General features: G+C 50.8%; 23 protein-coding genes across 23 annotated transcripts; 11 read left to right on the forward strand and 12 right to left on the reverse strand.

Annotated features, from left to right (window-relative positions):
• The first annotated feature begins 732 nt into the window (after positions 1–732).
• On the forward strand, positions 733–3,496 carry BDV17DRAFT_270730 (bifunctional aminopeptidase/epoxide hydrolase). The gene is made up of 10 exons (XM_073758709.1): positions 733–1,290; positions 1,341–1,425; positions 1,490–1,712; positions 1,774–1,891; positions 1,943–2,062; positions 2,126–2,251; positions 2,309–2,322; positions 2,382–2,610; positions 2,663–3,150; positions 3,205–3,496. The coding sequence occupies exons 1-10, from the start codon at positions 871–873 to the stop codon at positions 3,329–3,331; spliced, it is 1,950 nt and encodes a 649-aa protein (XP_073612713.1). The 5' UTR covers positions 733–870; the 3' UTR covers positions 3,332–3,496.
• Positions 3,497–4,786, reverse strand: BDV17DRAFT_270733 (uncharacterized protein). Its single transcript, XM_073758710.1, has 3 exons — positions 4,689–4,786; positions 4,173–4,572; positions 3,497–4,092 (listed from the first exon to the last, which is right to left on the reverse strand). The coding sequence occupies exons 1-3, from the start codon at positions 4,752–4,754 to the stop codon at positions 3,578–3,580; spliced, it is 981 nt and encodes a 326-aa protein (XP_073612714.1). The 5' UTR covers positions 4,755–4,786; the 3' UTR covers positions 3,497–3,577.
• A 94-nt stretch (positions 4,787–4,880) lies between these two features.
• Positions 4,881–5,390, forward strand: BDV17DRAFT_165019 (uncharacterized protein). The gene has a single exon (XM_073754721.1). The coding sequence runs from the start codon at positions 5,008–5,010 to the stop codon at positions 5,272–5,274; it is 267 nt and encodes an 88-aa protein (XP_073612715.1). The 5' UTR covers positions 4,881–5,007; the 3' UTR covers positions 5,275–5,390.
• BDV17DRAFT_164983 (TIP41 family protein) lies at positions 5,283–6,354 on the reverse strand. Its single transcript, XM_073754720.1, has 3 exons — positions 5,929–6,354; positions 5,461–5,854; positions 5,283–5,405 (listed from the first exon to the last, which is right to left on the reverse strand). Exons 1-3 carry the CDS (start codon positions 6,255–6,257, stop codon positions 5,292–5,294), a joined length of 837 nt encoding a protein of 278 aa, XP_073612716.1. The 5' UTR covers positions 6,258–6,354; the 3' UTR covers positions 5,283–5,291.
• A 232-nt stretch (positions 6,355–6,586) lies between these two features.
• On the forward strand, positions 6,587–8,213 carry BDV17DRAFT_165025 (aurora family serine/threonine-protein kinase). The gene is made up of 3 exons (XM_073754722.1): positions 6,587–6,771; positions 6,829–7,767; positions 7,822–8,213. The coding sequence occupies exons 1-3, from the start codon at positions 6,676–6,678 to the stop codon at positions 7,957–7,959; spliced, it is 1,173 nt and encodes a 390-aa protein (XP_073612717.1). The 5' UTR covers positions 6,587–6,675; the 3' UTR covers positions 7,960–8,213.
• On the reverse strand, positions 8,094–9,091 carry BDV17DRAFT_165028 (mitochondrial inner membrane protease ATP23). Its single transcript, XM_073754723.1, has 3 exons — positions 8,844–9,091; positions 8,509–8,768; positions 8,094–8,456 (listed from the first exon to the last, which is right to left on the reverse strand). The coding sequence occupies exons 1-3, from the start codon at positions 9,073–9,075 to the stop codon at positions 8,229–8,231; spliced, it is 720 nt and encodes a 239-aa protein (XP_073612718.1). The 5' UTR covers positions 9,076–9,091; the 3' UTR covers positions 8,094–8,228.
• A 182-nt stretch (positions 9,092–9,273) lies between these two features.
• BDV17DRAFT_270738 (glutamate 5-kinase) lies at positions 9,274–10,896 on the forward strand. Its single transcript, XM_073758711.1, has 5 exons — positions 9,274–9,354; positions 9,416–9,603; positions 9,656–9,766; positions 9,817–9,912; positions 9,971–10,896. Exons 1-5 carry the CDS (start codon positions 9,318–9,320, stop codon positions 10,787–10,789), a joined length of 1,251 nt encoding a protein of 416 aa, XP_073612719.1. The 5' UTR covers positions 9,274–9,317; the 3' UTR covers positions 10,790–10,896.
• Positions 10,897–11,006: 110 nt separating this feature from the next.
• On the reverse strand, positions 11,007–12,057 carry BDV17DRAFT_270739 (putative beta-1,6-glucan biosynthesis protein (Knh1)). The gene is made up of 2 exons (XM_073758712.1): positions 11,298–12,057; positions 11,007–11,209 (listed from the first exon to the last, which is right to left on the reverse strand). Exons 1-2 carry the CDS (start codon positions 11,700–11,702, stop codon positions 11,186–11,188), a joined length of 429 nt encoding a protein of 142 aa, XP_073612720.1. The 5' UTR covers positions 11,703–12,057; the 3' UTR covers positions 11,007–11,185.
• Positions 12,058–13,300, forward strand: BDV17DRAFT_270740 (signal recognition particle receptor subunit beta). The gene is made up of 2 exons (XM_073758713.1): positions 12,058–12,418; positions 12,489–13,300. The coding sequence occupies exons 1-2, from the start codon at positions 12,215–12,217 to the stop codon at positions 13,236–13,238; spliced, it is 954 nt and encodes a 317-aa protein (XP_073612721.1). The 5' UTR covers positions 12,058–12,214; the 3' UTR covers positions 13,239–13,300.
• A 101-nt stretch (positions 13,301–13,401) lies between these two features.
• BDV17DRAFT_165047 (cystathionine beta-synthase CYS4) lies at positions 13,402–15,492 on the reverse strand. The gene is made up of 4 exons (XM_073754724.1): positions 15,076–15,492; positions 14,981–15,015; positions 14,246–14,922; positions 13,402–14,194 (listed from the first exon to the last, which is right to left on the reverse strand). Exons 1-4 carry the CDS (start codon positions 15,333–15,335, stop codon positions 13,565–13,567), a joined length of 1,602 nt encoding a protein of 533 aa, XP_073612722.1. The 5' UTR covers positions 15,336–15,492; the 3' UTR covers positions 13,402–13,564.
• Positions 15,493–16,953: 1,461 nt separating this feature from the next.
• On the forward strand, positions 16,954–19,125 carry BDV17DRAFT_165067 (hydrogen/calcium exchanger domain-containing protein). Its single transcript, XM_073754725.1, has 3 exons — positions 16,954–18,114; positions 18,171–18,467; positions 18,539–19,125. Exons 1-3 carry the CDS (start codon positions 17,321–17,323, stop codon positions 18,867–18,869), a joined length of 1,422 nt encoding a protein of 473 aa, XP_073612723.1. The 5' UTR covers positions 16,954–17,320; the 3' UTR covers positions 18,870–19,125.
• A 793-nt stretch (positions 19,126–19,918) lies between these two features.
• Positions 19,919–23,179, reverse strand: BDV17DRAFT_294014 (tyrosine protein kinase SWE1; the record flags this gene model as incomplete). The annotated part of the gene is made up of 2 exons (XM_073762744.1): positions 19,919–20,647; positions 20,705–23,179. 2 exons carry the CDS (start codon positions 23,177–23,179, stop codon positions 19,919–19,921), a joined length of 3,204 nt encoding a protein of 1,067 aa, XP_073612724.1.
• Positions 23,180–25,758: 2,579 nt separating this feature from the next.
• Positions 25,759–26,708, reverse strand: BDV17DRAFT_270749 (uncharacterized protein). The gene has a single exon (XM_073758714.1). The coding sequence runs from the start codon at positions 26,366–26,368 to the stop codon at positions 26,003–26,005; it is 366 nt and encodes a 121-aa protein (XP_073612725.1). The 5' UTR covers positions 26,369–26,708; the 3' UTR covers positions 25,759–26,002.
• A 2,087-nt stretch (positions 26,709–28,795) lies between these two features.
• Positions 28,796–30,553, forward strand: BDV17DRAFT_165144 (L-ornithine N(5)-monooxygenase). The gene is made up of 2 exons (XM_073754728.1): positions 28,796–29,759; positions 29,808–30,553. The coding sequence occupies exons 1-2, from the start codon at positions 28,900–28,902 to the stop codon at positions 30,439–30,441; spliced, it is 1,494 nt and encodes a 497-aa protein (XP_073612726.1). The 5' UTR covers positions 28,796–28,899; the 3' UTR covers positions 30,442–30,553.
• Positions 30,554–32,469: 1,916 nt separating this feature from the next.
• BDV17DRAFT_270756 (ankyrin repeat domain-containing DHHC palmitoyltransferase family protein) lies at positions 32,470–36,023 on the reverse strand. The gene is made up of 6 exons (XM_073758715.1): positions 35,227–36,023; positions 34,348–35,151; positions 34,226–34,298; positions 33,902–34,166; positions 33,743–33,855; positions 32,470–33,695 (listed from the first exon to the last, which is right to left on the reverse strand). The coding sequence occupies exons 1-6, from the start codon at positions 35,536–35,538 to the stop codon at positions 33,046–33,048; spliced, it is 2,217 nt and encodes a 738-aa protein (XP_073612727.1). The 5' UTR covers positions 35,539–36,023; the 3' UTR covers positions 32,470–33,045.
• Positions 36,024–37,582, reverse strand: BDV17DRAFT_270757 (putative cyclin-dependent protein kinase complex component). The gene is made up of 2 exons (XM_073758716.1): positions 37,416–37,582; positions 36,024–37,362 (listed from the first exon to the last, which is right to left on the reverse strand). The coding sequence occupies exon 2, from the start codon at positions 37,065–37,067 to the stop codon at positions 36,321–36,323; it is 747 nt and encodes a 248-aa protein (XP_073612728.1). The 5' UTR covers positions 37,068–37,362; positions 37,416–37,582; the 3' UTR covers positions 36,024–36,320.
• Positions 37,583–37,866: 284 nt separating this feature from the next.
• Positions 37,867–39,195, reverse strand: BDV17DRAFT_165184 (putative RNA binding protein). Its single transcript, XM_073754729.1, has one exon. The coding sequence runs from the start codon at positions 39,030–39,032 to the stop codon at positions 37,947–37,949; it is 1,086 nt and encodes a 361-aa protein (XP_073612729.1). The 5' UTR covers positions 39,033–39,195; the 3' UTR covers positions 37,867–37,946.
• Positions 39,196–40,970: 1,775 nt separating this feature from the next.
• BDV17DRAFT_294019 (uncharacterized protein) lies at positions 40,971–42,634 on the reverse strand (the record flags this gene model as incomplete). The annotated part of the gene is made up of 3 exons (XM_073762745.1): positions 40,971–41,588; positions 41,644–42,400; positions 42,465–42,634. 3 exons carry the CDS (start codon positions 42,632–42,634, stop codon positions 40,971–40,973), a joined length of 1,545 nt encoding a protein of 514 aa, XP_073612730.1.
• A 306-nt stretch (positions 42,635–42,940) lies between these two features.
• BDV17DRAFT_270765 (putative mRNA splicing factor RNA helicase (Cdc28)) lies at positions 42,941–46,613 on the forward strand. Its single transcript, XM_073758717.1, has one exon. The coding sequence runs from the start codon at positions 43,141–43,143 to the stop codon at positions 46,537–46,539; it is 3,399 nt and encodes a 1,132-aa protein (XP_073612731.1). The 5' UTR covers positions 42,941–43,140; the 3' UTR covers positions 46,540–46,613.
• On the forward strand, positions 46,449–47,297 carry BDV17DRAFT_270766 (cytochrome b5-like heme/steroid binding domain-containing protein). Its single transcript, XM_073758718.1, has 2 exons — positions 46,449–47,060; positions 47,212–47,297. The coding sequence occupies exons 1-2, from the start codon at positions 46,884–46,886 to the stop codon at positions 47,287–47,289; spliced, it is 255 nt and encodes an 84-aa protein (XP_073612732.1). The 5' UTR covers positions 46,449–46,883; the 3' UTR covers positions 47,290–47,297.
• A 314-nt stretch (positions 47,298–47,611) lies between these two features.
• BDV17DRAFT_270768 (putative nuclear migration protein) lies at positions 47,612–52,339 on the reverse strand. The gene is made up of 3 exons (XM_073758719.1): positions 51,907–52,339; positions 48,617–51,818; positions 47,612–48,567 (listed from the first exon to the last, which is right to left on the reverse strand). Exons 2-3 carry the CDS (start codon positions 51,615–51,617, stop codon positions 47,714–47,716), a joined length of 3,855 nt encoding a protein of 1,284 aa, XP_073612733.1. The 5' UTR covers positions 51,618–51,818; positions 51,907–52,339; the 3' UTR covers positions 47,612–47,713.
• Positions 52,340–52,822: 483 nt separating this feature from the next.
• BDV17DRAFT_165281 (uncharacterized protein) lies at positions 52,823–53,690 on the forward strand. Its single transcript, XM_073754730.1, has one exon. It carries the CDS (start codon positions 53,004–53,006, stop codon positions 53,460–53,462), a length of 459 nt encoding a protein of 152 aa, XP_073612734.1. The 5' UTR covers positions 52,823–53,003; the 3' UTR covers positions 53,463–53,690.
• Positions 53,691–54,455: 765 nt separating this feature from the next.
• Positions 54,456–57,445, forward strand: BDV17DRAFT_283637 (haloacid dehalogenase, type II; the record flags this gene model as incomplete). The annotated part of the gene is made up of 4 exons (XM_073760392.1): positions 54,456–54,466; positions 54,601–55,345; positions 56,344–57,252; positions 57,338–57,445. 4 exons carry the CDS (start codon positions 54,456–54,458, stop codon positions 57,443–57,445), a joined length of 1,773 nt encoding a protein of 590 aa, XP_073612735.1.
• Positions 57,446–61,585: the final 4,140 nt, after the last annotated feature.

Raw genomic sequence — 61,585 nt, forward strand, 5'->3', positions numbered from 1 at the left:
AAATTCTGATCGGATTGAAAATCCACGTTTATCAGCATCTAATAGTTTCTTCACAAGTATTTCCTCTTCAATTTTTGTCAACTTATGGCTATTGGCACGTGTTTCTGATCGTGGTTTGACACCTGCAAGCCGCTCACGAAGGGTGGATTCAGGCACACTAAAGGTCCTAGCAGCCCTTTTTATTTTTTTTATTTTTCCAGTTTTTGAAGCAGCAATAGCCATCTGCATGCGGGATTCTTTAGATAGAGGCATTTTATAGAGAATTGGTAAAGAGGTAACGCGTTGAAGATGTTGACATGGGGAAGTGGCAGAAAAGGCGCGGTTCGCCCGTAAGCGCGGTTCGCCCGTGGATTACGTTAGCAGTAGATACTTAATCATATGAATCGGAGTAGAGAGCTGCATACTGAATAGCTAGGCTGAGTGAGATATCTTCGGTATGCCTCTACCCAGCCTGCCGCGCCAGATGGCCTATTTCATGTCAGCCACCTCTAATTATCAAGAGACCATTATGGCTTTCAAACCGGCAGCTATCCCCCAAGATGTATTGAATCCAATTTGCTAGTTTGGGGTGCGGATGGTGCCGCTGTAACATCATTGTGTCATTGTGAGCGTACATGATCATGATTGACTGGGATGCCAGGGTTCTACCGTTTGAGATTGCAGAACGTGGTAGAGTACTCCTCGACACAAGAGTAGAATGCCCCAGAGGCTGAGAATACCTAATATCGTGCCGTATCGCTGTGGTAGTAGGACATATAATTGAGGTGACGGGGCGGCTACAGACGGAGGCCTTGAAGTCTGGATCCACCCGCCAGCTACGTAACAGTTTCTAGTCTGTGCCCTCCGCAACACTCTCCATCAATAATCCTTATGTTTCGTTCGCTGTTGCTTCGACTGTGGAAAATTTTTCCTACTCAAAACCATCATCCCAGAAGTCTAACTAGGTTCAGCATCAGTGCGCGTAGCATGGCGACGCTTATCAATCCTCCGAGAGACCCTAATACCCTGTCCAACTATAACAATTGGATCTGTACCCATACCACAGCCAACTTTGAGATCCTCTTTGAGCAAAAGAAACTCATTGGGAATGTCGTCCACAAGCTTCGGTCCACTACAAATGCTGAGACCAAGGAAATTCTTCTCGACTCTTCCAATGTGGATGTTGGCGGTGTTCAGGTCGCGGGGTCACCCGTGAAGTGGGAGATTCTCCCTCCATTGGGCCCTTACGGCACCGCCCTGAAGATCAATCTTGAGAACCCCGTGAAGCTTGATGAAATCATTGATGTTGATGTATATTGGAATCCTTGGCCTATTTAATTGTGTTCATTGACCAGTTATAGATCTCTGTCCAAACAACGGAGAAGTGTACTGCCCTCCAATGGCTGACTCCGGCTCAAACATCAAACAAGAAACACCCTTATATGTGTAAGAGATACCACTAGTCATACCCTGTGGCTCTTATCTGAAAGCTAATCCTCATTGAATCCAGTTTCTCAGTGCCAGGCTATCCATGCACGGTCGATTTTTCCGTGTCAAGATACACCCGATGTCAAGTGCACTTTTGATTTCAATATTACGTCCCCTCTACCTGTGATTGCCAGCGGGCTGTCCATTCGGGACGCCTCGAGTTCCCCGCAGTCTGGCGTTAAGAGCCTGTACCAGTTCCACCAGAAAGTCCCTATTCCTAGCTACCTGTTTGCCTTGGCCAGCGGGTGAGTCAAAACCTCTACTATTTTCATCGCTAGGATCACTGTCCCCGCTAATACCTGACAGTGACATTGCAGAAGCATCTGTTGGGCCTCGAAGCGTTGTTGCCACCAGCCCTGATAAACTTCGAGAATGCCAGTGGGAGCTCGAGGCCGACACTGAGAGGTTTATCAATACGATAGAGGTTTGCTTATAGTCGTATTCCTCATGAACCTTGTCATTGACTTGTGCATAGAAAATCATCTACCCGTATGCTTGGGGTGAATACAATGTTCTGATTCTTCCACCTAGCTTCCCCTATGGTGGTATGGAGAATCCGGTATTCACTTTCGCGACGCCAAGTATCATCTCAAAGGTAGGCTCTACAGAAACATGGGTCTTCTTTATTCGTGGCTGAATGAGTTTCTCCATTTGCTAGGATCGGGAGAATGTTGATGTTATTGCGCATGAGCTGGCGCACAGCTGGAGCGGCAACCTGGTCACCAGTGCCTCATGGGAGCATTTCTGGCTCAACGAAGGCTGGACTGTTTACCTCGAAAGACGTGTAAGTTCTGGAGTTGATGTCGCTATAAAATCTTGAGCTCTGCTGACCATTGTATAGATACTGGCTGCGATGTGAGTACTGTCATCCTAACGTGCTTCCGGTTTGGGTTCTGACATCGAATCTTTTGCAGACACGGAGAGAAGTACCGGCACTTCTCGGCTATTATAGGCTGGAAAGCTCTTACAGATTCCGTAGAGCACTATGGCCATGACCACGAGTTCACGAAGTTAGTGCCGACTCTCAAAGGAGAGGATCCGGATGATGCATTCTCGACCGTCCCATATGAGAAGGGGTTCACCTTCCTGTTCCATCTGGAGAATCTTGTCGGAAAGGAGGAATTTGACCGATTCATCCCTCATGTAGGTTGCCAAAGGCTCTCGGTAATGAAGATCCAATGCTGATCACCTCAAGTATTTCACCACGTTCAAGGAGAAGTCAGTGGACTCATACGAATTCAAGTCCACACTCCTGGATTTCTTCAAAACGGATGCCGAAGCTTCGAAACTTCTGCAGGAGCTTGATTGGGACGCCTGGTTCTATAAGCCTGGTCTCCCCCCTAGGCCAGACTTCGACACATCGCTGGCTGATATTGTGTATGAGCTGGCCAAGAAGTGGAAGTCCCTCCCTGAGTCCTCATTCAAACCCCAGCCGAGCGATATCAAACACTTGACAGCAAACCAAGTCTTGGTCTTCTTGGAACAGGTTCTGCTTTTCGAGCGACCCCTGACTGCTGATCTGTCCAAGCTCATGGGCGATATCTACGGACTCGCCATGAGTGAGAATATTGAGGTTTCCAACCTCTATCTCCAGGTCGGTCTCAAGGCTGGTGACAAGAGTGTGATTGAGCCAACAACGGAATTGCTGGGAAGAATTGGAAGAATGAAATTCGTGCGGCCTTTGTGAGAACCTTTCCCTGTCAAACTGTTGACCAACATAGCTAACGCAGATGCTAGGTATCGGGCTTTGCAGAAGGTTGACCGTCAGGTGGCGGTTGACACCTTCGAGAAGTATAAGGAGTTCTACCACCCCATATGCCGGGGTATGGTCGAGAAAGACCTGTTCGGTAAAAAAGACGCATAAGTTATCGCCTGCGTCAACTACTAAGCTACCCTGTTTGGCCCAATGAGGCCCATAGAGAGCCTGCCAAGGACCCCTGAATCTTTATAAATATAAGCGTGCAAATACCGACATGGTTATCCAAGCTCTACGTCGAACAACATTCCCACGCTCAGCATATATTGTACATTGTGAGGTCTTTTCTCGTAGCCCAAATTATAACGTACAAAGTTCAACACAGAAACACGCCTAGTTTGCTTTCAAACACAATCATCGCTTCGCATCCACTAGAAATTTATCTGCTACTGAGTGGGAAAATACACCAGGCTTGCAACCTGGTGTGCCCAACTCAGCGACAATTTCCCCCTCACTCATTTTGGAGAGCTCCGAGATCACCCTCCGCATGTAGGCAACAACACGAGCAACCTTCTCCCACTCAATCTCCTCCCCATTCGGACCCGTATAGCTCGCCTTCCACAAGTTTCTCCAAACGGCTGCACTCAGGACAGCATCGCCCTTGATGAGACCCTCATCATATGCAGCAAGAACGCCACGCCACTGAATAAAAAGATCTTTCAGGAACTTATTTCTAATGGTTCGGCTCGTCAAGCCATGAAGAACGTCCATGCGATGCTCGGCATCGTGCGAGAAGTGGTCGATCAGATGACGCGAGTACGTCTGGAAACTCCCATGGTTCGGCAGTGCTCGCAGCCGAACGGTCAGAAGATACATATTGAGAAAAGTTATCTGGGACCATGTCGAAAAAGTCGGAACAAGTCCTAAGCCTGGTTGCAGTAATACGAAGCATCCGGTCAGCTCACGCTCACGCTCACGTCATTGCAGGTATATCCGGAGAACAACGAACTTTGATACCACCAGCCCTCACCCACACCTAAATCCTCACCAGCCTCCGTCTTCGGAACAGGGACGTCCTTCTCTTTCAGCTGCGGTATGCTGTAGTCGCCCGGTTTGGAACAAGCCTCGTAGAGCTTCTGTGTCATTCCGTACGCGACATAGGTCTCGGCCGCTCCACCGGGGCGTCGGGCAGCTTTCGCAAGTCGTGAGACTGCTGAAGCAGATCTAGAGCTCTGTACATTGATGCCGGAGACTGGTGTCGATGCCTGTCGTCGTCTGAGAGGGCTGCTCTGAAGCTCTGATAGGCGGAGCTGAGAGCTGCTAGCTAGCTCACGCGGGTTTGCGGGTACTGTGTTCAGTGAGCGTCGCGTCGACGTAAATGGTACGGAAGATCGATTGATGGTTTGCGCCTGTATGCTGGATTAGTGTTGGCAGAAATGAGAGGTCTTTTTGTTAGTTGCGATGGTGCCGAAGAGGCCGAGCTGCTAGCTGCTCGCGCAGCTGGAGGAAAAGAGTGGGAAAGTACCTGAAGTCGGGTGCATTCGTGACTGAACTCTCGGAACGAGAAGCTGTTCAAGTGTCTGGATGGCATTTTGAGAAGTAATTGATCTGTTGACTCGAATTGTGCCCAAGCGATCTTCAATCTACTTCGCAGGCTGGATCTTGACGATACGAAAAATAATGATGTCGAGCGTTTGCACTGTTTGCTGCCTCACAGGATTAACGCTCATCTTGATTGGCGGGCGCAAATCTATACAAGCGAGAGACCGGAGTGACTGCGCAGGTAGAATGAGCTACTCAATGCGTGCTCTGCTCTTATAAGTATTGCATTTACAGCTAGCTGTATGTTCCTACAGGCTTCTCAGATGGTTCGCTTGGTGTGCCGCCATAACGAAATTATCAATGGCGCCGTGCGTGATTCCATATCATGGCCTGCCAAGTATGGACGCCCAGCTGGATGCGCCGCAGTAGGCTTGCCAGTATCATCTTTATACTGGATTCTGGTCTGCATGTTGCAGCTATATGTCTCACCAGAAATTCTGATTGTTACATGTCACCGAAGAACTCTTCCACCTTATTGCTTTAAGCAAGGCATTCCAGAGTGGCGTTAAAGTTGCCGCAAGTCGGACTAATTCCCAAGAGTGACTTGTTCTAGCTTCTTATCAATAATGGGGAGAAGCTCGGAAAGCCTGTTTGGGTCTCTCATAATAGCGGGTATGTCATCGCGAACGCCTGCCAGGTTCTATACTGGTGCGTTAGCCACAGAAGCTCTTCAGTTCAGAGAAATTTATACAGACCTGTCGGACTGTCTCATATTCGCATTCTCTAGCCTGATACTCTCTTATGACCTCTGATTTCTCAAAGTCGACATATACCCGTGTGTCTCGAAGCCGGATGAGAACGTTGTCCAGTCTCATGAAGAATCTCGAGAGAAGCAGGAGTCGGCCTGGCATAACGCGAATCTTGCACGACAGCATTGTGATTCCGTTGTCGGCGAGTTCGTCCTCGTACAGTACTACTTCGTCAAAGAACAATATCGGATCCGGGCGCTTCAGCAATTCGATCGGTATAGGATTCGAGGTTTCTTCGAAGCCATGGCTTTGTGCGGAATTAACGGTGCCCTTGTAGTCTGTACTATATGACCAATCAAATGGCTTGACGACTTCCTTTATACCTTCATGTGTGGCCTCTCTGTTCCTCAATCATTAGCGATAGGATTGTCCTGGCGCTACCCGAAGAGGCACGAAGTCACTCGGACAACTTACCTGCTTTTTTGCCACTCTCTTGAGTACGCTACTTTGAGCATGGACTCTCCCGTTTTATCGACTCGATACAAGGCATCAAATGCATTGAAGTTGATTCCCCACCCGCTTTTCTCGTGTTCGATCGAAACGAAGTTATCACCGAATATCATTTCTGGTGGAGCGATGCCAAGCTTTTTTGTCATTGCTTCGATGGGCTCTGCTTTGAGTATTGGCAGCTTCTGGGTCGAGATCTTGAAGCCCTTGACAGTGATGGAATTAGGTCTTTGTGAGGTTGGGGACACTGCGGCCGTGTCCCCGGCGGTCGGCACGGTGCGGCTATTGGAGGTCATGTTTTTCGTGTATGTAGGCGGATAGCTTAGATGTGAATTTGCGAGTTATGAGACTCTAGAGTTCAGAATTTTTGTGGCTTTTGTCAGTGTATTTTAGATAACAGTCATAATCCATTCAGACATGTCGCAAATCTATACATCTTGCTCTGCGGAGCTGCATTCAGTACCCCGCGGCGCTCGGAGAAAGGAGCGGTCCGACGAGTTGCCATGGTGACGAGTCTAGCTCCAAGCCGCCATAAACACCCGTTCACTTCTCACGAACCTCGAACTTCCTCGACAACCAGAGCTTTCGATAAAATCCTCAATTTCGCCTACCCGATCCCTCAATTATGCTTGCTTAGGACAGACACTACTGAGAATAGCCCCTGTTTTGATTGCTTGCCCTTTCCCCGTCACTCGCTCAACGCAATACGCAATAATGGCGACCAAGACCTTGGAAGCTCGTTTTGAGCACCTTTCTGTTAAGGATGATGCTGGAGCTGGCAGTAAGGGTATTGGATACCCCAAGCACAAGGTATAACGGCTGCGCCTCGTGTAGAATCGAAGCTTCCCGCTAATACTGCCGTCCCAGAATTCCCTCTCAACCGCTGTGTCCCTTTCTGGACTCGGAGCCCCCGGACAGCTAACGAGCGGTGCCAACCGTTCAAATCTGCTCAAGCTGGCCTTGCAGAATACCAATGACAACAAAGTCAATGCCATGAACGTCCCCCCGTCTCCCGGAAAAGGCACTCGTGACCCATCAACGCTACGCAACCTCGACGAGAACGGTGACTACGAGCAACCAGCACCCAGGAAGCTGCACCTTGGAATGTTTGAGATCGGAAAGCCCTTGGGGAAAGGGAAATTTGGCAGAGTGTATCTTGCCAAGGAGCGTTCGTCCGGCTTTGTATGTGCGCTCAAGGTTCTACACAAGTCAGAACTACAACAGGGCGGTGTTCAGAAGCAAGTTAGACGGGAGATCGAAATCCAAAGCAACCTGCGTCACCCAAATGTTCTCAGGCTCTTCGGTCACTTCCAGGACAGCAAGCGTATCTTCCTTATCCTTGAGTTTGCCGGCCGAGGAGAGCTGTACAAGCATCTGCGGAAAGAGCACCGATTTCCCGAGTGGAAAGCTGCGCATTATATCGCGCAGATGGCCTCAGCTCTAAAGTATCTTCACAAAAAGCACGTCATGCACCGTGACATCAAACCGGAGAACATCCTCGTCGGCATTCATGGCGAAATTAAGATCAGTGATTTCGGGTGGAGTGTCCATGCGCCTAACAACCGGCGACAGACAATGTGTGGGACGCTCGACTACTTGCCTCCCGAAATGCTCAACTCAAACCCACAGGGCAACTTTTACAATGAGAAAGTCGACCTGTGGAGCTTAGGAGTTCTAACCTACGAATTCCTTGTCGGAGAAGCTCCTTTTGAAGACACTCCGGTCATGACAACAAAGAGGATTCAGCGAGGAGATATGCAAGTTCCCTCATTTGTTAGCCCTGAGGCTCGGGATCTGATCAAGAGAGTGAGTTTCCCAAGTTATGTTGAGTTTTCAATACCACATTCTAACCTTCTTCAGCTGCTCGTTCTTGACCCCGAGAAACGGATTTCGCTAGACGAGATTCAAAAACATCCCTGGATTCTCAAGCATTGCGCCAAGGACGATCGATCAGCTATCAAGCGGAGTTCAGGTTCGTCGAAAGATGCCAAAGCATGATCTGCATTCGCACTTAGCAAGGGGCTTGGGTGTTCTATTTTCTGGTTCTATCTCATTTGCTTTCACGGTGTTCATAGCGTGGCGTTAGTTGGTTTCTTGGTTTTGGTCCCAATCATTCGTCTTTTTCAGCATAAGCCGCTTGGGATAGGTAGTTGGTGGTCGTTTCAGCGCTCCCAGTATGATATATTATGGTACATCCAAAGTCCGTAACGCCTTAACCAAACTCTGGGAGAAAGTGTGAGTCTATTATTACAAGAAGAGTCGAACATCTATCGATAAATCTCGTCGAATGGCCGGGTGTCTCTGAAACAGCTGTCCCAAACTTCATTTACGACGGTCTCGGCTTGGGCTTTATCTTGGCATGTCGGTCGTGCCAGCACCGAAAGAACAGCCCTTCGTCGAACACACTCTTGATGTTGTTGTGTGAGTTTCCACTGACCGCGTCGAAAGAATTCCCTGGCCCATCGGCATTCCCCGCTCAGTGAGCTGGCTCGGATCTAGTCGCTATTAGTGTCTTCCAAAACTGTAGATGTTGGCTGTCCATCTTACCTCTGTACAAGCTGCATGCCTAAGGTTGTCTGCCCAATTGACTTTGAATCTCAAATGGTCATAGGCGTGGACCATCTCGTGGGCCATCGTATCCTCCAGATGCCCTTGGTCTTTCATTTCATTCGCGCAAACCAGGATTCCATATTCGGGATCGAACCCTCCAGCTTTGCGATTCGTACATCGGCGGCAGTATATATTATGGCTCGATAAGTCGCCGCCCAGCTGCCGGATACTGTCACTCATATAGCGGATAACTGGACCTTTTAGTTGTATCGTTGTTAGCCACATGCTTGGTCGTAACCGGGTTGGGGTAGCGGGAGCGGCGTTGGGCTCACTATATTGCAACAAGAAGTCTCGCTGATCTTCACAGCGCTTGCAGTCCGCCGCTTCATTCCGAAGATCTCGCGCAACGCGAAACTGCTCCTTCCCTTCATCCGACATCTTCCCCGTGAGGATGTTGAAGATGTTGCGCCAGTGTGTAAAGGTATCATCTCCAGGCTGGAAGCCGGATTCGGCGGCAGTCGCGGTTACCGATGGCTTATCACTTGATGGTTGTGAGTCCGACATGTTGCTCTTGATATTTGTGATGTAGATATTAGCTATCGAGCTTCAGGCCAAAAGCGGATTTCTCTCCGCATTTCCCCTTGGCGGTGTCCCACGGCAGAAAGAAAAGATTCATGCGCCGAGACCGGCATGAGTTAAGTCAACTATGAGTTAAGAATCGAACAGAAGAAGTTTTTCTTTTATACTTAATTGCGTGGTGTGAGTCTTTGGCCTATATTTCGAGTGGACTTGAGTTCGTAGCCATAATGGCCTCTGAACGCCTTACGATCGTCATCAAACTTGGTGCGGGGATCCTATATCGTAACATGCAAAGTACGGAAGCTCTAACTTGTCCCTTGAACAGGCACAAGCTCAATCGTCGATGAAAACACCCATGAGCCGATTCTCTCGATCCTAACACTCATTGTTGAGACGGCGGCGAAGCTCCACCGCGACGGCCACAATGTCGTTCTGGTCTCATCTGGTGCTGTTGGTGTGGGGTTACGGCGAATGGACGAAGACGAGAGACCGACACATCTACCTCGCATACAGGTATATAAATCCATAAAGCGACTGTTTGTAGATGACTAATTTAGTTTTTTAGGCGTTGGCAGCAGTCGGTCAATGCCGGCTTATGAGTCTTTGGGACGGTCTATTCTCACACCTTCGTCTTCCCGTGGCCCAGATATTGTTGACTCGAAATGATATCGCAGATGTAAGCTCTTGCTTCCAGAATTGTGTTGGTTTTCCTCTAATGACAAGAAGCGCACCCAATATACAAATGCCCAGAACACCTTTGCGCAACTGTTTGACATGGGGGTGATTCCAATCGTCAACGAAAATGATACGCTGGCCGTTTCGGTATGCTCCATCTATACCTCCATTGTGGCACCGTGCTTATGTTGATTTATTAACAAAGGAAATCAAATTTGGCGACAATGACACGCTGTCTGCTATTACTGCTGCAACGGTCAAGGCGGACTACCTCTTTCTTATGACAGATGTGGACTGCCTTTACACAGCGAACCCGCGCACCAACCCTGATGCACAGCCGATTGAGGTAGTATCAGATATATACTCGCTGGAAGCAGACGTTTCATCTGCTGGCTCTTCGCTCGGGACCGGTGGCATGAGCACGAAAATCACTGCCGCAAGACTGGGAACTAGCGCTGGCGTGACAACCATTATCACGAAGAGTTCTAAGCCCGGAAATATTCACGAGATTGTGAAGTACCTTCAGGAACTGAAACGAAGGGCCCTGACAGATTCTACGGACGCAGAGAATTCTCCTTCCAGCCTGCAGACATTGAATCCACCTCTCCATACTCGTTTCCTTCCATCGGAAACTCCCATTCAGTCGCGGTCATTCTGGCTACTGCACGGCTTGACGCCTCATGGAACTCTCTATATTGACCATGGCGCGTACGTTGCGCTTCAGAAGAACAAGGCGAGCCTTCTTCCAGCTGGCGTTGTGGAGGTGGACGGCCACTTTGGACAGCAAGAAGCGGTCCGCTTGGTCGTCGTAGAGAAAATATCTCCAGATGCTTTAAATGGTGACTTCCTTCACCCTGGCCAAGAACCGAAGGAGGTGGGCCGCGCCTTGGTTAATTATGGCAGTCTCGAGATAGCCCGGATCAAGGGCCACAGGAGTACACACATAAACTCATTACTAGGCTATGCGGACAGCGAATACGTTGCCTTCCGGGACAACATCTCATTCTTTGAGAATGGAGAATGATGAACAGCTACGACGATAGATGTTGCGACATGTTTTTGCATATATCACGCTCAATTATGAAAGATTTTTGACACTTGCCCACGCCAAAAGCGATTGATACCTATTTTTGATTCCACACCTTTCTTCTTTGTGATATACTTATCCTACTGTATATAAGACCTGAGACAGGCCTTAGGTTGGCTAGGATAGTTTGTTCGGCTCATCAAAAATACAGGCCGGAGACGTCTGCTTGACAGCCCTACTCCGTTATCAAAGACAATGTCCAGCTAGGAACGATTGACAGACCGGATATTCATGATGCCGAGAGACAATGCCGGAAACTACTTTGAGCCGTTCGCAGGTCCGTTCTCTGGTCTAGGCTCCTGACAATCCGACACCAACTGGTGTGCCATCGATCTAGGGGTGTGGCGCAGGAGAAGCCTAGAGATATGATCAGTCACGAACCTCGTGATGAAGCTCAACAAGCATCGGGTTAGGAGATCCAAGAGATCATTGGGTCACACCATACCGTGTTCTCCATCATAGTGATCGGTTTTGACTCAGGTGCAGTAAGAGTCGTCAGAACAGTCCCAGGCTTCATATACTCGGTGGCTATCTTGTACTGGCTAGCCGAGAACTGAGGTGTGGGTGCCGTTGTCGCAATCGCTGTCCCAGGCTTCTTAGCCAAGGGGGCATATCTTGTTGGACCAGTTTGCTCAGGATAAGGAACAGTGTACGGATCTGTGGCAAGCTTTCGTTTCTCAACGTTGAAGTTATTGTCATCGTCGTTCATCCTGGGTGAGGGAAACCCTGGTTCTTTCACGGTTGGTGTTCCGACAACGCGAGCTTCCAAGTCAGGTCCTTGTATGCTCGCTAGGACTATCGATACCAGGGCAAGAGTTAAAGTGAGCGGGAATGTACAGCTGAATCGCATATTGGCGTTTAGTCCAGGCCGTCAAGTGTAAACAGCAGGGCTGGCAGGAGAAGACGAGAAGGAATGGTATGGAGTGTAGGTCGGAGGTAGAAGGTAGAGAGTGGAGTGCACTCCAGGAAGTTGTTTTCCATTGTTTTCATCTTCTGCCCTGTTCACCCTGCCATCACCCCTTCGGAGCTTCAGGTATGCAAGCCCTCAAGAGCGTTGATGGCCTGTGGAACAAGGCATCAAAACATCCCGGATTTGACAGCCTTAGTAGCAAGGCACCAACTAGCTCCCAGAGCTTGAGGTGGCGTGACCGACGCTGATCAACCTGCCGTTGGGAAACAAGCTCCACCACAAGACGGAGTAGGGTTACCGAATCCAACAGGTTCGGAATTTGAACGGTGAAGACGAGATCGAGAGGCTACTTCTCAACAAAGAACGATTGATGGTTGGGGCTTGGACTTCTTGTTTACTTCTTCGCATCCGCTTCCCGCATCGGTCACCACCATCGTCAGCGGTCACTCACCATGAACGCATACGAGTTCTTCGAAACAGTAGCCACGAAGCTGCTTGAAGGCAGTCCTTTGGGCATTGCCATCGCGGTGATCATCACGTTCGGCGTTCCCATTCTACTGCATCTTATCTTCTACCGATCGGTAGCATCTCCGCCGTCCAGCAATTTCCTACTTCTAGGCCCCAGCGGGGCGGGCAAAACTGCTCTTCTGACTCTGGTATGTCTCATTGAATCAGGAATGCCGGACTCAATTGCGTTCAATTGGCTAACGCTGTCGCATCATATAGCTCGAAGCGAAGTCATCGTTTGCCGCAAAGCCGAAATCACAACCGACACACACATCTCAAACCTCAACTTTCGCTACAATCCGCCTTCCCGTCTCCGTTCCCATTGCATCCAACAGATACCGGTCTGTCAATGACCCTTCCTTAAAAGAGGCTCAACGAAATCCGATCAAGTACCGCGTGAGAGATACACCCGGTCATGGAAAGCTGCGAGCATCTCAGGGCCTCTCTGAGCTCCAATCAATGTCCACATCAAAAGACACCAAGTCGAAGCTGCGCGGCATCCTCTTCACGGTCGACACCGCCGCTATATCAGAGGCTGAGCCTTTGAGAGATGCCGCTTCATATCTTTATGATGTGTTACTGATTCTCCAGAAACGTGCCCTGGCCCGGGGCAAGTCCTCGGCTAAAGCTGCGGCAGAGATCCCAGTTCTCATCGCGGCTAATAAGCAAGACCTCTTCACAGCGCTGCCTCCAGGCTCAGTGCGTGAGAAATTGGAGACTGAGATTGACAGCATCCGCAAGTCGAAGAGCAAGGGGCTTATGGATGCAAGTGCTGATGCTGGGGAGGGCGAAGGGGAGGATGACATTCTGGGCAGCTACGATGTGAGAGACACGTTTACTTTCAGGTCTTTCGAGGAGGAAATTGGCGTCAGCGTTGAGGTTGTGGGTGGAGCTGTCAAAAGCGACGAAGGAGACGAGATCGGGGCTGGCGTACAGAGATGGGAAGAATGGATCGGCCAGTGCCTGTGAGGATACAATCTGTTAAAACTTCTCAGATTTTCGAATTTGATACCAGGTTGTTGAAAACATTCAGTCTATATATATCAAACACAGCTTTCACGCCATTTATTTGAATCATGTAGAATACGCACTATGGTGTATTAGCGCTTTAAACCCGTGCTCAAAACATGCTACCCAAGTAACTCCTGCCAAACCAGCTGGTGGTGTTGAGCCCAATGCATCCCCTGTTGGTTGTTTCTCTACCCATTTATCTCGTGATTCAATAAACAAAGACAGCCGATGGGATATCAAAGGCGTTGGTAAATACCAAGCACCATTTCTAAGCCCAACCAAACCTATTTCGACACGCCGTTCTTTTTGTTGTGAAGCATCCAGGTAAGAAGATCAACCTTCGTGACAACAGCGACGGGCCTCAACGTCCCACTTTCATCTTTTTCGGTGACAACAGCAGCACTGTTCCACTCGAAAAAGCGATTCAGCACAGTCAGAGGCGTATCCAGGGTGATTTCCACAAATTTTCGGTTCCTGATCTGTGGCTTGGGGACCTCTTCGCCGTTCTGATCGGGTTTGAGGCTGGCAAGACCCATGTCGCGAGGGTCCGTAACGACCTCGGAGATGGTACGGAAATCGAACATGACGTCCGCGACTGGACTTTTGCCAGTCACGCGGTTGTGTGTTAGTCGGCTTAGGACGTTTCCGAGTGTGACGAGACCGACAAGTTTCTTGCCGGACGGCGCAAGGACAGGAAGCTGGTCGAAGCCTCGGTCTCGCATGATTTCGATGGCAGTTTCGCAGGCGGTGTTGGAGTGGACAGTCGTTACTGGTTTCAGACGTAGTGAGCTGACCTTTGTTTCGGCAAAGACGTCCCCCTTTCCTTGCGACTCATTGTTAGAAGATTGCACAGTGACTTCAGTTGGCATTGATGGTAAAAGGTCGTTAGCGGCAAGCCAGTCGTCGTCGGCGAACTGTATGTAGTTAGGATCAGGTCTGCTGTGTCAAGTAATGGGCTGCGTTACCTTTGTGAGGTAGCTTCTGATGCTGTCCGGCAGAATCACAACTACAACATCGTCCTTCTTGAACTGGTTGTCATTGGCAGCTTGCACTAGTGCTGCGATTGCGCTTCCACTGCTTCCACCGACCAGAAGACCCTCCTCAGCTATCAGCCGGCGAGCATACTTGAAAGACTCTTTGTCATCTGTCTTGTACCACTTGTCGACAGCGTGTTGATCCAGCACCTGAGGAATGAAATCGTACCCGATGCCTTCAACCTTGTATGGCTCGTTCTCATGTTTCTTGTTCAATGCAGCTGGCAGAGCTAGGATTGACCCATGCGGATCTGCCGCAATCACTAGGACGCTGGAATTATGCTTCTTCAATCCGCGAGAAAGACCGGTAATCGTTCCACCAGTACCTGCACCAGCAACTATCGCCTTGATTTCTCCCTTTGTTTGAGTCCAGATCTCTTCCGCTGTGCCGAATTCGTGCGCCAAAGGGTTGTTCTCGTTGCCATACTGGTCTAGGATATGCGCGTTTGGTAGTTCCTTTTCTAGGCGCTTTGCGACGCCGATGTGGGATTCGGGCGAGTCGTATGCAGCTTCGTTGGGAGTACGGATAATGGTCGCGTTGAGAGCCTTTAAGACAGAGACCTTCTCGGCGGACATCTTCTCTGGAAGAGTAATTATGGTCTTGTAACCTAAATTTGAAACATGAATTAGGGCGCGACACAGACGCAAATGCGATGTGGTACCTACCCTTGACGGCTGCGACAAGAGCCAATCCAATACCACTGAAGAATAAACAAGTTAGAACGCTTATGCGCAGATCCTTTGGCAACCAGATCACCTACGTGTTACCACTAGTAGGCTCGATCAGTGTGTCGCCTGGTTTAATACGTCCCGATCGTTCAGCCTCCTCGATCATGCGAAGAGCTATCCGATCTTTGACACTTCCACCAGCATTGAAATACTCCAGCTTCGCATACACTGTCGCTTCGATTCCGAGGCTTTGCGGCAGCTTGTTCAACCTCACGAGAGGAGTATTGCCAATATGTTGAGTGATGGTATCGAGAGCCACCGGAGGGATGGCGGGGGTCGTTTTGAAAGACATTATGACCTGTACCAACAAAGAGGGAGGTAAAGATCGGAAGTTTCTTGGTGACGTTATACGAAGAAACAAAACAGAGATTTTTTGACAGGCTTCTGAGAGATAATGGTGAAAACTTCAATGTCGCGACGAAAACAGCAGTAAGCCCCTCCGCCGAGGATAGCCGCCCGTCACTTTTGGGTCTCGCTATTTTGCCGCCATCTGATGTCGTCCTGACTAGTCCCAATGCGGATCTATGTCCCTTTCTCTTACTTAACACGCCCCTCACGAAAATGATCAAAGACAACTTAGAATTGTCGCCAGGATTGTGGAGGCTGTCATGGATGAACAATATGTCGCGAGAGCAGCATCCACAAACCAAATCCAACACCAAAATTGAGCGAGCAGAAAAGGCGAGCCTGCAGGGTTCTCCGGTTATGGAAGAGCTTCTTGACGTTGGAAAGACGGTGCGACAACAGAGGATGGTCCGTTCGATCTGGCCTGTGGCTGCAACTGAAGCTGCGTGCCTGAACACTCCCAAAAAAAAAAGGACTGGAAAAGCCACAGCAGGCTGACCTCGCATTCCTTTCATGCATCCTGATATCATTCCTCGAGCAATGCATCGTGGCTTGGAGGCAGGCAGGGCAAAAAAGCAATTCATCCGGAAGCCGCAGGTAGCTGTGCCCTGATGATGCTATCAACAAGGACTCTATACACAACTACTGGACGAGGGCCGAGGGATTCTTGAGGCGATGCAACCTCAACGTATCCATATTTGCTTGGAATCTGCAGCAACTCCGTGCAAAGCTCCGCGGAGACAAGGAGATGGACGAATACAGTGAATACTTGGCTTAACACCGCTCCTCAGGTCTGAAGCCTGATTTGTCTTTCGCTTGTTTACCAACGTCACAGTGTCACACACACTATCTACTTAGGAATCTGGTCTCAAAATCAACCGGTGACCGTTCAAATTGCGCTTAAGATAGAGTGGAGATACAACACTGCTGCACCTTTTCCATGGCTCTCAGCCACTCGCCGTTCCACGGCCCACCGGTGACCCGTCCCCTAAACTACTTTGTGGCTGTGCTTATTATTGTTGGGTCCCCTATTCCACGTATGGGGTTCAGGTCAGGGTCACAGGAGGTTCTAGCCAAACAAAGACCAGAAAGGAGGCTAGCCAGCATGAAAAAGGAAGCATTATTTGCGGTGTTATTCTGAGACGCATTTGAAAGCCTTGCTCTGTGCGAATGATGCATACTGCAACGTGGATTCATGCTGGGTATGCGACCGAAACAACAAGGATTCAGAAATTCTTCCAAGCCTGCTTTCAGCCACTGAACGTGGTGGTCATGTAGCCGAGTCTTGTTAAGTCGAGCCAAGTTGTTTCAAGACTTTTCTGCCAAGTCCTACGACGCACATCTCCTGGATGATAGATAGTCCAATTGTTCGGGCTCTATATTATCATTACACTGACTCGACTACAACAAGCGTCCAATTGGAATCTTAGAAGCAATCATAGGCGCCATCTCCCATCCAGCTAACGTCCCTCGATCTCGGCTCAGGACTCAGCTCAGGTCTAAGAAATTATTTCACACGGCGGTGCCATTGGTGCCCACTGCCCACTGCCCACTTCACAGCGCACCAATTTGAGACTGATCGTCCTCCGTCGCGTTTATTATTTGGGCCCTTGCGATCGTCCCATGAATGTGTTTTGACTTTGAACTCATCTTCGTGCCATCCTTGACCCTTACCACCGCGGCAGCGCTCATTCTCACACTCACCCTTTCACCACTGGGCAGAGTATACCTTGACACGCTGTGCTACAGCTGACTGGGGTATTAATAGCATGAGACGTTGATTTGTTTCCTTTCCTGTGCACACCTGCGTCTTTAAGCTTCAGCCTCTTTGATTATTCTAATTGGCACTATAAATCAAGCTTGCCTCCGGCAGCGCTCGCCGGACCTGCTTAGAAAACCATCTTTGACTATTTTTCGTTGTCCCGACCTACAATGTCACGAAGGAGCCGGCCATCTTCGTTCCAGGAGGATAACGAGAATTTGATGATGTCCGACCTCAATCGCTCAGCCAGCAGCAACGGCAATGGCAACGTTCTCCCCAGGCACAAGAATGAAAGCCCATCAAATCGAAGTCTCTTTCGAATTCACACTGCCGGGCAGAGCGGACGGTCTGGAGTTCACCCCCTTCTGTTCCTGAAAGTCTGCTTTAGGAGCACCTGCACCCTTTCGATGATAGTCAATATCCTATGGCCTTTCGTTCCTGCTGCCGTCGCCATGCACTTTGCTCGGCCGGACCTTCACGTTTGGATCTTTGCGCTCAACTATATTGCGATGGTACCTTCTGCGAATTTGCTTGGTTTTGCCGGCGGCGAGCTCGCCAAAAAGCTACCCAAGGTATTTGGCGTCCTTCTTGAAACCACTCTTAGCTCTGTGGTGGAGATTGTGCTCTTCATGGTGTTGATCCATAACGACCAAGGCGGCGATCTGATACCCGTCATTCAAGCTGCCATCCTGGGATCAATCTTGGCAAATCTGCTTCTCTGCTTGGGTCTCTGCTTTTTCCTCGGAGGTCTTGGTCGTGAGGAACAGGTCTTCCATGATGCCATTAGCGAAGTTGGGTCTGGACTATTGCTTGTTGCAGGATTTGGCCTGTTGATCCCGAGCGCCTTCTACGCGGCTTTGAGCAGTGGCAGCACAGCTACCACGTCCACGCCAGAACTGATAACCAGCAATACCTTGACAATTAGTCGAGCTACCGCCATCATTCTGCTGGCTGCCTTCCTAATGTGAGTCCACCTGCTTTCTTTGCTCTCAAAACCTAACTTACATTATTCCCTGTCAGGTATCTATTCTACAACCTCCACAGTCACCACACCATATTCGACGAGGTTCTTGAAATCGATGAGCACCGAGACGAAGACAAAGAGAAAGAGGAAAAGCGCGCAAAGCTCACGCTCACCGAGTGCTTGATAGCAATCGCCATATCATTGACCTTCGTCTGCATGTCGGCCGTTTTCCTAGTCCAAGAGATCCACCATATCGTCCACGATAACGGCGTCCCGGATAACTTCATGGGCTTGATCCTCGTGCCCGTTGTCGAAAAAGCCGCAGAGCACCTCACTGCTATTGACGAAGCCTGGTGAGTCCTTACCTCTCTCAACAAACCCGCAATGTACAATACACATTGCTAACTAACGCATCTATCTACAGGGACAATCAAATCAACTTCGCCCTCTTCCACTGTCTCGGCCCGTCCATCCAAACCGCTCTTCTGAACGCCCCTCTCGCCGTCATAGTCGGCTGGTGCCTGAACAAAGACATGAGTCTCAACTTCGAGATCTTCATGATCGTCCTCGTCGTCCTGTCCATCCTAGTCGTCGGTAACTTCCTGCGCGACGGACGTTCGAATTACCTTGAGGGCGGTCTTTGTGTCTTGGTTTACATCATCATCGCGGTCACGACCTGGTATTACCCGAATATTGAGGTGGAGACGGAAGGTGCGGAGGCTGTTGCTGAGGTTGTTGCTCATCGGTTGTTGTAGTTTCGGTTTTTTGTGGTTTTTGTGTCCGTGTTTGTTTGAAGCATACGTGGTGTTTGTTTCATTTTGTAGCTCTTCTGGATCTTGATACATTGCGTGAAGACTATTATTAATTATATAGCGAAGCTTGCGAGATTGATATATAGAGCCATAAACAAACGGTAAGTCTATAATAATATAAGTTACCCGCGCACAACCCAGAGTCTAGCTACTAAAACACTACAACATACGCTATGCAGGGCCTTAAGTAGGAAGAAATGATGAGGTTGTGCGACCAGATATGGTCGCATTCATTCAGTAGTCTAAATACTAAGCATTGTCTCAAGCCCGCTTGATCATTTCCTTTCTGCTCCGTGTCCATCAAGGTCCATATAGGAAAGGAAACAGCTTCAACAAATTACAGACGAACAAAACACGGTGAGACATGTATGTTAAGGGTAAAGAATCATCATTAAACGCCCAAAGCGCCCCAGGAAAGAAAAGCAAATGAAGTCTCCAGATACTCCAACAAAAGAAACATGAAAAGCCTTGTTACATCATCGAAGATACCTTGCTTCAAAATAGGAAGAACCCCGTGAGTGCAAGGGAGACATAATTTGCGTCTCAGAAAGAAAATCGTAGGGATCCAACCACGCAAATGTTATCGATACATAGCGCGAAGCGAAACCAAGCATCGAGGCTAGATTGGTGGTATAACAAAGGAAATAAGAGTAACGAGCGTTAGAACCTCCGAAGCTCTACAGGGTACCTGCCAGAGCAGGGAAGGTGGTCGGAAAATAAGCCAAGATGGGTGGTTTTCGCGAGGTGGAAGTGATAGAGAGAAGACAACAGCACCTTGTACATGGCCATCACATAGTTGGGCCATTGGGATAATCGATGCGTTCCCTTTCGAATCATCTCCTTCGCTGTTTCGGGTCACTGTGGTGGTCCCAGGAGTATGAACATTAAAAGTCCTTAATGGCTGCATGAACGCCGTTGTTAGATGGTACTGTGTGGGAATCTGAGAAAATCACCAACTCCGTCCAAATGCAATAATATGACAGGTCGTATAATCAAACATCGATCATTTCGGCATCTTCCGCGAGAACATCGTCGGCAGGGCCCCAGTTGCCCTCGTAAACAGTAGCGCCAGCCCGACGTCGGGAAGCGACAAACTGGACTCCATAGGATGCCAAGATTTGGTCAGCCGTGGGTCGGTCTAGTGGTTCGGGGGAAATCATCCACCGCACGATTCGATCCAAGGACTGCCCATGACTGGCGTCGACCATGAAAATGGGAGGGTCGGTGAGCTCACTGTCTCGAGTGAACGGGATCGGCTTTTGCTCCCTGTTGTTACCAAGGAAGTCGGGGGTGCAAAAGTCGTCGTCCCCGAATTCCGACGCACATAGCTCTTCGAAGGAAGGCTCTTCTGAGACTGGGTTTCCAGATGCGTCGCGTAAAACGGTGGTCTCAGAACTCCAGGTCAAGCTCGGGACGTCACTCATGTCGCCATTCCTGAGTTTCTGCCACGATAGGCCGTTGTCTGGTAGTTCGACGTTACCGGCGATCTCGAAAATGATCAGACCCAGTGAGAAGATGTCTGCGGGCTTGTCATATCGCCCCATCAATATTTCAGGGCCGATATATTCGCGATCCCCTTCCCCTTCGATTCCCTCATCAGCTGGCCACCGAGTCGCCATGCCGAAATCTGCAATCTTCAAAACACCTTCAAAGGTGACGAGGATATTAGCTGGCTTCAAATCGAGATGGATAAATCCCGAGTCGTGGACGTGTTTCAAGCCCTTTTGATCGCTGTTAGCATGCTGCACCACAACATGCGGAAATGGGTCAGAACTTACCGTAGACAACTCAAGCAAGATCTTCCAGATCCGAAAATCATCGAGTCTTGCTTTGAGTCCAACTTGGGCGAGGAAAACGTCCAGGCTACCTTCCTCGCAATACTCTGTTTGGATGTAAAGGTGTCCATTGTCTTCCCAGCTATCCATGAAGGATATGATGTGATCACAGTTCGTGAGGGCCTTCAAAGCGTCAACCTCTCGGATACGACGTTCGCGATCCTTCAATCCGGAATAAGGTTGTTTCGCTTTCTTTACAGCCCAAATCTGATCAGACAGTTCCTTGGGAGACTTCGGAGTCGTTGAGAATATGGACGACAAGGACACTTCATGGGGTTGAGATACGCGATATACTTGCGAGAACTCTCCAGTGCCGACGAGCTCAACACGGTCGAAGCGAGATGTCAGGCTCGGGTCCACATCTGGAGCGTGATGTATGTTCAAGGGAAAACTGGGTCTCTTTCCTATGAAAGAATCCCGTGGGCCTGTCGGAGTGGCCGGCAGGTTGAGAGAATTGAAATCTGGATGAACGGGCTGTCGGTCATTCGGTGCCGAGATAGTCAACCCACTGGGATCAGGAGGGCAGAGGTGTTCTTGAGGCGTACGGGGTGAGCCACGCTGAAACCTGTCATGCAGTGGGCTAGAATTTGTGGCCCTCGCGTCGGACAGTCGCTCAAGGGAGGCAATTTGCGAGGCAGTCGGAGGGTACGTTCGGGACGGGAAGAATGACTGCTTCGTAGGTGTCGGTGGAAAATCAGACTCACTGAGAGGTTGGCTATCCTGCCGGTTGGAAGGTGACTGCGTATGAAGCCCTAATCCATCATCACCGTCTATACTCGCTAAGCTTCCACGCCGCGAGAGGTCTGGCCGGTTGAAGGTATTTCCAAAAATACCCATACCTCGCGCAAATGGACCTGGCTTACGTGTGCTTGGCGGGTTGAAAGGCGAAGGGGGTGGCATCTCCATGGCGTTGCTTAGAGTTGACTTTCTCAGGGGTTCCTCGGGCTGGTTGCTGGTGAATAGATTGACTGGCCTTTTGCACGGGGTATCAGGCATATTCTTGCTAAAACCCAGCATGCTTTGAGGGTCGTCAACATTCCGGTTCTTCTTCGATATGAGCCCAGTGGACATGAAGGCGGCTTGAAGTGGTTTAACGAGCTTGTAGTTCTCGGGAGTGGCAAACGAATCTGTAGATGATGTCGAATCTTCACGGGTAAGATTGCGTGCAGCGGTAGGTCGAGTTGCGCCGGCTGGAAGCGATTTGGAGAAATTGAAAATCGCTCTCGGCCGATCATTCTTTTGAGGCGCTTCATGAGTAGGAGAGTCATCAACCAGGCTGGAGCTGGATGAAGATTGGGTGATTGTCCTCGAAAGCGGATGGGCGGCAGGCCGGGTTGCAGTGCCATTCGAATTTGAGAACAAAGAGTTACTTTGCGTAGGACGTTGTGAGAACAGACTTTCGCGGTTCGGTTGAAAGGTGTTACTGTTCAAAGCTGGTCGTGAACGCACGGTTAAGGGAGTCCCAATGTCGGAACCCTCAGAGTCTTCTTCCATAGCCCTAGCTCGAGAAAATAAGGACTGGTTACTTGGTCGCTGTTGTACTGTGGAGCGTCGGAGGGAAGATGTGCGCCTAGGAACGGTAGCAAACGGGCTGAATGGTGGTGTGGTTGATGTAGGAAAGAAGATAGCGTCCTTCTCGGAATCAGACTCCGCAGTTTTCGGATCCTCTGGTGTATGCGTCACGTTTTCGCTATCGAATATGCTGAAATCCCCGGAAAGATTTGCAGCATGTACGCTTCGTCGTTTTGCTGAAGGACTTCCCCGTGATGCGCGGTCCAGATTCATAATACCATCACTTCGTTTCAGCGGGCTGACGGCTGAATATGAGCCAAACGTTCCACTACGTCTCTTCTCAATCCGCGAGGCGGCCGGACGAAAATTGGGCGTATCATCCGTGGGAGTGGTCGAGTTGTTTAAACATATGTCGGCACCACCAACCACTTCGTCAGGTGAGAGGCTAATTGCCGGGACCATGGTAGTGTTCTCTACCCCAGGAGTAGTAGATACACCATGTAAGGGTTTCGCGTTTCCTTGATCCGTTGAGACGTTGAGAGCACGTTTAGTAGGACTCCGAGGAGACGTACGCGCGCGGCGCATAGTAGGTCTTGAGATTTTAGCGCTAGGCGGATACGGGATGGCGAAAGGTGATTGTTGAGAGGAACTAGGAAACAGCACGAAGTTGCCCTGCGCGGATCTTCGGGATGGAGACAGCGGAGAAGAGACGTATGACGTGTTTTTGGACGGTGAGTGATTGCGCGATGCTATCAGAGAGAAACTCGGACTCTTGGACGGTGAGCGGGAAAATGATCGACGAAGTTGTCGAATAGCCGTATTGGCGTCAATGTGGTGGATTCCAGAATGTGATGGCAGGTGTAATGTACCGCCTGCATCACGGTGCGGTGAGAAGGTCGCGACCATTGTGTCAATGAAGTCTTCGCTCGTTGATGGCGCGAAGAATAACTCAAGAATCTATGAGCTATGGACGAAGTAGAGGTGAGCGCTAAGTGTGTTTTGAGGTCGATTGTGTCGAGGGTTGAGTCAACTATTCGAGGCGCAGCAGATAATCATAACAAAATGAGCAGGTAACTCTAATTGCGCTCTTCTCCTTTCGCGATGAGCCAACCAGGGCCGTAGGACTCGATCCCCGACGCGCTGGAATGTTTAGTGGATAGAGGGTGCAGGCAATAAACCCAAAGCAAAGAGAGCAAACAAGTTGGAGCGCACTATGATTGACATCACAAGGTTGGGCAGCGCCGAGAAATTCCAGAGGTCGCCTTATGACAGTCCCATACGCTCTTGATTGTCGATGGCGTGGGAGGGCTGTCTCTCGACAAAGTCCCAGTCACCAAAGCGCGCTCTGCGAGCCGCGGCCTCTGTTTACCGCTGACGGGTTACTCAGGCGCTCTGGTTGAAACGAGACCGACAGGAGAGAATGTTTCAGGCTGACAACCCTCGCGTCAGGATAAGCAGGCGCGACGCGAAAGTGCAGGAACGACTGCAGCGACGATAGGCGCGCGCGCCAGGCTGATGCGCAATCCGAGGCAACGGCAAGCACCTGCAAGACCTGCGACGGTTCGGACGCGCAAGAGACAGGCCGAAGGTGCAGTGAACGCTGTTCTGATTCGATTGCAGGAGAATCAGCAGTAGCAACTCTGCGTCTCCCTTCCGTCTCCCTTTCTTTAAAACACAGATGAATGGCCTCGCCAGGCCGCTGCGGCGCAAGGGGTTGCTGATTCAAGGCTGTCCCCCTCACAAGAAGTCAAAGCCGGTCAGACAGTCACGCGATGGTGAGTCGTCAATGGGCAGATGGAAAGGCGAAGAAAGGGATGAGCAGATGGATGGATCTCGAGAGGGGCGCTTGCGGATGGATACTGATGGAACGAAAGTTGCGGTATGCAGCGGCGCACCCTAACTGAAGAAAATGGCCCGAGGAATTTCCCTTGCGGGACGTGGGAGGGGGGAATCCTGTTTTAGACTTCGAATGAAGGACAATAATCAGCTGGAATCACACCAACAAGATGGAGAGAGAGGGAAGTACATGGAATGGGCCAGTGGACAGCAACTCGGATGACACAACTGGGGAAAAAAAGTTGACACCGTGCCTGAGCCTGACATGGAGAGGACCAGCGGTCGAGTCGCCTCTTCGTCTACCCTGCGGCCAATCCTGGAGCGGGTCTTGGGGATGTTGTTCTTGCACGCGCGACAGTCGCGTCGCTGTTGTTGATGCCCGCCCACATGCGGCTAGCGCGGGTCATCACGCGTCGCTCCACAACATCGTACCATACGTGACAGGACTGACTATACAAACTACTACGAACACTATCTCTTGATTCAATATTGTCTAGCTGATGCTGTTGACGCTATCAACCTATTTGTCGTCCTCTCACTGTCCTGAGTGTCCTCGCTGGCATGCCCCAATCGCGGGTCTTTGAGAAGACGGGAGCAGCATATCGATAATGCTCAGATAAGGCGCGCGGGTACTCCGGGCGCGATCATCATCAGCCCAACACCCAAATCCCTTGCATGTGCGCCAATTATTTCTCTGGTTATGCTTCGCTTACCCAGGCTTTGCCACCAGGTGCACAACCGACATCATGATCTCTGTTAGGCTGAGTCGAGTGGCGAAACTCGTACCTGAAGGTCTGGACATTCAACCTCCCGTACGCGTACGTACCTTTACTCCAGTAAATAATGAGTCAGCAAATCTCAAACAGTGAGGCTCCAGCCCGCCCGGCGTCAGGTACCAAGAGCGCCTCACGTAGGCAGTAATATAGGCATCGAGAGTACCAGAGTAAGTCATGATCCTAAATCGGATTGGAGCCTTCCCAATGGGTGACTTTACGAACCCCATTGTAGTTCTGCAGTCGTCAAGTTGATTCGCTGAAACTGCTACTGAGGAGTGAACAGAGCAATCTTCCCCTCTGTCCACGTGTAATGGCCATCTCCCTCGTCTGACGTATCCAGAGTCACGATATCACCAATCTAAGGCGGGCGCTATGTGCATCCCTTGATCACCAGTTCGGGATCTTCGTGGAGTTTGGGGCTGACGTCGTGTTGCCGTCGGTCGTGGTTGGTGGTTGGTTGGTTCCTTTACACAGGCTGTTGAGGGGTTTCAGCCGACTGGACTTCTTAGCATGGGCATCATGGTCAACATTTCATACCTCAACTCTCTGAAACAGCGTCGTACTGCTGGTGTCAAATGGTTGAGCATCGAGATACTAGAAAATTGTTGTCCTGGGCGACAACTGAAATATATATCATCAATCCAGCCCTAAGTCCGATACTGTAGACCACAACTTGCTGCGCACAGAAAAATCCAATTCTCTGAAGTATACAAAGCAAGCATCAATTGTCCAACCTTTGATTCATTAAGTTCAACCCCTTCAATCAATATTCAATGCTGCATAGAGGCACGATTCATCCAGCAACCGCGCATGGACCAGAGTACGAAGTAAATTCAAGACCGCTAGTTCAATTGACCTTGCATACGCAATAACCTTACCTCAAGGGCAATACTTTACACCGCATCTCTGAAGCAACCCCAGTTTCGCTAATTGCTATCTAATCTACTACCGGCTCACCGCGAGCGGAGTATGACATATCACCATATAAACCCGTAGTAGGCAATCAAATGCGGCATGACCCCCAGCTTCCTTGTTTCTTCATACTAGCTTGTCGATAACACCGCTCTCCCGGGCTCTGCTCAGGCTCTCCATGAAGGGAGCAATAATGGCCATAACCTTACAGATGCAGATAGGGTTTTCGAATTCCAGTCTCCAGCGCTTCATTCAAGGGGTAGACGTGGGCTAGCTTGACAGCCGGATGCGACATGGCACTTTGGAGAAGACTGGAAATCGAACTGGCTTGGACTGTATTTCTGCGAGCCCAGAATGGCAGGACAGCGAGCTCCAGTTGGCTTCTCGTCTCTGAGAGTATGCCTTCGGGTCGCAAAACGGGGATTTGGCAGATGCCGCAGGGACTGAAGGCTTTAGGAAGATCGCAGGATTGGCAGACTCTCAAGCGACAACATGTCAAGTGTCGTCTGGAACGACAACAAGCAAGGAACCAACTCGGCAAAACGCCCGGACCATGAGCTTGCAAGGGCATATAGTCGCATTCAGAGCGTAATGATAACTTCCTTCGCACTGAACGGTAAACCAGTAAATTGCCAGAAAGTGAGGCTTAATGAGCCTAGACAGATTTGCAAGCACTAGATAAATGAGGTAGCAAAGCTTCGACGAGAGGCTGGGTATATGCGCCCAACGGTGCCGGAAGGGAGCAGTGACCATGCGATGCCATCATGCCGTGCTCTGCTCACAACCATCTGCGTCTGGGACATGGGGCCCTCCTCAAAATTGCAGGCAAGCCAGGAAAAACCTGTCTTCGACTTACATGGCGTGATGAGAATATGCACACTCCGGAGTCCGATGGAATAAGAGGACGAGAGCCAAGGGGTATGGCTCGTTTTCCAGAGTACGCCCCCAAAACATGGGCGGATTGCTCTACTACGTCCTTGAAACTTGCTATGCGCCAGCCCTAGAAGTCTGTGACCTGTAAAGCGTGGGATTCCTGTTGTCGGGCTCGATGGCGCAAAGCTTTGGTTTGGAGCATAGGAGTTCACTCGGCTGGCCTGGGTGAGCTCGGGGAATGAAAGCCGCAAGGGCCCATAGGCGTGTATGTCACCATGCCAGTAGATAGGCAACTAGCACCTGGCTAGCTGACTCCTGGGCTGTAAATGACGCCATACCGAAGAGCAAGAGTTCTAGAGTGCTTCCACTTCCACCCTTTCGACATCCCGTACTGATTTGCTGCGCTGGATCGCATCAGATGCACCCAAACGTTAGAAATAGAAAGTGTTAATGACAACTGAATTGCAAACGTTTGAGACATTCAATTTGCAAAGAATGCGAGTGGGGGAAGACTGTTTGGATGGAACGATGGCCACCATAGCACGCACTCGAAAGGGAGCTTTGGCCCTAATCCCTGTAGGTCAACCAACCACGATGCAGGCATTTCCAATCGAGGCTGACAGGCCATTCGCACTGGACGTAGGAGATTGAAAGGTGCAAGAGCGTCTGTGGAGTAGAGGTGGGATCTAAGAAGACTTGAGTGGGATACTGACCATTGAGAATGATAATTAAAAGAGGCAGTATGTAGTGATTCTCGGTATGCACGCGAGACAAGCGCCAGAAAAAGAAGTCGCCAAAGGAACTCTAAGCTGACCGGGCGCTAGTCCAGCCCTTAATGCTTCCGATCTGGAGACCTTTGAGTCTCTTATAACACATGGTGGTTCCCCTTTGAAGCCAATTTTGTCAAAGGTTGCTGTTGCTGCGAGTGAAAGTATCGCCTGGGAACGCATCGCGATTTGCAGATAATGATTCAAAAAGGGCCGCTCTTTATCGCCACACGCATATGCCGATCGCTGATCCCCATCGGTGTGCAGGAACCTTGGGGAGCCTTCCCAGGTCGGTGGGTTGGGAGAACGGTCAAGTAGAATCACTCCGATAGTAGCTTATACCACATAGCAGGATGCTGATTAGCACTGATCGAAGGCGCCTGACTGCCATCGCCAGCCAAAGTAGATGCCCATGACAGTTTAATACCAAGCCTATTCTTTTGATCTTTTCCTCGGATCGGACAGGCGAATCATCTCGTTGGCTGAGATAGTCATACATCTGCACGGCGTGCTATTTTGGTGTGGGGGAGGAAAGGAACATGACCGAGATTCAAGCACCAGATCTGTGTCACGACGCTGGTATCGATAGTGAGATGAACACCAAGCCTGGGATGGTGGTGCTTCTCCTGCAAAGGGTTTTGCACCGAACACGCAGGGAAGCTGGAGAACTGCTAGCCCCTCCTTGTTGGAGATACCCCGCCGTTTCTTGCATATCGGGCTGCATAGAATGTGGGTTCGGATATATTGTTGCAGCAGAGGAATAGACAGAATTAACAGCAAGAGATGTATCATGCCATTCTTCCCAAAGATAGCAGTGATGCACAATTATAATAATACCACTGTTCTCAGTCATTGCAGTACTACAGTACCGTGGTGGTGAAGGGAGACTATATTCCCGACATCGGGCAGAAGCGGATTTAATCTCGACAGTCCGTCATCCCACTTTCTTTGCAGTCGCTGAAGCTGAGAGCTTGGACTGCGGGGCTCTGTCTGAAGAGCTCTGCCCAGCCAAACCCGTCCCAAGCAAACAATGTCCCTGTCCTTGTACCTTGTACTCAAGCACAGTGGCGTGTTCCGGCAGCGCAAGCGTACAAGCAACCTGTGAATCGTCATTTCCTCGCTGGTGGAACCAAGCTGGCCTTCTGGCCCGCTATCAAAGTATTCCAGTGCCCACTCTCTCTCTCTCTGCTGCCTACTGTATTATGGTTGTATTTTGCAATTTCCAGCCATTACGAGAGCCGAGTCTCTGTTAGACTGGGAGCTAGCAGGATGGGTCTGATTTTCCCTGTTCCTCGATTCCAACCCGGCCATATATAACGGCCAGCTCCCTTCCACCCCCGACGATCTCATTATTTTTCCCAAGTTCCAGTTTTCTTCGGATCTGCCCTCCTGGTAGTCTTTCTTTGCGTACTTCACTCTCTCTTTTTCTATTATTCCTACACAAAGTGCGCCTGACCTACCAATGGAGCCTGTCGAGCGGAAGCCCGAGATCGGCTTCCAGAGCTACCGCAAGATGCCTCTGCAGCGCGGTCCTCAGCGATTGAGACCAACTCCTCCGGATGAGTTGCACGATCTCCTGTGCGTAGGATTCGGACCTGCCTCACTCGCAATTGCAATTGCTCTGCACGATGCGCTCGACCCGTGCTTGAACAAATGTGCCCCCACCTCCGGCTGGCAGCCCAAGGTCGCTTTCCTTGAGCGCCAGAAGCAGTTTGCCTGGCACTCGGGCATGCTGGTTCCCGGCTCAAGAATGCAGATCTCCTTCATCAAAGATCTCGCCACTCTCCGCGATCCCCGCAGCAGCTTCACCTTCCTCAACTACCTCCATCAGAATGACCGCCTTATTCATTTCACAAACCTGAGCACTTTCCTCCCAGCCCGTATGGAGTTCGAGGACTACATGCGATGGTGTGCAAACCAGTTCTCCGATGTTGTTTCCTACGGCGAGGAGGTTATCGAGGTTGTCCCCGGCAAGTCGAGCCCGGACAATCCCGTTGTTGACTACTTTACTGTTCTGTCTCGCAACGTCGAGACTGGCGAGATCTCGTCCAGAAGTGCGCGCAAGGTCGTACTTGCCCTCGGAGGAACTGCTAAGCTCCCTGCAGAGCTTCCTCAGGACGCCAGGATCATGCACTCATCCAAGTACTGCACAACCCTGCCGGGTCTGCTCAAGGATAACAACGAGCCATACAACATTGCTGTCCTAGGAAGTGGCCAAAGTGCTGCCGAAATTTTCCACGATCTTCAGAAGCGGTATCCCAACTCCAGGACGTCGCTCATCATGAGAGACTCTGCCATGAGACCCAGTGACGATTCTCCTTTGTAAGGTGCGCCGACATCATGCAGGTGCTGAAACTAACCCAATGCCAGTGTGAACGAAGTCTTCAACCCCGAACGTACCGACAAGTTCTACAACCTCTCGGCCGCTGAGCGCCAGCGATCCCTCAAGGCGGACAAAGCTACGAACTACAGCGTCGTCAGGCTCGAGCTGATTGAGGAAATCTACCACGACATGTATCTCCAAAGAGTCAAGAACCCCGATGAGACCCAATGGCAGCATCGCATCCTTCCCGGCCGCAAGATCACACGCGTCGAGCATTACGGACCAAACCGACGGATGCGATTGCACGTCAAGGCTGTGAAGGAAGGCAAGGACAGCCTCGTGGGCGATGGAAAGGAAATCTTGGAGGTAGATGCGCTGATGGTCGCAACGGGATACAACCGCAATGCCCACGAGCAACTGCTCAGCAAGGTGCAGCAGCTGCGGCCGGCGACGCAGGATCGCTGGACCCCTAGCCGGGATTACCGCGTCGACCTCGACCTCGGCAAGGTCAGCACAAACGCTGGCATCTGGCTGCAAGGCAGCAACGAGCAAACACATGGACTGAGCGACAGTCTCCTGTCGGTTCTGGCCGCGCGAGGTGGCGAGATGGTGGAATCGATCTTCGGAGAACAGCTTGAGAACGCGGCGGTGCCGGACACCAGATTCCGCGCTATGCTCTGAAAAAAATTCAGACCCGAAAGTAATGAAGAGCTGGGACCCGCTTGGCTGATGTATGGAGTACCTTAACGTCGGAGAAAAAAGCGGGCTCATCTTGGCATCGAGCGTAATTTTGGTTGGCTATATAGATACATTATTAGTTTTCGTCTGGCCTTTTATTATACAGAGTACATAGAGCATGTATTATTCCAGGAACCTCCAGGCTCACCGCTGGTTCCATCAATGAATGACGAGAGACAAGCATCTGATCCGACGCATTCACGCAATGACTTCTATTTGCTGGCTCCTCAAAGTCGATGTCGCTTCTGGACTCTGCAGCTCATTCCCTCTTCGTTCCGAGTGCGGTAGCCCAACTCACGCTAGACCAGACCAGGCTCAGTCATACGCAACCGCACAAGAAAAGACGAGAAACCCTCAAAGACAGAAATATTCGCACTGCAGATTCCTGAAGAAGCGAGAATTTAATTACTCGACAAGCCAATGACAGCAGGAAAGGAAGAACACGACGGGTCGAGTTGAGACGAGGTCTGGAATAGCGTTGGGTGGACCCATACACTGGCACTGATTGGATTGCGGTTCCGATAATCTGATCATCAGATAAAAATTTTCACTTGTTATCTGATGGCACCATTGATTCCTGCAACCGCTCTTCCGCTCTTTTCCTTCGGCTCCGCTGCTGTGGCCCGTGAGAGTCTGGAGGCTGGGGAATGGAATGTCAGCCTGGTTTGACTGCAGATATATTGCATTGCGCTACTACAGAGTACAGTTTCAACCCCCTCAAGCTGGCCAAAAAATAAGCAAGTCGCGTGAAGACCGGATAGTCAGTTATTATCATATCAGATTGGTCTCCACTCGTACGTAACGTAACCGACTACCGCAAACCAACTGCCTGCCACGCTCTCAACCACTGCCGCGTCGCGCGCACGGAATTCTTGTCGAGGAGTCTCCACTGCACCCGGCCTCCATACAAGCCCATGCCCAGCCTTGTCGCGAATTGTTAAAAAAGCAAATTGTCTCGACCTCCAAACTCTTTCGTTTCGTTTGAGTAAGGGCACCCTGACTCTTCAGGTTGGAGGTGGCTTGGTGCCGAGGGATTCCCTTCTTCTTCCTTTGGTGCAAGGCTTGTCGATCGTACTCTGAACGGAGTCTTGTATCCTTGCTCTGTATCCTCACATGCGATTCGTGTTACTACGTATCAATCTTACAGAGGGCACTTCTAATAGGTAGACACGGACAGCGACTGCCCTGTCGACAACTACGCTCACGGTGAATCAACATAGCACATCGTAGTCAGAAACACAGACTTAACCAGGCGCACGCATTCATGTAGATAGAATACAGATCTTCTAGCTTCAGTACAGATGGGCTTTGCTAGAGCTTACCTAGAAGCCTGGACCTCGGCGCTTTTTGTGAGCTTCATGTAGATCGCAAGTAGTCTCGAACGCCGGACCCCTACCTAAGGCTAAGGTAGGTACCACGGTCTTCCTAGAGCGGCGACGGTCATCCCGGATATCGGAGACTACAAAGTACACGACTATCACTGCAGTTCGCAGTTCTCCGGGGCACCTTTCAATTGTGCGCCTTGGAGGAGGTCGAGACCTGCGCCAGCTTGCCTACAAGTGTAGTAGAAGGGCCATGCATGATGCAGAGCCGAAGAGGTAGTGGGGCTTTGCATCATGCATGTAGCCTTCTAGGTGTAGGTATGTCACCGTACAGCTGGATGTATAGACCTTGAAGGACTGCTCTCCTTCTGCAAGAATGGTATGATTATGATTCCTCTGTGCTGTCAGCCCTAATCAATCAAATCAATCATCTCCACTATAGATTAATTCCCCGTACGTACCATGGCTCTAAATTCTTCAGCAATGGCTACCTAGTATCTACTCAGTATGTACTCCGTAATACTGCTCCCTCCTCAACAGCAATGCGTGGGGTCTCAGCTTCCATCTCCAGTAGTAAACTCCGAGGTAGCTTCCAAACCCAAAACCCAATTCAAGAGCAAATCCAACAAAATTCTTCACACTTCTTCACCTCGAACCCAAGCACCTCACCGAATCCCAATGGAATGGCCACTGACTGACTCAAAACCAACCTCTCCTCCAACCAAAGCACACCTCCAAGCGCGTGGCGGCACCGCCAACCCAGCTCAGCCGGACCCAAGAAAAGCCAAAACAACAATCTAGCCGAGATAAGATGCTAGTGTGGGATTTGAGTTGCCGGTCCACTTTAATACGTAAAGTCTCTGCGGGAGAGACTGCGAGAGTGAGACAAGCCTGCGAAATTTTACCGCTTCGTGCGATATCGGATCTTCGGGGCTGTTCCAATGGTTCAACCTTTGCCAGGGGTTACGGGGGTGTATTTTTCATTTACCCAGGAGCTTTACTAACTCCTTGTTTATATAGCAACTCGAGGGCGAATCGTGCTGTACTATTTTCATGAATGCTAATCATGCCTCGCAGTATATACAGGCGACTAACTGTATATGCAACATTATACAAAGAACAACCCCTCCGCATTACCCAACAGACATAACAATAGGATCGTTCGGTGTTTATTATATCCTCTGGGACTCCAACCTTGCCAAACAAGACATGGATTATACTCGTTTTATACAATGTCCGCGTTCTCGTCGTATGCCACACTGCGGTAGCCCGCACTGCTATGCATCCGCGACGGAGACTCATACATGTTGTTGTAATTGACAATCTCGCCGCCCAGCATCGCAGAACCGGGTTCTCGCTTGCCAAAGTACGGCGCCGGATCACACCAAAAGTCGCGGCAGTTTGTGACGAGGCCGCGCGAGAAAGGGTTTTTGGCCCGGGTGGCATGCGGGCCGTCGCGGAGACCTTCACGCGCAGTGGCGAAGAACGTATCGAATCCGAGTAGAGAGGACCATTGTTTCAAGCAACCGCCGCGGTGGCGATGTCCACCCTGCGCCAGCGCAGGATTGGGGCCTTGACCGGACGATGAGAGACCGGCGGCATCGAGCGAAGTTGTACCCGCTGTGACGGCAGAAGCGAAGGCGCGGGAGCTGGGGTAGCCGCGATCCAACGAGTGTCCCCTCATATTCTCGTACGTCGTCTGATTCCGAGAAATCTGAACAAGCTGAACGGCGCCAAGCATAGTGATCCAGACCAGCTGCATTGCGATCCAAAGGTCAAGAAGAAGCGTAAAAGTGTCTCGGAGCACAAAGTCACAGATTTGATCATTCAAAACGTTGCACTTTGGTTCCGTTGGTGCTGACAGTGCGTTGATGTCTTACCATGTCAGTTTGTTTCAGAACCGCCGGGCGCCCGGTACTCACAGTTGAAAGTCAAATGGAGGAACAAGATAATGCCAACCTCCAGACAGAGGATGTACAAGACGAATTGTCGTAGGTTATTAGCGCCCACGCAGTTATCAATCCAGGGGCAGTGACTGCCTGCGTTAGCGTTGTACTAGGAGCAGTCCGATGGTGTCTTACTGATCATGCTTTGCAACGCAGCGTGAGCAGCGCTTGCAGTGTTTACTACGCAGGGGCCTTCGAATCATGCATTGGACGCAGAAATTCTCTTCGTCGAACTTCCACTCATCAAACAGTTGGCTAACCACCGCTCTTTGCTGGTTTCTGCTGCCAAGCTTCGGAACATACCCCGGATCTGCAACCATTGTGTAGAAGTAAAAGTATGTCGTCAAGGAGAAGAACACCACGAATCCTATGTTCAGGAAAGAATGCGTGGAGTATGTAGCTAAAAACCGATATGTTAGTCAATTTCGCTCAGCGCAGAATCACAAAAGAAGCTCTTACCTGGCAACACATGGAGCACGTATCTAATGAACACCCAAAATAGCGAGCCCGCAAAGACACCGGACATAAAGGGCTAGAACATATCAGCAAGCTGTGAGGGTTTTGGTCATGCCCATTCTTACCGTTTTCTGGATTATCCTATATTCAGCCGGGCCTAGACTGGCAGCCTTCTTGGCCACCCACTGTAACCCAAACACTGCCACAATTGCAATAGGAATAGCAAAGTAGATGACCATGTTGCTTAGAATCCATACAACCACAAAAATCAAGACGAACGGCCAGAAGAAGAAGAACTTGGACATAATGCTCTTGTCCCGCACATAGGGGCCTGAACCCATGGGGAGTACTTTCCTGTTCCCGTCCGCGTCGAAGCCATTTTCGCTCAGAGCGCGGTACCAGACATGTCTTGTGTTCATCTCTTGTGCTACAAGGGCCGGCGTCTTCCCATCGGTTGTCGTCGCGAACCGGTCGGCACCGTATTCGAGGATCTTTAGAACACACGGCAATGAACCCTTGACGAGAGCCCAGTGAAGAGGCGCCAATCCACCATCATCGACAGCATTCGGGTTCGCGCCCCAGCGCAAGAATAAGTCCACGCATGCCGGATATCCTTTATAAGCCGCCCACATCAGCCCCGTATGACCTTGTTGATCGACAACATCGACTGGTATCTCCTGGTGCAGAAGTAGTACAAGTAGGAATGCGTTTCCGTCGATCGTGGCGAGATGGAGGATATTGTAGCCCTGGACGTCGGTAAGAAGCGGATCGGCGCCATTCTCGAGCAGCAGGTGCACGATATAGTAGTGACACCGCTGAGCTGCCCACATTGCGGGTGTAGCGACGGACTCTCCCCCTTTCGCGTTAACATCGGCACCGGACTCTATCAGGAACTTGCACATCGCATATTGATTGTTGATCGCGGCCCACTAATAGTAAAGTATATGGTTAGCACAGTCAATCCCTAGAATCAAGTTTAAAACATCCAAATGAGCGGTACGCACATGTAATGGGGTAATCCCTTCATCGTCTGAGTGGTTTGCAGTAAACTTCTTCTCGTCAAACAGCTTCTGCATCACCGAAACCTCTCCAATCCGAGCAATCTGCATGATATCTTCCCCTAGTGGTATTGACTTCGCCGGACTGCGCTCCGGTTTCATAGTCTTCAGCTCAAATGACACACTATCGGTAGCAACTTTTGGAGGTGTAGCGGCGCTTTTGCCCGAGGGCGCGGAAGGCGGGCTTGAGCCTAGGGCAGCAGAGCTGTTGCTGCTGCCGCTGGCTTGGGGTCCGGATGAGGAACCCCCAGAGGACATTTTTCGTGAAAATGTTTTGGATGCGGCCAAGATGACGAAATTAAGCAAGTTGTTTGACGATTAGAATAAGGAAGAACAGCGGGGGCGTGACACGATGCAAGTTTGAGGAGGGCGCTATGCAGGCTCAACGAAGCGGTGCGGAGGTCATTGACAGTCGGATAAACAACGGTTTCCGGACGCAGTGAAACTCATATATTAAGGAAGTTAGGAACAAATGCGAGCAGAAAAGAAGGCCGTGTCGTGAAGGAAGGAGAAAAGGCTCGGGGCTGAACAAATACGGAGTACGTGATTGTCAATCGAAGGGGAGCAGTCGGCCGCGGACGCTAAACGGGCGGGCTGAAGGGACGATCGCTTTGCGCCTCAGGGACTTCCAACGTTGACCACGGTACGACTACCTATTATTTCACGTTCGCCAGTTCCGAGTCCCAGCTAACAGTCTTCATTGAAGTTCCAGTATGAGGACTGAGAAATCAATGGATTGAAGCTGGCTGAAAGGCTCATTACTCAGCCGGTCTATCGCCAAACTTCGGTAGTTTACTGGGTAATGTTAGGCAGCCGCATTGTTTGGAGTTCAAACCCTCGCTTATTGTGAAATTGTTATAGTGCTGATCAAAGTACACAAGAGGTATCAGGGGAATCAAACATGTTGAAGACCAAAAGCTGAATGAGACAAGCGCGACACCAAACCCAGGTTGACTGGGTCATCCTCTTATAGTGAGCTTCGGGGTATCATTTCCAATTGTTAGCGCACGAAACATCAATCCACCAAACTCTGTTCAATGTCAAATCTCTAGGTTGGCTTCGTTTGGGTGAGCCATGTGCCGTTGCAGGACTCTTGCCTGCTCAGCCAGCATTGTTTTATCGGCACGTAGCTGGAAATCCGCCAGAAAACAGAAACTGACTTCTAGTCGCGTGAGCTCCCGCTCTGTCACTCCTCCAACTTTGGCGACCCTGCTATGTGAATAGACAAGATCCTCGACCGTCTTCATCGCTACGCGCAGTGCAGCAAGCACCAGGCGATGCATATTCTTCCGGTTCACAGATACCACTCGGTCAACATCTGCTACCCGGGTAATGTAAAGGCTTGCGGCAAGGTACACTCCTGTGGACAGCGGACAGTAACGCTGAAGGCGCGAAAGGTATTCCTTTAGTGTAATCGGTGGTTCCCGCTTCGACAAAAATCGCTTGGCCAGAAGAGACTGTTGTATAACATCATGACCGTGATCGTGGAATCGCAAATCGCTCACCAATGTGGGTGTCTGTTCGCCACTCGATATCTCGCTCTTCAGACCAAAAGCAGCAGCATCGCCTTCTTGAGCGCGCGGGATGCTCATCGCTGACACGGCCTCGAGCTTGTCCACGGCAATACACAAAAGTTCTAGGGCGCTCTCTGGCGTGATCGCGAACACGTCCGGGCAGTTGAGATTTGCGCCGTTTTGCGCTTCATTAGGCAAAGATAGAACTCCGAGCCCTTGTTGGGTGTTTGTTTCATCAGCCCGAGACTTGCCCTCGGCGACCTCGCTGCTCATTGCGACAGGTCGCAATCGTTCGACGGAGTAAATATAGTGGCTTCCAGCGTACGTCTATTTAGATAGATGTACCCGCGATAGTTTAGATGACAATGGCATTTTTGGACTATGCCCGGCTCAACGTCTCGCGTACGTAGTTGTAGACAAAAGGCGAATTGAATCGGACAGGCGACGACGAAGGAGTAACGGAGGAGGGGCCAGGGCGGGATGAAGGATAAAAGATGAGAATTGTTGGAGTTACAGAATTCGATCCATCGGATTCGGAGGTTTAGGGAGCTTGTCCTTCCGTGGATTACTATCATGAAGTGGTCAGTATGAAGCCAGCAATTCCTTGAACGAAGCACACACAAATGAGGCTGCCCAGCGCATGAGCACCTGCCCAAAAGCAATCACGAAGACAGCGAACGAACCACGTGGATGATCCAAACGATCAATTTATGTTGCAGAATGTTGTCGCCTCAGTAGCAGCACTCATTATGGGCACTCAGCAATCGTCAGCCGGTTGTATCATGGCGGAAGATGGGATGTTTCGTGGAGGTGAAGCCATCACGGGCTTTGTATCGGGCACTATTTTACCCGGCGCTTGCTTTAGCCGGACATCGTCCCTTCCTCCTGTCGCTCCTCGATTGTCAAATTGTTTGCACAAATTCAAAAAAATTCAAAATAGAAAACTTTCATAATTCATTTGTCATTACACCCAGAGGAATGGAGTTTATTTAAATTGACTCCAGCCAGAACCCTGATACTTGAAGCTATGAACAGACTCCAACCTTAGCGCCTGCCTATGTTCCACCCAAATAAAAGAAAGTCGTTAACGAAAGACCTTTAGAAACCCCCAATCTCCCAAATATCAGGCTGTCTGAATAACAAGTTGGGCACTCAAAGCCAGCGCCTGCCATATCGCCGAGAATCCGTGAAGCTCTCGTCGTCAGAGCTGAATTCCCGAATGTCGTCAACTCGGCGTCGCAATCTTGAGCTTGAATGCGACACAAAGTCATGGAGATCCCTTTCAGGATCTCGCCTTCTTCTCCGAGCCTCGCCGTAAATACGATCACCAGCTTCTGATATCTCGCGGTTACCGTCCTGGATAATTCGAGGCCGAAGACGAGCCCCTTCTGAAATGGTCTCCGAACGGCGGCATCGTGATGCCCCAGTCATCCGGTACATTGTTCCTCCTGGAGATGGGCTCCTATATCTGGGCCTGCCATCATCGCTATCATCAATGTGATAGGGTTCATCGCGCCGTCGGGGTCGGTCGTACTCTTCATAGTCGACGTCTTCCGCAAACCTGACCTGCCGTCTTCTTGAGTTTCTACTTCGCTGTCTTGTTCGTTCTGGTGGCTGGTGAATCTCGACGGTACGCCCTCTTCGCCTGACTGGTTCGCGCTCAACCACGGGTGTTCGTTCGCGTGGTCGTCTGGGTCCATTGTGCCGTTCCAGTGAACGCCCCTCTCGGGGGGCATCGTCAACAATCACAGTTGTTTCCTCTCTTGCCAAAGGCGGAGAGGAAGGTCGTCGAAGACAAGATCTTCTTCGTGGCGAGATGTGCCGGATATCGGGTGATGGACACCTTTGTCTCCTAGTTTTCGGCCAAGCGTATCGTATCTCGGGAACATGGTCCACGACAAATGGACGAGGAGACCTGGCGCGGCCCCTTGGTCTGGACTCATAATAGTCCACAGCTGGTGACACCCGTTTGTTATACGGCATGCGCATCGTGAACGGCTCGCTCCGAACTGGCGATTGGTCGCGTCTCCACAATTTGTTGAGGCCTGCCCTAGGTCGCAGAGACTCCCTGGTCTCGATTATACGATACGCTGGTGAGTGCCTCTCCTCGGTCCGTTTGTGCTGAGCATAGCGCCTGTAGTAGTAATCGTCTCGCTCAAAAGATTTTGGGCGCCGGCATATTCCTCCACCGTCGGTGTACACGTATCTGCGGATAACTTTTCTTTTTCGAATCTCCATTGTGAATAAGTCAGTGATTTATACCAGCGATGTACATTCCGCTCTTCCAGCAAATGTCTTTTGTTCGCGACGGGACACGGCGAAAATATATCTGGCAAGCACGCAAGGAGACTCTGTAGATCAGAAGGCCCCGTACACAAATATAGGTGAATGAACGTTTGACAGTATGGAAATATATTCGTTCTCGAGCGCAATAGACCCTCGGACAAAGGGTAAATGGCAGCAAAACACAAAGAGACCACATAATAGCAACTAAAAAAGGGGATGAATACCTTGAGCTGTTCAGTTCACGGCGGCAGTGAGTCTTCTTCAAGGCCTTGTCATGGATGAAGAACATGTGGTCGACGTCATGGGTTCAAAGGCGAGCGCCTGATTCTGTATCAGGATACGGGACTCAGTCAGAAGTTTCTTTCTCAAAGGAACCTATATATAAGCGTAAAGAAAAGGAAACAAAGTCGCCTTTATACTCATCAGGAAACTTGTTTCAAGGGCTCCAAGGAAAAAAATGCCTTATGAAAGAAGCCGGGATAGCGGGGACCTCATCCCGAAGCAGCAAAGCAAGCAACTAACAGCCCCCAGCCAGGAACCGGCCTTTGTAGGATCAGGATCGGGTACCTGCCTAACTCCCTAGTCATATCTCACTGCAGCCTAGCGCGCACCACTAGCAGAGCAGACGAGGCTGAAGAATCAGGACAAAGGGCACCAGCGCCGGTGCGTTGCCAGATCTGTTGGAAAACAGCCCTAGCTCCTGCACAGCCCACCATCCCCGGCCATGTTCAGCTCCCCTCTCCCTTACCCTTCTCCTCACTACATACGAGATGAAATCTTCTTACACATTCCTGTCAGTATAGCCAGATTCTGCGATCATTAGGCCGATCTGGGCTCAACGTCATGGCTCCCGACCCCGAGTCAGCCGGGCAGGTTTCATGAACAAGGCTAGTCCAGTCATTCAAGAAGCTCGTGACTTCTCTGCCTTACAATGGACCTTCACGTTTCGACTATTTGAAGCATGGTCGTATTTGCGGCTGAAACTGTGTTGTCGCGATGACTATACTTATTCTCTTTCGAGTCTCGAAATAGAGATCTATGATTTTAGTATGGTGTTTAGTATAGTGTCTAGTTTGGGCGGCGTGGTTGGGGTTAGCGAGAAAGATAGATAGCGGGACGAGCCGATCTAGCAGTATGCAGTATGGTTGAAAAAACTCTAGGACGAACGCAAGTCATACTTCCCGAGCATGAGAGTGTTGACTTCGTGGCTGATGAAGAAATGCGCGTGTAGTTCGTGAGTGATTGGATCTTGTGGTCTAAAACGGGGTGTGGCGGTGGCCGTGGTGGATGTGCGATGTATGTTCTGGGGTCAGAGCACTAGCCACTGCTACCACAACTACGTAGTAACTACTTGACAGGGTTTTAGCGCACGAGGATGGTAAAGCATTGTTTGATGCGCTCGCCAAGAGTCCGAGCTCTGGCAGGCGCACGTAGCTAAGAATTACTGTTATCTGCTGAGCATAGCCTCTCTGTTGCACGGTGTCTTGAGGGACTGGACCGAGCTATCCACTGCAAGAAACCAGAAAACCCGCATTAGTGGAGGGTAGAAAGAGCCGCAGACCAGGTTTTCCTATACTAAAGCACGTCATTTGCCACCGCGTCTGTTCGTAATTGCTATAGCCAAATGTTGGTGGCGTGTTGGTCTTTCGGCAGATTGATGCCTGAAGATGACCTAAATTGCAGGCAAATTGGCGAATCATCTGTGTAGCACATTGTTGGTTTTCGTCCGAAGAATTCCTGGGGCTGACTGTAGGCATCAACGTGGAGTATGGGCGTTGCTCTTCCCGCGCCGTGAGAGGAAACGCTGACTCTATGACAGACTGGAGTCGGATTCTCGAATGAGCCATTTGTCGGACACTCACGGCAGCAAAATTTGAGCGCGGCTTTGCGCTACCCCCATCTTTCTAAAAATCTCTCCTGATTCTTGTCTCGTTGATAAATAACGTCCTGGTTGATTTTCTGAATGCCTGTTTGGATCCGACTTAGCTTGGACTCAAGCTCGGTGAGGCTTTCCTCATGCTCCACACTTGCCAGAGAAGCACTGAAAAGGGAATCGGCTTTCAAGGAAGAAGAAAGTAGCCTAGTTGCCCGGTCTGTTGGCAGCAGCTCGGCTGCCAGTGGCGAGTCACTGGCAATGCCATAGTTGTGCAGGTCATCGAGCATGCGCTGTCTCTCTTGAATCAAGGATTGAGATCCTCCGTCGGTCTCTTCAGCTTTGAAGACAGCCTCGAATGATAGGCCCAAGCGGCGTAAGAGCCCACTTAGAGAATCCGACTCCGGGAAGGGGCCGCTTTGTTTCCCAGGCTGCGTTGCCATTAGTGCTGGTTGCGCGGAAAATCTTCTCATAGTCTCCCGTCTTGAACTGGTTGAGTTCAGAACCTGCTCACCCACTTCGGATCGATACGTGGAGGCGAAGGTTTCGAGGGTGGTACAGAAAGATTCGCGATCTTGCAGGCTTGTGATAAGGCTTTCTGCAGAAGTCGTCATCTCCGTGATTGTCTCGAGGATCTAAAAAGCAACAGTTAGGTCAATAGCAAGGCAGACAGGACAAGAGGGGTCGCACAAGGTCGTATTTCTGATGAGAGGCGATGCGCAGCTGGCCATGGTGGTTTTGGAGTTGGCGTAAGATGGGTTCGACAAACTGCTGCTTAGTAGACATTTCGGCTAAAATGTCAATTTCAGAGTAAAGTGACTCCATCTCTTGCTCCAAGCCAGCCGCAGTCTCAGCATCCTTGCCTGACGAGAAAGCCGCTTTGCGAGCATCAAGGATTTTCTCCAGGTACATGCGATCGAGCCGGCAGTATATCTCCTCAGCAACATACTGAGCAAGGACTGTGCTAAGTTCCGACGTTCGCTTCATAATTGACGCATCGCTATCAGAGGATTTTACTCCGGCGGCAAGCCCCTCTAGGTCTAGGAGCAATGTGTCGTTCTCTTTCAGGCGGGTCGTCAAAGCAGAGAGTATCTTCTTTCCATCCAACGTCGAATTCTCAGATTCATCCTTCAGGCTGACCTTTAGTTCGTGCGCCAACTTGCTCACCGCAACAGACGCATTTTGTCTCCCTACGTCATGTTTTCGTCGTAATCTTTCTACCTCTCTATTTCGTCTGGATTCTCGACCTTGATCTCGCTTATGCTGTCGGTCGAGGATATCGCATTGCAATGTCAGTAGGTCTGCCTGCCGTTGTGTTTCCGCCGTAGAGGTATTCAATGCTTCAATCGCGTTTTGAAGGTCTTCATCTAGAAAAGGGCGCGTGGAATCGAAGTTTGTGTCGGAGAAAAGAGCGGGCAATGAACCAGATGATTCAAGTTTCGAATACCTACAATAGAGTCCCAAATTAGTACATCACTTCGTCAGGCATGGACGATCGAAGCAGAGCCTACAGCCTCAATTCCTCCTCCGACAAAAGCGTGTCCGGGGTGAGATGCTCCTGCACCCATTCTGCATTTTTGGCACCGCTGAGGCTGTCGTTCAAAGCTGCTGTAATTTCATCACGTTTTAGAGGTATATTCCGGTCCTTCAATGCGGATATGACCCCCTCTGAAGGGTCCATTTTGTTGTTATGATTTCGGTCTCGGGGATCTAGATACGGGGGGTTCTCCACCGACAAGGTCCATCATCAGTGGCTGCTCGAGGGCATTCAAGAAGCTTGACAAACGCCTGCCCAGCTTGCTGTCACATACATATGTGATTTGATCGACAGGGGAACATCTCGTAAATCAATTGTGTCGTTGACTCTTGAGCTTTGGGGAGCTCTGGTTTCCAGTCAGGCGCTAACCGATCGTTTCTTGGCGTCGGATTTGAAGGCGGCGAGATTCCTCTCCGTCGTCGGCTCCAACCTCTAACCAACCAACCAACCGTTTGTTGGGTCAGACAGTATACCTGATTGCCATTGTCTGCTCGGAATTACTCTGAAGCTGTGCGCTATACAATGAATCGAGTCCAATAAACCGACCATGCGCGATTACTGACAGTCACCAACTCCGCGAAGATAACCACCGGCCCGGACACCTCTTTCCAACCCTCTCAACCTACATTCTTACTGCTACATAGCACAGAATGGACAACCGAACCTTTATCTCCGACTCCCTCCTCCGCCTGACGAACACGTCGGACCCTACCGTCGTCGACTTCATCCTCGCCACTGCGGCATCCGCGAAATCATCGTCTTCGCTTCAGGACAAGATCGCGCCATTTCTGGACGGGGATGCCGGCGAGGTTGGTGCGTTTTGCTCGGAGCTTTACAGGCGAGCTGGGAAGTCTACAACCAGCGCAACGGCTAGCAGCGGGACCAGTGGTGGAGGTCGAGATGCGAAAGCCAGTGCGCCGGCGAAAGAGAAGAAAAAATACCGCTTTTTGGATATGGATGAACTTGATGACGAGGGTGTCAGTGGGAGTGGGAGTTCGTTGGGGCCGAGGAACGTCGAGGCCGAGAGGAAAGACAGGGAAAGAAGACGGCGCGACGAAGACCGGGATGATGATAAGGAAAAGAGTCGAAGCGGTCGCTGGGAGAAGGATGAAAGCAGGAAGAGGGAACGAGAGCACAGTCGAGACCGGCACCGAACGAAGAAGCTGAGACGGCGCGATGTCGATGATTTCGAGGATCGGTGGGGAGATGAGGAGGTCCTAGAAGAGGGGGAAATGCAAGATGCCGAGGAAGTGTTTGAGGAGTCACCGGCCAAAAGGACGAGATTAGAGCATGGTTCTGCTTCGCTGCGGTCGAGAGCTAGCTCTGCTGATAGCTCTGCTGATTTGGATCCCGAAGAGCGGAAAGAGCGTGATCGGAAACGGGACCTTGAAGAGCGCGATGCGTTGGCCAAACGGCTGGCGATTAAGGACGATAGACGGTCGAAAAAGGTTGTCGAGGACCGAACGAAGGATAGCGAGGCTGCAAAGCGACGAGCCCTGGCAGATGATTCCACGGCCAGAGCGGCCGCTATGCCGGATTTGAGGCTTCGCTCACGACAGGAGTACCTCAAAAAACGAGAAACGGAGCGACTGGCTCTGCTGAGGAGGCAGGTTGCAGAGGAGGCGCAAGAATTGCGCGAGAACCCGAATCTGACACGAAGGGAAAAGGAGGAATTTGCGCGCAATCGCGAGGTTTTGCGTATCGCGGAGGAGCGACTGCGTATTGACGATCATCGCGATGGGTACATGATGCCGGAGGATTATATCACGGAGAAGGGCAAAATTGATCGGAAGAAGAAGGAAGATGCTTTATACAAGCGCTACGTGGATCGCGACGAGCTTGGACAGGAGAAATTTGTTACAGAGCACGAAGAATGGGAGTTGGAGCAGACAGCCAAGGCGAAAGCCCAGATCCATCGCGCCGAGTTTGTGGACGAAGGAAACTACGAATATGTCTTTGACGATACACAAAAGATCAATTTCACCATGGACGCTCAGATGAAAGGTACGCGCAAAATGATGACCCAGGAACAACGTGCGCTGCAAGAGAAGCTGGATCAGGCGGAGCAGAAAGCGCAAACCATTGAAGACACTCGCAAGAAACTGCCAATATATCAATTCCGGGATGAAATCATCCAAGCGGTTCATGATCACCAGGTACTCATCATCGTCGGAGAAACTGGGTCTGGAAAAACGACGCAGTTACCGCAATACCTTCATGAGGCCGGATACACGAAAAACGGGATGAAGGTTGGATGCACACAACCACGCAGAGTGGCAGCCATGAGTGTAGCATCGCGCGTTGCAGATGAAATGGGTGTCAAGATAGGAAATGAAGTCGGTTACTCCATCCGTTTCGAGGATAACACGAGCGACAAAACGGTTCTCAAGTATATGACAGACGGTATGCTACTACGGGAGCTCTTGACAGAGCCAGACCTGGGGCAGTACTCCGCTCTTATGATTGATGAAGCACACGAACGCACGGTGCCGACAGATATCGCTTGTGGCCTTCTCAAGGATATTGCCAAGGCACGGCCGGACCTGAAGTTGCTGATCTCCTCCGCCACCATGGATGCGCAGAAGTTTCAGAGCTATTTCGACAACGCGCCCATCTTCAACATTCCAGGACGCATGTACAATGTTGATATTCATTACACGCAGCAACCGGAGGCCAACTACCTCGCAGCGGCTATTACGACAGTCTTTCAAATTCACGTTTCTCAAGGACCAGGTGATATTCTCGTCTTCTTTACCGGTCAGGAGGAAATTGAGGCGGCTGAGCAGAGCTTACAAGAAACGGCAAGGAAGCTGGGGAACAAAATACCTGAGATGATCATATGCCCAATCTATGCGAACCTACCGTCCGACCTACAATCCAAGATTTTCGAGCCCACGCCGCCTAAAGCTCGAAAGGTGGTGTTAGCTACCAACATTGCAGAGACCAGTTTAACAATTGACGGAATCGTCTACGTGATTGATCCCGGGTTTGTGAAGGAGAACGTCTTCAACCCTCGCACTGGCATGGAAAGTCTGGTGGTGACACCTTGCTCGCGGGCATCAGCAAACCAACGAGCAGGTCGAGCAGGTCGAGTTGGCCCAGGAAAATGTTTCCGCTTGTATACCAAATGGGCCTACTACAACGAACTGGAAGAGAGCACAACGCCTGAGATCCAGCGCACGAACCTCAGTAGCGTGATCTTGATGCTGAAGTCGCTGGGAATTGACCAGCTTCTCGAGTTTGACTTTATGGACCCTCCACCAGCGGAGACGATTATTCGAGCTTTAGAACAACTTTACGCCCTGGGAGCATTGAACGATCGCGGAGAACTCACCAAGATTGGACGACAAATGGCCGAATTCCCTACAGACCCCATGCTCGCAAAGGCAATTCTAGCGGCGGACTCCCAAGGCTGCGTTGAAGAGGTCCTCTCAATCGTCTCAATGCTCGGTGAGGCAAGCGCCCTATTTTTCCGACCAAAAGACAAGAAAATCCACGCCGACAGCGCACGCAACCGCTTCACCATCAAAGACGGCGGCGACCACCTCACCCTTCTCAACATCTGGAACCAATGGGTCGACTCCGACTTCAGCTACGTCTGGGCCAAAGAAAACTTCCTCCAACAGCGTAGTCTCACCCGGGCTCGCGACGTGCGCGATCAGCTCGCGAAACTCTGCGACCGCGTCGAAGTCACCCTCAGCACCTGCGGCTCAAACAACATCATCCCCATCCAGAAAGCCATCACAGCAGGCTTCTTCCCGAACGCAGCGCGTCTCCAGCGTGGCGGCGACAGCTATCGCACCATCAAGACGGGCCAGACAGTTTACTTGCATCCTTCGAGTACGCTGTTCGAGGTCAACGCGCGGTGGGTGATCTACTTTGAGCTAGTCCTCACGAGCAAGGAGTACATGCGCAGCAATATGCCCCTGCAAGCGGAGTGGCTGGTGGAAGTTGCGCCGCACTACTATAAGAAGAAGGATCTGGAGACGTTAGGGACAGAAAAAAAGCCAAAGGGGCAGGGGGCGGCAGGCGAAAAGAGTCGAGACTAGAAGAACTACTGTACAATATTATTCAAATGCATAGAGATCATAACGAATCAATCAATCATACCATGCTTTGGGTAGTTTATAAGGACCCATCCAGAAAGTGAAACCAATCACAATCAGCACAAAGTAATCGACCGCGGCCCCGGAATCCCCAAAGCCGAGGTTCAACTCCAGCCTGCCCATCCCATCCCGCACCTTCTCCGTCTCCGTCATTCATTTCCCCATCCTCTAAATATTCACCTCACCAGCCACCATCATACATAATCCAGCTCGTTCCGCCTCTATCCAGAAACCAACTCAAGACTCCACCTTCCTCCACGTACCAAAAATCCCCAACGAAAACCAAAATGAGCAAAACATTCACCCCCGCCGACGTCGCATCCCACAACTCCCCCGACAAGGGCCTCTACATCATCGTCGACAGCGCCGTCTACGACGTCACAAACTTCGTCGACGAGCACCCCGGCGGCGCGAAGATCCTGAAGCGCGTCGCGGGGAAGGACGCTTCGAAGCAGTTTTGGAAGGTATGTTCTGTTCTCCCTTTCACTCTTTCTTCCTGCTCTCCGCCTGTTACTGCGGCTGCGACAACAGAGCACGTGTGGTGTTAGAGGGTTTTTGACTCGTGGGGAATGAGTAGACTGGCTTGGGCTGGCTGACGTTTTGTTCTTGTGATAGTACCACAACGATAGCGTGCTGAAGAAGTACTCGCCGAAGTTGAAGATCGGAGATGTCAAGGATGCCGCGAAGCTGTGATTGGTTTTTTTTTTTTTTTTTTTTTTTTTTTTTTTTTTTTTTTTTTTTTTTTTTTTTTTTTTTTTTTTTTTTTTTCGACCTGCATATCGTTTGCTTTGATGGACATATCTGATTTCAAGGGAACTGACGGGTCGCTTTATTATACCATTTTCTAGTTGTGTTGTCCTTCCTTCTGCTAGACGAAGAATCGCATCTGCTGTCCTGTTGCATGAATAGAGCGGTGACTTCAGTCTACTTTGGCATGATGGATATTCAAGCCCTGAAGGGTGTCCCTTGGCATAAATAGATTTATAAGTATATATATATAAGTGTACTTTTTACACCTCGAACAAGTCGCTCAAATGGTATCAATGAAAGACCCAACTCCGGAATAGAAGAATACAAGAAGAATACAGCGTATAAGGATAAACCGTTGACAAAGAGGCTAGAACCCTCGAAATGGATCCTCGTGGCGGTACCCGCTCTCTTCGAATGGCGAGTCTAGCTCAGGATATGAAGTCGCCTGGCTCATGCTCCAGGGCGTCGACCCCTTGCGCGTATGCCGGCGCGATGCATTTCGGTAGCGATTTGACTCGGTCTGGTCAATAAAGGCCTCCATGCGCACGGTGCCGATCGCATCGAAGAAGTTGCCTGTCCTGACACTACTCGTCTCAGATGTGCGGTGGCTGAAGCTGCTGCGCACGCTGTTCAGTCCATGCGAGTGCGAAGGCGGCCCTGGCGCCGCATCAGAGGAGCTTCGCATTGACGGCATCGTGTTCTGGCTGGAGAAGCTGCGAATATTAGGGATGGGCATCCTTGGCGCGGTGTTGCTTCGCTTGCGTGCGTGGTTTGAGAACCGTGGCACCGTTGGGGGAGCCGCTGCGTCTTCGGAGGCTCGAACATCATCGGCAAAATCAGAGGGAAGTTCAGGTACAGGCTCGGGGTGGCCGTCAGGGAAGGCCCGTTTCTTGCTCTTGGGGAATGGACGCGGACGACCCTTGGCGATCCGGATTGAGTCGCGGATTGGGTTGCGTCGGAGAGTTGCTGTGGGCTGAGGTCGGGTATATTCTTCTTGCGGTGCTGGTGGTAGTGCGGCGAGGTCTTGAACGCCCATTGCCGAGTGACTCAAGAACGACAGGGCTGTCAACCAGACGTAGTGTCGCTCGATGCTGGAGGCTGTAAACTTGAGCGCTCGCTCAGGCGTCAGGATCAGGATGGAACGATTGAATTGGATTGAGCCACTGGATCCCTTGGGCAGCGGGTTGTCGTCTTTGATATCAAGGACAGATTGAATGGTCACTGTTTGGATCAGCATCTTAGACCATTCTGCAGAGATATTAGTACTTACGTTTTCTTCCGCTCTTGCCCAGCAGTGCAGGCCCAGTTGTTGGCTGCTTGCTGCTCCACATGACTGCTCGCTCGTACGGCGCCAGCCAGACCCATCGCTTGTGCCTGGCTCCGCTGTTGGTGATGCTAGCAGAAACCTCCTCGGCGTTGCGGCCTTCCCAGTTGTCTTTCTCGCCACCAAATGACCTTCTCCGGCGAATGTACTTCCACATCCACTCGCCTACCATGGTCTGTGCAATGGCATCAACCACACTAGTTGGTTGAACCGACGTTGATGTAGAGTCTTGTCGTTCGTGCGCCGTATATTGCGATGTGCTTGTTCGACGAGCGGGCCGCGATTGAGAGTTTCTCCGTGGCATCGACGTATCATCAAAAGGCATGCGAATATGTCGAGGACTATCCTGGCCATATGAAGATGACATGGACATGTCCGGAGACGATTGAGTAGTCGGCCGGCTGGTCTGGTCCGTCTGAGACATTGTAGCTGCAGAATGGACACGGCGTAAAGTGGGACGACGCACAAGACATCCCCGTGGACGGTCTGAGAAGTTGCGCGAAGGAGTTGGGCTTTGCCATCCATCGCTTCCGACCTGCGGGAATTTCCTCGAGCTGAGTCTAATCGGGACAGGGAATGGAGGTGCGACGCTGGAAGCATTGCTACTGCTGCCGCTGTCGATACTCGGCTCGCTTGGGCTGCGCGTCCGCATTCTCTGATGGGTAGCTGCTCCGCTGGTGATCATTGCCGCCTTGCGCATATCCGCCTGTCGGAGCCCAGGAGCTCCAGAACGTGACCATGAAGACCCCGGAGGGCTTGTAAACCCACCACTGATAACTGCTTCAAAGTGGGATTCGGAGTCGAGGTCCTCAGTCACTTCCGGCAGCATCATTGCCTCCTCCAAACTACGACGACGCTCGTGTGCGGAAACAAGCTTGCCCCTTCGCACCTTATATGATGCAAACGGTCGGTTCAGTAACTCATCATCGGTGAACACGTCCCTGATGGCCTCGGCTGATTCGTCGTCACTTCCCTGCTCGAACCCAGCGAAAAGACTACTTGTTCGCAGGGGTCGTCTCAGATTATGCTTCGCATCCCTTGACAATGGCCCATTATCATTATTGCCTGGGTAGGCCTGAATGTGCCCAATCTTGCTTCGTGCCGTCGTTTCGGTTGGTGCCTCAACCACAAGAGTCGGCGGCTTTTTCTCGCACTTGACAGCTCGGGGAGGCGGGGCTTGATATGATGGAATATGGAGTTCTTTTCCAGCTGTGCTGAGTGGGAGATCTGGAATAGCAGATGGGAGCAAGCTTGCCGGAAGCTTCACCGGGCGTTGATCGATACGGATAGGCTCGGTTTGTATACCGACAGTCTGAGTCTCCATAGTTGGCTTCAAGTTGGCTTGGCAGGAAACGCTCTTTGTTTGGGGTGGAAGGACCACACTGCCTCGTGGAGACGAAGGTTCAGTCTCTGGAGGATGGATTGCTATCATTGGAACCTCGATATTTGGTGACTTAACATCGTCGACAACATGTTTTGGCTCAGCTTGAGCTTCAACCAGAGCGTCCGTTTGCAAAGAGGTTGAAACCATGCCAGGCTTTTCAACAACTTTCAGTGATGGCGGCGCTTGAACCTTTGGTGTCCAAGGAGGAGTAGGAAGATCATCGACCGTTTGGGACGAAGCCGACACCATATCAATGGTCAAGGTCGATGTGCTGCTGTCTTTTGCTTGATATAATGGCGCTGTATCGTTCACCGGCTCAACCGTAGGCGACAGAACGGGCGATGGAGGCGGCGAATACTGGACACCCATATCTTGATAATCGACAGACGGCCTTCGAGTCATCAAAGAACCCTTGGAGTCTGCAGAATCCCTTTGCTCAGGAGAGACCTTGAGTTCCGGATGCTCCTCAAATCTCGGCCCATAGCCATCGGTACTGTGGTCAAGTGGAAGACCTAAGATCTTTCTTGCTTTGGTCCCCACCGAATGGGACATTTGGGAATGGACCGATGCGGGACGCTCTTCGGGGAGCGCTTCGGGAGACTCAGGGACCATATCATCAAGGTCAAATTCGTCATCGTCATCAAATGCCAGCTCATCTGCAAGATTCGTCTGCGACCCTAGCATGTTGTGATTGCTCATGGCCGAATACCGGCCATCAGAGTATAAGTTTTCGTCGCCAGCATCACTACTCAGGCTCGTGACACTGGTCCGGTGTCGTCCTTGACTGCTCGAGTACATGCTGACCGAGTCACTGTCCTTTCCCGTAGATGCTTCTTTCGTGACATCGATTCTTTCGTTTAATGAAGGCTCGCGGGATGCCGCAACTTGAGCTGCCGCAACTTCATTGAGAACAACTTTGAGGCGACCTTCAACCACGTGGACCTTCCGCTCCAAGTTTCTGCGTTCGCCATCCCAGGCCTCCTTGTCGCGAGTCCAGAAGTTCGTGGTTCTCTCCAATTCCTCCTCCCGGATTTTAGCCTTTTTCTGTACCTGCTCAAGTTTTCTTCGGACTTCGGATATGCCATCCAGTGCGCTGTCTCTCTCCTTGGCTAGCTCGGTGAGAGCCGAGGAGCTACCACCTTCGAGTAGTTGTAATTGATGTTTGAGTGACCGGGACTCCTTCGATTGCTTAGACAGCCGTTCACTGAGTTCCTCATTTTCCATCCGGGTCTCGTCGAGGCAGCTCTCCAAGACGTCGATGGCCTTGGTCTTACTCTCTATGTCTCGTCGTAAGGCAAGGATCTCAGAGACAAGCGAGGCGTGTAGAGTTGGTGTGAACCGCCGCGGATCCAAGGGCGATATGACATCCTCGTCGGCGACATCGTCGTAGTCTATGGCTCCATCAGGAGAAGAGATATGGTTGGACAGAGAGACGGGCGAGGCCACTGGACCGGGCGAGGAGTCGGCTCGTGTATGGATAGACGGAGGTCGCCTGGGCGTTGTAGATGGCGTGGGAAACGCGCCCGCAGCGGGCAGGTTCTGGTGGACAGCTTCTGTGGCCATGACGTCTGCAGCTAGACCATCAGAGATACACAACGCCTCGGTCAAGGCCTGCAGTGGTCCGTTCTCATGTACAAGCTTGGCTAGGCGGGCGTGCTATGAAGCTTCCATCGAAGAAATCGAACAGTAATACGAGAAATCGACCGCGACGGAAACAGGGGAGCTGGCCAGCGGTAACAGATGTCAGTCAAGGCTCTGTTGGTACTTCGAGTACAAGAACGTATGAGCCAATTGCGCCGGCAACGGAGAGTAGATAAGAAGCACGAAGACACGCAAGTTGTTTTGTACCTACAATTTGAGACTGCGCACTGTTCAACGCCCGGGTTCCAAACTTCGAGACCTCGAGGACAGCGATTCACGCCGACGCGTTCACCTTCTTAGTGGGGGGCGAGGGGACAAAGAAATGGCGAGAACGGCAGGTGAGACAACAACAGCATCGAAATTAAGGATGGAGGGAATAATTATCCGCAAGAATGAACAGAAGGAGAAGGAACGGTTGAACAGTGTCTGCAGGGCTTGTGACCCTCACGTTGTTTATGATCCAATCCCTCACCTTCCACAGGAAGATCTGAGAGAGAGGGGGAAGCGCAAGGTGCACGAAGTACGGAGTTGGTAGTCGGCTGTTGCTGGATCGCGTCAGGAACGCTCTGATCCTTGCGGCGATAGATGAGCAGACGACATGATGGGCCAGGGCCAGCCATGTCCATGCTAAGAATCTCGTATGGCTCTCACAGTTAGTGTCGTCCAGGGGTGTTCGTTAGGGGATGGGGAAGAGAGACGGACTAGCAAGGAGGAGCCACTACTTCCCCACCAGAGCTGCCCGGTCTCCAGCCTGTCGCACTGCCCAAATTGATCTGCTGGAGCCAGCAGCGTCATTGGCCGTCATCGCAGAAAAGCGACAAGTACGGAGTACTAGGCTGTCGTGCACAGGGAAAACCGAGAGCCAATCAATGAGGAAGAAAAGGGGGAGGAAGAGACAAGAAGTTGAGTCGAAGGATGCGAAAAGGAGAACTAGTCCGCTTGGCTAAGAAAGGCGTGCCAATAATCGTCGCGGAATCGGATATCAATATAACAACAGCCCCTAATATAAGAACGGCTCAACTATCCTAGCAGACACCGTCAACAACTTTTATTCGACGATACAGTACTAGTGCGTGATGAGTTCGCGTCAACAGCCGTGGACTCCACTGGTTGCCTTTGTCTTGCATCTGCATATCTACAGAGTCTCAGTACACTTAGTCCAGTCTTATGAGCATAGATCTCAGTCAAATGCTCATGTCTCTGGGGCTTCTGGCACTCGAAAAGTGGCTCTGATCGAAAGGATGGTAGATTCATCTGCATAGCTTACCCGCGTGAATCTCAAAGACAACTCGCCCATCTGTCAATCGTATGACAGAGATGGACCGGTGCGAGGCGATCGTCGGCAGGCAATTTCCAGAGAGCCCCTGGTCCGTGTCTCAGCCGACAACCCGACGTCTAAACAAAGGATGCTTCAAGTTGTTTGTTGGTCCAGGGCCTGACATCGTGTCGACAGTCGGACCGATATCATCGGCGCAGAACATGTCAACTGCACTGCTGCTTGATCAAGACCCTCGGCTGGCGTTGCTGACAGGTCAATTATTGCTCACAGACACAATAATTGCTTCCTCCCTGTTGATTGTTTTTCTTTTACTCCTTTACTTGGGTTCACTTCTTTGTTCCTGGGCGGGTGGGATCCCTGGATCCGCCACAGCTTTTAGAGCTCTCCACCGGCAATTCCACGGTTCGCCGGAGTCAGCACTCAATGCCCACTCAACTATCGAGTCGCAAATGAGAAATGGAGTCGATGTGCTTGACTATCTGGAGTAGTATATTAGCAGTAGATTAAGCGTGTGCGAGAAGCTCCTTTTGTCACATCGACGGCGTTCGACGCGTCTCTATCGCGGAAGATGCCGCTTCTGGTACGAGTTCCGTCTCGCACTCTCGAATTTATGAGATGTTTGCCTCTTGCATGCGAAGATGTAACCCGTTGGAAACCCAACTTGAAGGGCGACGCTAGATCAGAATCAAGGTTTCGATCTCACAGGCTCACAGCCCCGGAGCTCAAAAATAGACAGACGGATCTGCCACTGTTGTTTCATATTGACCTTGATCAGATTGCAAGTGCCATCGTAAATGATCGGATGCACATGAACGTGCGCCGCTAGCCTACTTAAAGTTGGCAGAAACGTGTGAGAGACCATGCGAGGCGAGACCTGGCACTCTCCAGCCTAGACCCACGCGGCATCATGGCCGATTTTTGGGTTCTCGTTTAGAACTTTAGATTCATGTCAGACATGTCCAGACAATTCGACCGTGTGCGAGATCTGTACACACGTCAAGCCTGTCGAACCGAGTAAGGCCGGTTTCGATATTTTGCCACGTTCTGGCTGGCATAGAGCCGGAGTGGCATTTCGACTGCCTATTGTTCGAGATGCGTTGCCGTTGAGGATCGCCGGCCTAGCCAGGCTGCAGCTGTCAGCAACATCCAGCAAGCAAACTGCTCACAAACCTTGGCTCCCTGTCAGCTAACGCAAGGCTTGCAGTGAGAGGTCTAACCGCGTAGATTGCACTATATGTGAAACACCGGGCAAGGTGATAATGTGATCCGTATGTGATGTTTGCTCGGATAAGTGGGCAGCTCTCCTTTTCGAATCTCATCCCGATGACATATGATATATCGGCATTGACTTGGGTATTCACTCCTGACTCAGATCGATATCATCTCGTGAACAGTCCGCGAAAAGTCGATCCCAATCCCGAGAATGAACCGGACCGTGGTATCTTGACCTCGGATTGAATCCCCGCATGACTAAGCCCGCAATGGCGATAAGGTATCCCCTCATTCCGGTGCAACATGGCCAAACAATCATCAGGACCATAGCTTCGCTTGCAAGCCGTCTCACAAACGCTGATTGCGAAAATCGCCGCCCGTCATCGAAAAGCAGCTCGCCAAAATGCCTATCAGCGGGGACACGGAAGCTCTGTTCTTCGACGTCTTCGGCACTACAGTCAGCTGGCGAGAATGCGTCACAAAGGCTCTCGAGGAAGCCAGCAAACGCGCTCTCCAGGATACGCGAGAATCTCTTCATGCCGACCTCCGCGCAACGGCTTCAGCAATGACAACGGACAACTGGCACAGCATGGCGGAGGACTGGCGTGCATCCTACGGCCGCTTCACAAAGACCTTCGATACCTCAAACGGCTTCATCTCCGTAGACAAACACCACTACGACGCGCTAATCGAGATTCTCCGGTCCCGATGCCTTGACGGACTCTTCACGGAAGCTGAACTCCAAGAACTCGTCCACGCATGGCACCGGCTTGATCCATGGACTGACTCAGTGCAAGGCCTGGAGCTGCTAAGCAGCAAGTTCCGCACGGTCACATTGTCCAATGGTAACGTGTCACTACTTGAGGATCTCGCGCAGTATGGCTCACTGCCATTTACGGACATTGTCAGCGCGGAGCACTTTGGTGCGTACAAGCCATCGCCGCGTGTATACCTTGGGGCTGCGGAGAGGCTGGGCTTCAAGCCAGAACAATGTACTCTCGTCGCATCTCACCTGGGAGACTTGAAGGCTGCAAAGGCATGCGGATTCGGGACCATCTATGTTGAGCGCGTTGGAGAGGAGTTTGGCAGCCTTGAGCAGGCCTTGCAGGATGGTTATGTCGACTTGGCGGTAGACATGGAGGACAGCAAGGATGGCTTTGTAGAAGTTGCGAAGAGGCTGGGTATTTCGCCGGAAAGTAGTTCGTAGTCGACCAGTCACTATCTGCCTAAGTAGCGATCTAATCTCATAATGACTGATGATTAAATTCTATAATATTTTACCATCTACTCCCCTGATATTGATATCTGATCATAGATATAGAACAAATATCATGCTTGCTCAAGGGCCTCAGGACATTATCCAGCCTATTCCCTACAAATTTAAGCTCGACTTTGGGGTGGTGGCTCTCTATCCTACTCACCCGAATATGGCCCTGATAGTGACCTGTTGAAAAGATGACCAAAGTCAGAGAATCCTGTTGATGGACGGAAGGGGAAATAAACGTTGAAAATCACAGCCGCGAAAGGGTCCTAGGTTCTAGTTCAAGACTAATATCGTTCAATGAACCTAGCGAAAACATGTTTTGGCATGTATATAATTACAGAGGCTCAATAGCTCGTCTTTTGTGGGCACTCACGACAACACCATACATGGCTCCGTTACCTTCGGTAGCAACGCACATTGTAGGGGTCGGTGGCGTAATCAAGCACAGTAGTCATAGTCATTCCAGAGGATTCCAATCTACAATCCGGGATTCTACAATCCGGGTGCCCAGAAGCTTAATTAAAAAAGCTAAAGTTGCATATAGTCAAGGCAGCAACCTTTCTTACGTAGAAGATAAGAAGGCATGTAGTAGAGTTGCAACGTAATATAAAAATTGCTTGCTAATCACGACTTGTGACATCACACCATTTATCCCGCACGGAATTTGACATCTGATTACAAATATTTGAACACCTTACCTAGGTAGCTAGGTATATAACAGTCACCAAAAGCATAGGGAAATAAGTAATTTGGTAGATGACGAGGATAGTCTATTAGTGACAAGGCGTTCTGCGATTACCCATTACCGAGCTTCAGGCATCAATCGATAACCTGAACCTGAACCATGACCGAAGCCGTAAGACTTATACTCGCCTTGCTTGCATCACAAGCAGTTAGTAACTGAGTTCCAACAGGACAAGCCAAGCATCTACAAGCTAGCCGACAAGGACGGCCACTTCCGACGCAAAGACTCCGTCTTTCGATCCTGGATCTCACGCGCCCCAGATGCCGAGTTTCCACCAGAGAAAGACCGCTACGTGCTCTACCTCAACTACGGCTGTCCCTGGGCGCACAGAACCAACCTCGTGCGCTCGCTCAAGGGCCTCGAGGACGTGATTCAGCTCGTCGTCTGCGATTTTGAACTCGGCCCCGAGGGCTGGTTCTTCTCCGGGCTGAACGGGTCGGCCGAGAAGGATCCTTTGTATGGGTTCACGAAGATGAGCCAGCTCTATTTCAAGGCGGACCCGGGGTATGTTGGGCGGTATACTATCCCTGTGCTCTGGGATAGGAAGCGCGAGACGATTGTGAATAATGAGAGCAGCGAGATCATTCGCATGTTCTACACCGAGTTTGATGACTTACTTCCAGCCGAGAAGCGCGAGGTAAATAAACCCGGCGGCGGGCTGTACCCTGTGCATCTAAGAGAAAAGATCGACGCGCTGAACGGATGGGTATATGACCGCATCAACAACGGAGTGTATAAGACGGGCTTTGCAACGACGCAGGAAGCGTATGAAGCGAGCCTGTACCTGCTGTTTGAGGCATTGGACCGTGTCGAGGAGCATCTTGCCCAGCCAGCGCATCAGCCTTATCTGTTTGGCGAGTATATCACCGAGGCGGATGTCCGATTGTATACGACCATCGCTCGGTTCGACGTGGCATATTATCTCATCTTCAAGTGCAATTTGAAGATGATCCGCCATGACTACCCGCTTATCGACAAGTGGTATCGACGGTTGTACTATGACGAGTCGGAGAGGACGGGAGGAGGGGCTTTCAAAAAGACGACATTCTTCGATCTTGTAAGTCATTGGGCCATGGGCACCTATACCAGAGTTTCGGCGCGGACCTGGAGAGGCGATGTGTTAACTGACGTGTGCTCAACAGTATAAGTTTGGCTACCTGGTATCGCTTGGCAAGAAGCAGGGCATCGGTAGTTCGCAGTTGGTGATTCCGTCCGGGCCAAAGCCAAGTATCTTGCCTAAGGAGGCATAGGCCTCTTTCTTTGTTGTTGATGTCGGCTCATTTTCGAGTGATCTCAAGAATTCGCCGTCCGCTTGGATGTTTTGCTGCAGGGTGATAGCGAATCGCATAGCGTATCGAGTATAGCTTGTTAACCTAGAATATGAACTAATATTTCACCATCCTTATACCGGATTGTGGGTAGCTGCGCGTGGCAGTTTGGCATAGGATCCCAAAAGTACGGAAAGCCCATGCAGATCGACGATGGCTTTTGCATGCTTTTTGGGATAGTATCGTTGATAGTGGTCGCAAATCCGAGACTCTGGATAATCACAAGGGCAGCTCAACATTGGGCTGACGCCAGAAGTACTGTCAGCTAGAGTATCCAAGGAGAGGGGTTACCCCGATGAAGAGAATAAAGAAATGAGATACAAAGTAACGGGTCTCCGCCAGAGCTCCGAGGAAGAGAGAGATTATGTCGTCAGCCACAAGCTTGTGCGGGGCAGCGGGGCACTCTCCATGAGTCCTTCCTTCATAATCACAGCTCCCTAGCGGACATCACTTCGTCCGTTGCTCGTCCATGGGAGAGCACAAACAGAGAGACCTAAGGAAGAACTGTTAGCAACTCTTGTCTCTACTCCGTACAGAGCACGAAAACGATTTATCTGATGATCTGTGGCCGCCACTGAGAAACTCTCAGCGCGGTGAGCCAACCGAACGGAAATCAGCTTAACCAAAACGGCTGGTATCTGCAGTCCTTTCAAATCCGCCGGGTATCACGGAAGCCCAAAGTACCTTTTACCAGCCAATTAATGCGAGATGCCAATAATCAAACTTTCCCCAGACACAGCACGCAAGAATCACACATCCCTGGGCACTTTAAACGCCGGTTGACAAAGTTTCTGTTGGTGATCGGATGCTCGCTTGCGCAGCGGCTCATCGAGTCAACCTACCCTCAGCCCAATTTCGCTGGCACTCGGTGGTCCCACGAGCGGGAGGACTCCGTTTAAACTTCAGAGCCCGAGTCGCTGACTCGCTATACTCGGCAGTATTTCCGACTTCTGGTTGAGGCGACCGACCGTTGTGAAGCACTCCTGAAGAAGAGCTTTGGTGAAGACTGTGGCCCCTGAAGCTGAAAGCTTCGATTGACGATGGGCACTCGGTTGCTGCGGCACATTTGATGCCGCCTAGGGGAAGCTGTTAGTGTGATTAGGCTACATGCACTGCGGCACTGGCTTTAGACCATGCAGCAGTTCCCTCATTTGGGATGCTCATGCATGCATGTTCATGCAAGCTAGTGTTCCGACAGCACTTGATATCTATGCAAACCGCGCAGGGAACCTTCCCTACCCGACATATGTTCATACTTCACAAGAATCGTTGACTGAATGAGAGGAAGATGAACCTCCTTCAAAATGCCTCAGGGGATGAACGAGACAGTGGAGTCATAATATGGGACAATCATTATTATGAGGACTTTGACAGGGATTGGTCTACTACTAATAGCGTTTATAACTCCGTATAGTATAGGATCTCTACCCGCGCACCGAACACGCCACAAAATGCCCGTTGCGGTTGAGTTTCCTCCTCGGACCGCCGTATAGTCCGTGCTTGTGTTGGGCAACACACTTGAGCCCTTCAATGTTTCTTCACCCACGCACGTGGGAAAAGAAACGGGCGCGGGCAACAACTAGTGCTGAAATCGTGCGACTCGAAGTCGAGACTTCAACGGATTTTACAGCTTGAAGCCGCGCTTTACAACAATTTATACTGTCCCTGCAGTTGGGTCAAAGCAAAGATATCCATTGAGTGCTCAGCTCCAGGATGTGGTTCCCCTTTCAGGATAGCAATGTTATAGGCTAAATCCTGACAGCCCCAAAGGGCATCAAGCGAGCCCAGCAGGACGCACAGTCCTCGCTTCGACGCCTCTCTCCCGTCGGACCCATCCCGTACCTGATTTCCCACGAGGTGGAAGCAACGGCTTGGACAATCCCTGCTAGCTGATGGAACATTCTCCCGCTCTGGACCGGGCCGGACATGGTCTAGTGCAACAGTCTGGATGCGGGCAGCCAACTTGTTCGAGAGAATAGGCCGATGAGATGTTATCGACGCATGTCGTTCCTGATTAACTCCGTATGGGGGCCACAATTTGGCAACTTTTACTAGGGTTGACGTTCAGAAGCAGTTCAAGGCTCATCCCCCAAAGCCAAGACAAATTGGAGAATTCTGAAGATGCCAATAGGGGCAGGTCGATAGTGGGACTATCCAAGGTCCTCCACCCCACATGGGCCGAGATAACCCTTCGGATCCTGAATCTAGCCCTGACTGGTAATAGATAGCCCTTCATACGGCTGTTAGTTGCTTCAAAAGTGAGCTGCGCCGACAAGACAGAGCGCAGAAGACAGCTCTCTCCATATCAATCCTTCTTTATTTCCCAGGCGGGGCGATAGAACGTCATTTTGCTTCCCTAAGCCGGAATAAAGTCCCGTTGTGTCGCGAAACACTGGCTCATGCTTATCCCGTCTGGTTCCGTCTCTGAGGAAACAGCAGGCTGACAGCGACAGCTGAGAGGGAATCCTAGACTATCATCAGGAACATCAGGAATCCCAGGAGCCTGGGAGACGGTACTAGCCTTGCCACTATTCTCCGCGGAATGTTCAGCATCCTTCCAGTTGGGGTCGGATGCAACCAGTGAAGTGTTAATCCTGTCGATAGCATGCAATGATGCACAAGGAAAGCAACCCTATTTTAGATTACCTTGAGCGCTAGAATTGAGGCGAAGAACGCAATAATGAATAATGATCATTTATTCTACGTCAAGCGTCCACCGTCCGATAAAATTAAACAATATTAACGCTGCCGTTTCTTGGGTCGGGCACCATCCAGGGTTACCCAACTTGCCTAACTTTCCACAGCTTACCAGAGTCTTGGACGGGGGGGGGAATCCTCCGGTTTGGATCCGCTCTGGAACAGCTTCGTGTCTACCCGAGACTGTCTTGTCCGTCTAGACGAGTTGATTCGCTCTGCGATAGCAGTACTTGAGCGAAGGTTTGAAGCTCGCTCTCCTGACCCTGTCAAGCAAGGACCTGGTACTTTACAGCTTCTGGTCCGCAGCTAAGGAACGGGTGTAATAATGGGAAAAAAAAAAAAAAAAAAAAAAAAAAAAAAAAAAGTACAGCAATTGCTGGAAGTGATAGATCAATATAAGACACGGAGGTGGCAGACTCCTATCGTGGGTCTGAGACTGGCTGCCATGATCCAGCCCCAGACGCGCGACTACTCACTACGCCACTCCAAGAGGCCAAACTGAACTTCAGTCCTCGTCTCGTCTCGTCTCGTCTTCTTTGCATCCAGAAGCCAGTCTGAGATCATCGTGTCTAAGCCTTAGCCTTCCTCTCTATCAAGCAGCTCTTTTACTTTCGCTTCCCTTCCCTCGTCCCTGGTCTCTTCAGACTCTCTTAACTCTCTCTCCCCTCCACTTCCTGACTTGGTTCACCACCACCACCACCACCACCCAACACTCTCCCCCTCAACTGCTCAACGCCTCGCTTGACTCTTGAGCTGATCTCGCTACCACTTGCTGGCCAAGCCTTTTCCACCTATTTGGTCCTACGCATCCCCACCATTTGACTCGCCAGATGAGATAAAGACAGTTACTATCTACTAGCAATAGTCAATCTTTCTCCTCTTGCTTCCCCTCACGTGGCAGAACCAGCGATCAATTCGTCCACGGTCTCACCTGGTGTTCGTTCCAGAGCTTGGGAATTAAACGCAGCTCTACGCCTCAAGCTCAGCTATCCAGCTGCTCTTTATTATTCTGCACTATTTTTCCTGCATTTGCCCGCAGATCCGGAGCAGAGTTTCTTCATCCGACTCGCTTGTGCCAGTCTGCAGCTGTTGGCGGCCGCTTATTTGCGACAGCTGCTCGAGTCCAAAACTTTAGTTAGAGGCCGCCCCGGCGTTCTCCTCTTCTGGTTTCCCCTCCTCGCACCTCTACCGACTGACTCCTTTTTCATCCTCCACCCCGATTCTTGTTCTACATAATCCAGCACTGAGGTACGTGGTTCAATTCGGCTGGCAATCAATTATCCCTGCTTGGTTTCCGGCATTGGCATGTGGGTTGGGCCAGCAGCCTAAAGCGACCCAGGTCGATTTCTCCGGTGGCTAATCGCA

The sequence above is a fragment of the Aspergillus undulatus genome, assembly GCF_047715775.1.
Source record: "Aspergillus undulatus strain CBS 261.88 unplaced genomic scaffold BDV17scaffold_48, whole genome shotgun sequence".
In the NCBI taxonomy this organism is placed as follows: Eukaryota; Fungi; Ascomycota; class Eurotiomycetes; order Eurotiales; family Aspergillaceae; genus Aspergillus; species Aspergillus undulatus.

What these genes read in the sequence shown, in the direction of transcription:
- BDV17DRAFT_270730 (XM_073758709.1), top strand. Translation starts at nt 871, where the DNA reads ATGTTTCGTTCGCTGTTGCTTCGACTGTGGAAAATTTTTCCTACTCAA. An exon ending in CAAGAAACACCCTTATATGT is followed by an intron (nt 1,426 to 1,489) that starts GTAAGAGATACC and finishes CATTGAATCCAG; the next exon opens with TTTCTCAGTGCCAGGCTATC. An exon ending in CTGTTTGCCTTGGCCAGCGG is followed by an intron (nt 1,713 to 1,773) that starts GTGAGTCAAAAC and finishes AATACCTGACAG; the next exon opens with TGACATTGCAGAAGCATCTG.
- BDV17DRAFT_270733 (XM_073758710.1), bottom strand. Translation starts at nt 4,754, where the DNA reads ATGCCATCCAGACACTTGAACAGCTTCTCGTTCCGAGAGTTCAGTCAC. An exon ending in ACGAATGCACCCGACTTCAG is followed by an intron (nt 4,573 to 4,688) that starts GTACTTTCCCAC and finishes TCCAGCATACAG; the next exon opens with GCGCAAACCATCAATCGATC. An exon ending in TGAGGGCTGGTGGTATCAAA is followed by an intron (nt 4,093 to 4,172) that starts GTTCGTTGTTCT and finishes TACTGCAACCAG; the next exon opens with GCTTAGGACTTGTTCCGACT.
- BDV17DRAFT_165019 (XM_073754721.1), top strand. Translation starts at nt 5,008, where the DNA reads ATGTTCCTACAGGCTTCTCAGATGGTTCGCTTGGTGTGCCGCCATAAC.
- BDV17DRAFT_164983 (XM_073754720.1), bottom strand. Translation starts at nt 6,257, where the DNA reads ATGACCTCCAATAGCCGCACCGTGCCGACCGCCGGGGACACGGCCGCA. An exon ending in AGAGAGTGGCAAAAAAGCAG is followed by an intron (nt 5,855 to 5,928) that starts GTAAGTTGTCCG and finishes ATTGAGGAACAG; the next exon opens with AGAGGCCACACATGAAGGTA. An exon ending in AATATGAGACAGTCCGACAG is followed by an intron (nt 5,406 to 5,460) that starts GTCTGTATAAAT and finishes GCACCAGTATAG; the next exon opens with AACCTGGCAGGCGTTCGCGA.
- BDV17DRAFT_165025 (XM_073754722.1), top strand. Translation starts at nt 6,676, where the DNA reads ATGGCGACCAAGACCTTGGAAGCTCGTTTTGAGCACCTTTCTGTTAAG. An exon ending in TTGGATACCCCAAGCACAAG is followed by an intron (nt 6,772 to 6,828) that starts GTATAACGGCTG and finishes CTGCCGTCCCAG; the next exon opens with AATTCCCTCTCAACCGCTGT. An exon ending in CTCGGGATCTGATCAAGAGA is followed by an intron (nt 7,768 to 7,821) that starts GTGAGTTTCCCA and finishes AACCTTCTTCAG; the next exon opens with CTGCTCGTTCTTGACCCCGA.
- BDV17DRAFT_165028 (XM_073754723.1), bottom strand. Translation starts at nt 9,075, where the DNA reads ATGTCGGACTCACAACCATCAAGTGATAAGCCATCGGTAACCGCGACT. An exon ending in AGACTTCTTGTTGCAATATA is followed by an intron (nt 8,769 to 8,843) that starts GTGAGCCCAACG and finishes TACAACTAAAAG; the next exon opens with GTCCAGTTATCCGCTATATG. An exon ending in GGCATGCAGCTTGTACAGAG is followed by an intron (nt 8,457 to 8,508) that starts GTAAGATGGACA and finishes AATAGCGACTAG; the next exon opens with ATCCGAGCCAGCTCACTGAG.
- BDV17DRAFT_270738 (XM_073758711.1), top strand. Translation starts at nt 9,318, where the DNA reads ATGGCCTCTGAACGCCTTACGATCGTCATCAAACTTG. An exon ending in CTCGAAATGATATCGCAGAT is followed by an intron (nt 9,767 to 9,816) that starts GTAAGCTCTTGC and finishes AATGACAAGAAG; the next exon opens with CGCACCCAATATACAAATGC. An exon ending in ATGATACGCTGGCCGTTTCG is followed by an intron (nt 9,913 to 9,970) that starts GTATGCTCCATC and finishes TTATTAACAAAG; the next exon opens with GAAATCAAATTTGGCGACAA.
- BDV17DRAFT_270739 (XM_073758712.1), bottom strand. Translation starts at nt 11,702, where the DNA reads ATGCGATTCAGCTGTACATTCCCGCTCACTTTAACTCTTGCCCTGGTA. An exon ending in TCACTATGATGGAGAACACG is followed by an intron (nt 11,210 to 11,297) that starts GTATGGTGTGAC and finishes TCATATCTCTAG; the next exon opens with GCTTCTCCTGCGCCACACCC.
- BDV17DRAFT_270740 (XM_073758713.1), top strand. Translation starts at nt 12,215, where the DNA reads ATGAACGCATACGAGTTCTTCGAAACAGTAGCCACGAAGCTGCTTGAA. An exon ending in AAACTGCTCTTCTGACTCTG is followed by an intron (nt 12,419 to 12,488) that starts GTATGTCTCATT and finishes CGCATCATATAG; the next exon opens with CTCGAAGCGAAGTCATCGTT.
- BDV17DRAFT_165047 (XM_073754724.1), bottom strand. Translation starts at nt 15,335, where the DNA reads ATGTCTTTCAAAACGACCCCCGCCATCCCTCCGGTGGCTCTCGATACC. An exon ending in GAGCCTACTAGTGGTAACAC is followed by an intron (nt 15,016 to 15,075) that starts GTAGGTGATCTG and finishes TTTATTCTTCAG; the next exon opens with TGGTATTGGATTGGCTCTTG. An exon ending in TCTTGTCGCAGCCGTCAAGG is followed by an intron (nt 14,923 to 14,980) that starts GTAGGTACCACA and finishes TTTCAAATTTAG; the next exon opens with GTTACAAGACCATAATTACT.
- BDV17DRAFT_165067 (XM_073754725.1), top strand. Translation starts at nt 17,321, where the DNA reads ATGTCACGAAGGAGCCGGCCATCTTCGTTCCAGGAGGATAACGAGAAT. An exon ending in CTGCTGGCTGCCTTCCTAAT is followed by an intron (nt 18,115 to 18,170) that starts GTGAGTCCACCT and finishes ATTCCCTGTCAG; the next exon opens with GTATCTATTCTACAACCTCC. An exon ending in ACTGCTATTGACGAAGCCTG is followed by an intron (nt 18,468 to 18,538) that starts GTGAGTCCTTAC and finishes ATCTATCTACAG; the next exon opens with GGACAATCAAATCAACTTCG.
- BDV17DRAFT_270749 (XM_073758714.1), bottom strand. Translation starts at nt 26,368, where the DNA reads ATGCCCTTGCAAGCTCATGGTCCGGGCGTTTTGCCGAGTTGGTTCCTT.
- BDV17DRAFT_165144 (XM_073754728.1), top strand. Translation starts at nt 28,900, where the DNA reads ATGGAGCCTGTCGAGCGGAAGCCCGAGATCGGCTTCCAGAGCTACCGC. An exon ending in CCCAGTGACGATTCTCCTTT is followed by an intron (nt 29,760 to 29,807) that starts GTAAGGTGCGCC and finishes ACCCAATGCCAG; the next exon opens with TGTGAACGAAGTCTTCAACC.
- BDV17DRAFT_270756 (XM_073758715.1), bottom strand. Translation starts at nt 35,538, where the DNA reads ATGTCCTCTGGGGGTTCCTCATCCGGACCCCAAGCCAGCGGCAGCAGC. An exon ending in CGTGCTCCATGTGTTGCCAG is followed by an intron (nt 34,167 to 34,225) that starts GTAAGAGCTTCT and finishes ATCGGTTTTTAG; the next exon opens with CTACATACTCCACGCATTCT. An exon ending in TGCGTTGCAAAGCATGATCA is followed by an intron (nt 33,856 to 33,901) that starts GTAAGACACCAT and finishes TAACGCAGGCAG; the next exon opens with TCACTGCCCCTGGATTGATA.
- BDV17DRAFT_270757 (XM_073758716.1), bottom strand. Translation starts at nt 37,067, where the DNA reads ATGAGCAGCGAGGTCGCCGAGGGCAAGTCTCGGGCTGATGAAACAAAC.
- BDV17DRAFT_165184 (XM_073754729.1), bottom strand. Translation starts at nt 39,032, where the DNA reads ATGGAGATTCGAAAAAGAAAAGTTATCCGCAGATACGTGTACACCGAC.
- BDV17DRAFT_270765 (XM_073758717.1), top strand. Translation starts at nt 43,141, where the DNA reads ATGGACAACCGAACCTTTATCTCCGACTCCCTCCTCCGCCTGACGAAC.
- BDV17DRAFT_270766 (XM_073758718.1), top strand. Translation starts at nt 46,884, where the DNA reads ATGAGCAAAACATTCACCCCCGCCGACGTCGCATCCCACAACTCCCCC. An exon ending in CTTCGAAGCAGTTTTGGAAG is followed by an intron (nt 47,061 to 47,211) that starts GTATGTTCTGTT and finishes TTCTTGTGATAG; the next exon opens with TACCACAACGATAGCGTGCT.
- BDV17DRAFT_270768 (XM_073758719.1), bottom strand. Translation starts at nt 51,617, where the DNA reads ATGGCCACAGAAGCTGTCCACCAGAACCTGCCCGCTGCGGGCGCGTTT. An exon ending in GGGCAAGAGCGGAAGAAAAC is followed by an intron (nt 48,568 to 48,616) that starts GTAAGTACTAAT and finishes TGATCCAAACAG; the next exon opens with TGACCATTCAATCTGTCCTT.
- BDV17DRAFT_165281 (XM_073754730.1), top strand. Translation starts at nt 53,004, where the DNA reads ATGACAGAGATGGACCGGTGCGAGGCGATCGTCGGCAGGCAATTTCCA.